Source organism: Vigna radiata, chromosome 6 (assembly GCF_000741045.1).
Source record: "Vigna radiata var. radiata cultivar VC1973A chromosome 6, Vradiata_ver6, whole genome shotgun sequence".
NCBI lineage: Eukaryota > Viridiplantae > Streptophyta > Magnoliopsida > Fabales > Fabaceae > Vigna > Vigna radiata.
Genome location: NC_028356.1, coordinates 34010240 through 34082328, shown reverse-complemented (window position 1 = coordinate 34082328; position 72089 = coordinate 34010240). Strand labels below are relative to the sequence as shown.

Below are 72089 nucleotides of genomic sequence, written 5' to 3'. Positions count from 1 at the left end.
ATTATATGTTTCAGGTACAAGTTAAGGTTAGTCGTTCGGTCTTTGATGTTTCATACGTAATCTAAGTTTTGTCTCGCAAGAAATTTCACATATACATTCAAACCGCTTGAATAATACCTCTCGAATGTATTTTGATGTCAAAGTTAAATCAATTTATATAAATAAGAATAAATGTTGTTATTAATGTATAACATATTATTTTACTTTACATTTTATTTACAGATTTTTGTGATGAATTTTTAATGAAAATAAGTTTAACTACGATGGAAACATGAATAATTATATTTTAATATTAAGTTAATCAATTATAGACTTAATTTAATTTGATATTATTTAGACAGATCGATCTTATATATGATTGAACTGTTTCTGATTGTCCTGACACAACGTATTGTCATCTGAATAGTTTGGTTGGTCATCTAGTTTGATTTGATGTACAGTGTTTCTATGGTACACAATATTTAAAAAGAAAAAAAAAATTGAAATGTTAAAGAAACGAGGAAATTACTTGGTTTTACATAATGGGAGGTGGAAGAATATGCGAGAGTTGATGTGTCTAAGTCCCTTCGGGTGCAGGCTGTTTCTTCCTGCACCATCAATTTTTCTTTCCTGCATAAAATGTGAATTTTTTCTTTTCGAAACATAATAAACTAGTTTTGGAAATATATTTTTGGAATATATTTATCAATTTCAGATATATCTTTATGGAAAAACCACACATATTTCAGATCAAAGTTAGAGTCTGTATTTTCGTGATGGAGAATAGAAAAAAAATGGTGGGATGAAGGAAAATGCAAGGCTTCAGATTTGGCAATTGAACTCTGGCCCATCTGTTTTAACATATCATATCGTAGAAACTAAAATGTACATTTTTTTTCATTTAAACTAGATTTTTCTTTTATTTTAAAAATATGTCTTCATTCTCAACATGAGTTCGAGTACTCTATTTTTTTTAAGTAAAAATAAACCTTATATTCAATATCATGTTATGGATTAAAATATATAATTTAGATTTAATATTTGTTTCAGTTATGGAATCCGGTCTTTCAATGTTCACTGAAGATCTCATTCGTAATACCGAACAGTCGTGACCTACAAAAGAAACTCCAACGTTCAAGTCAGATAGAACTCGGGAAAGTCAAAATGAATGTGATGAGATAAAAAGTAGTTTTATCTGATCATTAACACTGTATTTATAGGTATAATTCTCAACAGTTAGCATTAACTGTTCATAAATTGCTAATATTTGTTGCTTTCAATCATTTTATTAGCATTTCACGTGTTAGGATCCTAAATTGTCAAATTCAATTTCACATAATTATCTCAAACTATTATGCTTTAGTAAACATTGTGATTTTTTTTAACCATATATATATATTATGATAAATTTTTGTATGAGTGAAATTGAGAACTTCAATTATATTCTCGAACAATTTGAAATAAGAGGAATATGAGTTCAAAATAAATTATGTATTCGATTTAGAGCACGTAAGTTTTAATTAGATATCTTTGTCAACTATATTGTTATTTACAAAAGGCCTCTCATTTCCACTTATGTTTTAAATCGTTTATATTTAAATCTCTCCGGATTTTTTTTTAATTCTTTTGTTAATTTTTCTATCATGGAAACAATAACATAAGGTTATTTTATTATTAATAGTTTTGAAAAACAACAAAATTAAAGATAAAAATAAAAAAGGATAAATAGTTAAGAGCACTAATATACAGAAATTAAATTATAGGAATATATAATATTATAAAGGTTTAATTATGTTTTAACTCTATCCTTTCAGATGTGTTCGTTTTAAATTATTTTGGTATATTCAATTTTAAATTTTTTTAATTTAATTAGATTTTTTTTCATTAAATATCCCTCTTAATTAGATGATACGATTCTGAGAGTTATTTTCTCCATCATCACACAGTGTTTCTTGTACTTTTCCATTTTTTTTTACTCTTCAATAATATTTTTTACCCTTCTCCATTTCTTATATTATAGTTTTTATCACTTATTTTAGTGACTTTAACTTCTCTTTTTTTATTACAACTTATTAATAAATCATCAACCTGGTCTGTAATTTTGTATCTAGAAAATCTTTAACCATCTTTTCACAGACAAAAGAATTGATAAAGAATTTTTCACAAGTTAGACACATTCAACTACATTATAGTATAGATTAATTATGAGAAAATTATATGTTAACAATGTGATTCTTTTTAACAAAAAATTATAAATTATTTGTATAATTTTATACGTAAGTATTTTTGTTATAGGCTTGTCTAAATTACTTGATATATATATATATATATATATATATATATATATATATATATATATATATATATATATATATATATATATATTATCTTTTATAAAAGACAATACACAAGAGTGAATTCTTTGTGTCTCTTTTCTCTCTTATTTATCTCTGTTCTATTATCTATAAATTTCACACGCTATGAATATTGTTTGACAATGCTTTTTAAAAATATTCTTCCACAAAGAGATAAATTATACTTATTTTAGTTTTAATTTTCGTTCAGATAAAATTATCAAGATTAATAAATATATTTAAGATATTGTTGACTTTAACACTAAAAACTGTATCACAATTTTTTTCATTAAACAAATACATTAGAAATTGGAAAAACAAAATATATTTAAATTACCCATTGATTCCTAAGTGATGTGTGCTGTTATTAAGGGTATTGCAACAAAGATTAGAATTAATTGTTCACACTGTTCTTAGATTAAACATATTGAAAGTATTGAACACATAAAAGCTTTATTTTTATGTAGTTTTTGTTTTCTATTTTTTTCTTCTTTTGTAGGACCATTAAGACATCAGAAAAGCTAAATTTTTCTTCCCTTAAATATTGAGGCTTGGAAAATTAGTTGATGTCTTCTTATCTGTATAGGACAGTGTACTTTCTCTCTTTCTTGTCACGTCACATTTTCATGCAACAAAAACCAGTTATCATATGTACCTTTACAAATCCAGAGTCATAAAAGTTATTTTTATCTTCATTATTTTGATTTATGAGGTCTAGGTTAATTCTTCTTCTTCATTCTCTCTTCTAATTTTAAGTTTAAGTAAAAAAATTTCTTTTACTTTACACTTATTACTTTTTGTCGACTTGAGAACTTATTTACATAAAGATACTTTGATAAGAATTGAACAATACTAATAATAAATGTGAATTAAATGTAATCAGCCTAATAAAATATTTTAAACATATATTTATATATTTCAAAACGAGTTTTAAATTAATATTAATTTAATTACAATCCAATTAGTATAATGGTATTAAGATTTAATGTAATTATCTTTAATATTAACTTTTGTTTAAAGTCAGCTATTCAGTTTTCTGAGAGAACTGTCTAATTTTGAACTAACAAAATGATCATATTATACTTTTATTAATCAAAATCATAAAAATATGTTTGGTTTTGAACTATCATAATTATAAGAAAATTATAATAACTATTTATTATAGGCATATATAAGTGAATAATACAATAAACTCATTCTAAAGACACATACCCAATAAATCAACCCGAGACAATATAAAGACACCACTCTGGAATTTTTTGCAAGATAAAAGTGAAGTATGAAAGAAAAAAATTTCTTTATTGACGTTTCAATGGAGGATTCAATGGTCATTTGTGGAATGCACCTCAACAAAAAAGGTGGAGGAATTTACGTGAGAAAAGAGTACAATATCACAAACTACGTTAAGGTTATGTTATATGTAGACCTGGCAAATAGGTTTTTATAATAGATTCTGGTCTTAATCCATGTGGGTTGGGACCAAAAAAGTCCACATAGTCAAAAAAAATCCTTTATTAAAAAAGTCTTCAGGGCTAAAAAACCCCAAAGCCCAGTGGGTCAGGACCAGTCCATGAGCTTTCTTTTTTACAAAAAAAAATAAATATCCAACAATAAATTATATTTTTGCAGAGAAAAGAAACATTTATTTGAAGTGTTATAACTTGAAAAATTTAAATTATAGTTTTCATATTTAACTTTTCTATTGGTGAATCTTTTCTGCAATCGTATGGACATGATAGAGAAAGAGAGAAAATAAAACAAATAATATTTTAAAACAATAAAAAAATAGATTCACAGAACTAAAAAACATTTTATTCTAATTGTTAACAATTATATCATACAACATATACTGGATATAGCCAAATCGAAAGAAGCATCTAATTTTAATCTTTTAAAAGATGATGAGACATAGGAGGAAACATTTTGTACCGTTTCAATTAAAAGTAATTTTAATTGAAAAGTATTGTTCAACAAATAATAATAAGTTGCAAGAGAAAATGAAAGTACTATTGAAATAATTAACATGTCTCGAGATTTAGTATGTTAATACTATTGGAACCGCCATAGACTTTTGTTCTCTGTATTTTGCGTCAAACACAGTAATTTCTATGATAACATCCATTTATCGTTTTACTGTTTAAACCCACTACTGTTATGCTTACTTTTACGTTTTCATTAGTACTTGTACACAAAGTCCTATCGCAATTATATATGCATGTGTTTACCTTTTTTTTATAATAATAAAACATAACAAAATTATAATTATAAAAATAAATATAAATAACTTTTGTAGATAGTTATAAAACAGTCATTTAAAGGATAACATTGAAAAAAAAAATTTAAACAACAAAAAGAGGAATATCTTTAGATAAAGAAGCTTACTATTCCATTATATTATAAATCTTTAAATATTGTTATCTTTATCAAACAGTTTACTACTTATTAAAAATATAAATATTTAAAGGTGATAAAGAAAACTGTTCACTTTTATATTTGTTGAACCCTCCAAAATATAATGGAAAAGAGAAAAAAAAAAGTGCGCTTTCAAAATAAATGAGAGAGAAATTACAAAAGATTATGCATATATAAATTATATTATTTTTAAAATTTAATTTAAAGTTTTGAAATGAGGTTAAAATTTAATTAAAATGTTGGAGTGGGCTAAACCCACTTTAATCCTGACCTTAATTCACTTGAGAGAGGATTTTGGGGATTGAGACTTTTTTCTGGCCTCCTACTTAAGGAGCTTTTTAAAATAGGACTTTTTCAATAGTTGGTTGGGGCTGACCTGGAATCATGGGTAAAAATAACACCTCTATATCACTATGTTTGCTAATCAATGGATATTCAAGTCTTCAATATAGAAAAATATATATATATATTGACTAAAGAAGTCAAAATCAACACCTTGTAAAGCCAAAGACATTAAAGAAAAGTGCTTCATATCAAACAAATCATATTTCATCTTTATTCATCATGCACTTTGAATAATTTCAATATTAGGATTCCACTAAAAAATATTTCAAGTTTTTACTATATTAGTATTCAACTATTCAGAAATTTCATGTGATTGAGTGGAATATATATAATTGACATATGTCCTAAATTTTATTTTGTATGCTTTATTTCTTTTTCACATGTAAGTATTCTTTTGAGAGGGTGCTTTTAAAAACTTGGATTTAACACTTTCACGATAAAGTGAAGTTTTTTCCTTTTTCTTTTTCTTTTGCCTGCTTTAAAATGATTACGTGGGATGTTAATGGAACGGATATAAGTAATAGTTCTTTGTTATCTTCTTCGTATAGGATAAATATTTGTTAGTCATTCTCATGTAAGTATGGATACCCATTACGTGAGTACTACATATCTTTTTAATATTGGTGAACACTTACAGATATTTATAAAAGAAATTTTAAAAATATTTAACAAGATATTTTAACCATAAAAATCTATAAAACAATTATATAAAAATGATATGGAGTTATAAAAAATGGTATAGTTATGTAAATCTAAAAAAATCTATATAAAAAATTTAAAAAATATCTATATAAAACCGAATTTTAAATATTCAATCAAATATAACAACGTCTATATAAATTCAAATATAATATAATATATTACTATCATAATTTTCCATTAAAAATCTAAATAAACTCAAATGTTCAAATAAAATTACAAAAATAATTATTAAATTTCGTTATTTACTTTTATATATATATATATATATATATATATATATATATATATATATATATATTGAGAGAGAGATTTTGGTACACATGTACAAATAGTATGATACTTGTACCTGTCACCTTAACATGCAGTTATATAAAATATAAATATTCATGCCGGTATCTATTTATAATATTCATTCCTATCTATTGCAGATTTTATTTACTAATACTCATAAATACAAATTTTTTTAACATCTTAATTAAGTGACAGAAAGTGTTGATTCTCATACACTAAAGTTCATTCTAGTACTCCTTATTGCTAATTCTAACATATTAACATGTGAAAAATGTATTTTTGTGGTACACGTTGATGGAATATTATCTCTTAATCCATTACAAGAAAGACTCCAGAAGGATTTGTATGAAGCTTAAACACAAAAAAGTATGAAGATCTTAGCTTATAATTGACTTGTGAAATAGTTTTGAGTTATTGTAGTTTTCTTTTAAATCTTGTAAGTTCGATGAGTGAGCCCTTGGTCATTGGGTAACAAGTGTCGTGAGGCGAATGCTTGCTAGGCGTCAATTGCATCGTTGGATGATGAGTTTGTTTTGTTTTTCTATTTTTGAATTCTAAGTTAGTTTTTAATCCTATGTATTTAGACTTTTGTTTAGAGTTTTTGTATTTAAGTGTATTTATATGTTTTTCAAATACAAACCGTAAACACCTTTGATTATATGAAATTGATTTTCATTTAAGAGAATATTATATCGATTCTTATTTGTAAAACATATATTCTTGTTATTAAATATTGATATCTTTAGCTGAATATTTTTTAACTTAGTAATATGTTAGATTATAAAGTCTACTATATACGTCCTATTATATGTTTTTATTTATTTATTTTATCTAATACTTATTTATTTTACAAAATGAAGGACATAGTCCTGTAAAATGAAATGGACAAACATGACATCACAACAGCGCCAATTTGCGAAGTCACAAAACGACACACTTACCAATTATGGAATGGCTCTATATCTATGTGTGAGGGAAAGAGATGGACACTTTACTAATAGCCCAGACCAGTGGAAACATTTAGTCTCGAACAAACCCTCAAACGAAGTGTCTCTATGCGAATGAGCTCACCATGGTCAGCCTCTGCAACGAGAGAAGGAAGCGCCACCGAAGCAGGGGGTCTGCCACTGCCTGCGTGAACAAGGAAGACAACATTTTGCGTGAACAAAACTTGGGCGAGGGAGACAACTATGGTTCGAAGCAACCAATTTGGGGGAATGCGTGGGCGAGGGTTTTCTGCGTGACGAGAGTATTTGGCTCGTCGAATGAAAATTGGGGGAGAGAAACCCAAGCTTTAGGTTTAATGAGTGAGCAACTTACCAACGGTCTCACACCCTCAGTAATGCCTTCGGTAAAATTAATTCACCCATGATCTTTAAGCCTCCGGTAATACTTAGCAAGTAATTTCCCTGTATGGGATTTTTTTCCCAGATTACATATTTTTATCATAAAAAGTTATGTAGGAAGAATGTAAAGGATTTACACATTAATTATTATTAATAATTAATAATAATAACAATAATAATAATAAATAATAATAATAATAAATAGCAATAATAATAATAATAATAAATAACAATAATAATAATAATAACAACTATTATTATTATTTCAATTTACTAAATTATACATTTTAATAATTAATTTTTTTTCTCCTTATAAACATTTATACAATTAAATATAACATTAAAAATTATTATTTTATATCACTTTTATAACTAGGTATTTTAGTAATTTTTAATTTTTACCAATTAAACAATTTTTTTATCTATTACATGAATCAAATCCTACACTAATTTTCACAAACTTTATTTCTAAATTCATTCTCAATTACTTCAAAATCCATCAAACAAACAACAAAAATTTACCCTCAAATCTATTCAATCATTCTCCCCAAATCATCTCATGTGAACAAAGCATTCATGCTTTGGAACATCTTCTATATAAATATCTTAAATTTAAATTGTAGACAGGGTGAGAAATATTTATTGGAGTATTTTAATAAGATAAAAAAAATTAAAATATATCTACATCTTTCATTTATATCATTAAAATTAATTTGTCAAAACCCACATAAATCACCAATATGTTTTAAAAGGATTATGATTAAATTAGTTTTCTAAAATCTAATTTATACACGTTAAATAATTACGTCAACTCAATCTTCAAAAAGTTAATATTTAGTTTTAAACATACTTAATGAAGATAGGTTGAACTTCCTTTTCTTCTAGTTAGAACTAAATGTGACGTGCACCAAATTTAAAGAGGAAATGAACACACTAATTTAAAATTGATAATAATTGTACCTGATATATCTTAGCATTAATTATTATTTGATTATTTTAACTTAGATTTTAACTCTTCATTTTGGCATTGGTAAATATGGTCCCCTCTCAACCCTAACTTTATGTATTAACACAAAGAATAAGGACCACACTTTACTTTTATTCATAAAGTTAGGGTTTGTAAGGTTAGGTTTGTAGTATAGTTTGCATTAAAAATTTGGAAGACTTTTGTCATTCATCATACTAATATGGTTGAGTTTTGTTTCTCATTATTAATTGTTTTTGTTTGGAGTTATGAGAAAGTCGGCATGTTAGGTTTTGCAAATAATTTTCATTTCAGAATTTTATAAACATTTTGCAAACTAAATTTGAGGAATCTTTGCATAATATCTTTCTGATTCGATTTTAGGATCTGTTTTAGTTTCAGAAATTGAGCTTGAGATTCACTTAGAGGATGAAATTCTCATTTTATATACACAATTTTTATTTATATATAATTCTGGTGTAAACAATTATTATTAATTTTTTATCTTTTATAATATAATTATTAATTAATTTTAAAAAAAATATAATTATTAACTAATTTTTTAAAAGTAATCACTACTTTAAAATATTTGGAATAAAACTGACATTTTTTTTTTATTTTGTTTATAGTTTATATTGCTAATATTAAGATATTTTTTATTGTTTTTATAATTCTTCTCTTATATATTAATTTAATTAATTTACATATAGTATTAACTTAATTAATTTTTATATATTATCAACTTAATTAATTTATATATACCATTAACTTATAATATAATATAAATATTTAAAAAATCCAAATACAACGCCTATGTTTACGCTAATACCTTATTAATAAGAAGGATATAAAAATCTATAAATATAACTCTTCAACAAAACTAAGAGAGAGAACATTCAATGTTTTTAACTTTTTGCTAAAACATTTTCAAATGTCAAATTTATTTTTTTAATCTGCAAATTAAAGTATTTAATAAAATAATGTCACAATTAATCATTGCGTCTTACGTAAATTGAGTCAATAAATTTTTTTTTTAATTTTTTCTGGCAAGTGAACGGGGTAAGTTGAGAATCCCAGTCGAAAATAATGTGTAACAATTGTAATTATTTTATTTATACTTTTTCACATAAACATGAAGAACTTCTTATATTTTTCATATTACTTTACACTATGTTTTAAGATTCCAATATCATATGAAAATAATAAATATTCCCTGTGGTTTCAATTTTGTCTTTGTTTTTAAATCTCATATTATGAAAAAAAAAAATACTATTTATTATTTATTGTTCTTTTTGTACCTGGTAAAGATAAATTAGCTGGATTCATATGCAGCCCCTTGGTTTCACTATGTTCTGGTGGTACATGCAGCCCCTTGATTTGCAGCCTCTGTTTGGTTTTCCTTTTAAAATTTCGTATTATTTCTTATTGTTATTATTTATTTATTAAAACCAAACAACAAAAAACACTAAATGCATGGGAGAAATTGGAGACAAAAAATAAAATATAAAAAATAAACCATGCTTTGCACGCAGATCGCAAGGTGAACCAAAAAATAAGTAACCATTCCCACGAGGGATAGCCACCATCACTAAAAAGAAAGAAAACCACAAATATTTAGTATTTTTAAATAATTAAACATCAAATAATTGATAAAAAAAATTATTTAATTTGTATATGTTATTCCATTACCTTGTTAATTATTTTAACTAATCCATGAAACATTTTCAAATTTCCCATTTTGTACATCAACTTTTTTTTGTCATAACAAATTATATTATTACATGTCACTTAGAATGTGAGTTTAAGCCTAACTCAATCCTACAAAACTGGTTTGTAAAAAGTGAGATTTGCACCTCATTTATATATTGTAATTTGGCCTTATTATTTCTAGTCGGTGTGAGACTTCCAACACACTTCCTTCACGTCGAGGTATAAACATCTCCTAAAAATTAGATGGTTTAATAAGGGCCTGACAACGAATGAAATAATAATGTTTAAGAAAGAATAGATATCGCTAAAATAGACTTTAATGACTGTTCTAATATCACATTAAAAAGTGAGTTTAAGCATAATTTTTCATAACAAATTATATTATTACATGTCACTTACTTATCTTAATAATAAAATATATTTAATAGATACCATATCTTAACACTGAAAATTGTGTAAGCCACAAGAATGAGTTAAATAGAGATGGCACGTCTTTTATTTGGAAAAAATAATAATCAGTTATTCAAAATAAATACCAATCGTATATCTAAGTAGGAGATATTTAAAATCGCATGAAATTTTAACTACTAATTTTTTTCTGAATAAATACATATATTTGTGGTTAATTATCATTTATTTTATATAAATCAATATTAAATTTTAACACTTGGTAGGTCTAAAAATAATGAAATAATCGTTTTGTCATATTACTAAAATATACTTTTATATGACGTGTTTGAAAAAGTAAATCAAAATTTTATCATCATTGCAAGAATATGATTAAAAAAAATAATATGTGAATACTATCTAGAAATTTCCTGCATCTTCTTATCTCTGTGGAGATTAATAGAGGCCTATTAAATTATAATACAACCAAAATAGCTGAAATTAATAAGAAGTAATCAAATAAAAAATTTTTGTGGATATAAAAACACCTTATTTATGGAGCTAAAAGCTTTAGTATCATGCTTCTCTTTAAATATATAATTGTATGTAATGTAAAAGAAATCAATGTAATATCTATGTTGATTAGGATGGAAAAAAATCTCTATATGTGTAATAAAATCTGTCATGAGTAGTTATTTATAGATATTTATTATCCGCAAATAATTAGTAGTAAGTTTTTTAATATCTACTTCTAAGCGAATCAGATACATGTATTAAATTATCTGTCATGCAAATATATGTTATTTGCAATAAAAAATAAAAAATATTAATTTTTATTTTTTTAAATTAAATTTAATTAAAAATAAAATTAATTTTTATTTTATTAGATTAAATTTAATTAAAATTAAATTTTAATTTATACTTAATTTACTTTATATTATATTATATATTTTTTGTATTTTATTTAAAATTTATTTAACAAATATATAAAATATATTTTTTTAATCTTTTATGAGTATCCATATGTATCCGCGAGTTTTAAAAACTTACGAATATTTTATAAACGGTGCCAGTAACAGTCTAATTGTGGATTCACAAATATTTTATAAGCGAATATATGTGTGAGTAACAAATAAATTGCTGGTCAGATTTTTTTTTTTGTGGTAATCACTATTCGTATATGATCAATTCCATTGTTATCTCCAATGTTGACATTGTACACACCATACTTGTACCTTAAAAAATATTATTACGAGTTTTCATAATATATTAATACGTATATGAATGGTCCAAATCAGATTTAATCCATATATATTAATAGTACATTTTATTATTATCAATGGATCCAATGGAACACCAACTGTATTATAAGCTTTCGTTGTCGTTTCCTTTATCGTAAAGTACATTAACAATTACAACAACTAACTACGTAAGAACATGCAATGTTTCCGAAATATGTTGAGTAGGATTTGATTTGACCTTTTTGATTTGAGTATCAAAATTTATTAGATAAAGATAAAACCTATTTAATGTTTTATCGAAGGAGTTACTCTATGATCACTAACTGAAAGATATTTCTAATATTCTCAAAGCTAAAAACATATAGTCGAAAGTGATGTTAAAAGAATAATTTTAACACTTTAACTTTTAGTAACCTATATCAGAAAATATAATAATAAAAACATAAATTTAATCTCTTGGCTAACTGAAAATGCAAAAGAATGATTTTTTTAAAAGAATTTAAAATTAATATAAACATCAATATACAGTAGAAAATAATATTTCCTTTATTGGTAGTATAAACTGCATAAAAATCTTAACGTCTTACCCAAAAATAATAATTTGAAACACAGAATCTATTGTGTGGTTTTAATACGACAAAAATATAAAAATGTTCCTTGCATGATTTTGGGATTGAAAATTCAAAAATGTTGACAAAGTATAAATTTTAGACTTATGTTTTTATATTTGCTTGCATAATTGTATCATATATTTTCTTGCATTATTTTAGAATATAAAAACTCACATGATAACAAAAAGGAAAAGTAATACGCGTGAGTAAAAGGCTGAAGAGACGTGAACAATTTGAACATTGTCAAATTTTCTCACAGATTCTTTAAATTATGCGTTATATTTTCTCTTTTTATAAAGGTTTTTTCTTTTTTTTTTTTGAAAAAACAAATCTTACATTAATAACTTTTTGACAAAAATACTATTTGTTGTATTGTTTATAAATAATAAGTGTTACGCTATCTTGAATAATTTATTGAATAATTGATATAAAAGAATTCGAAATGGAAAAATCAACACATCAAAGAGATTAAATTAGGATTTATACAACAAATTGAAATTTCAAAGAGAAATATAATTTGAAAATGACTTAAAGAGAAAAACATGTTATAAGAAAAGAAAAACAACTTATTAAAAAGGTGACTTTCACGCACTATAAGAAAAAAAAAACATATTTATTGATAGATAAACTTTGTTAATAATCACCAAATATAAATATAATTGCTAAATCAAAGTTATGTATTATTTACCCATAAATTTGTTAACGATTTTTTTTTTAAAAAAAATCTGTATCAATAAATTTTAAATTATTAAATTATTAATAGATTTTATCATGACATACCAAAATCTAAAAATTTTAACATTAATTTTACCAATAAAATTTATTAATAATAAATATTATAAATGATTAACAAAGATTATCGACTAGTAAATATTTTTATAAATAATAAATTTTTTAATTTATCGGCAAATATTATTTCCAAATTTTCTTGTTGGTAGATAATTTAAATTATAAAATTTATAGATAAATTTTTTTACAAACTTTATTTGACTGATGATTTTTCTTTTTTATCAATAATTTGTTTTGAATAATTTAATATTCTTTTTACTAATAAAAAAGATAAAATGACTCAAGATAAATAAGAGAACATAACTTTTCTTAAGAAGGTAATAGTATAATTTGACTACAAATAGTATAAATTTTTTTAACATAACATTATTATATCAAATCGTTAAAAAATAATGACCTCATTAAATTATCTTTTTAGCATGTGTAAGAGTCTTGTATATTTTTTATTTAAAAGTCATTTGGGTTTTAAGTTAGGTTACCAGGTCATAAGGCTAAGGTCAGCAAAGCCTTAGGAGAGGGGAGCTTCTCCCTATTCTAACTCATTTTAACATAAGCCACCCTCTCTTTAAAACTCTCTTGTCATAAACTCTCCTTTGCCTTCTCTCTAGATTTCTGGAAAATTTAAGCGTTCAAACTTGATTCTGAAGGTGTTCAAGCGTTCACTGCATAGAGAGCTTCCTTTCTACCAAACATTTTCTTCTTTCCGATTGGTGAGTCATTTTTCCCCTTTTCTCCACTATTTCTAGCATCAAGGGCATGCAACTTTCCCGGTTTCACGTTCCTCATGCGTTTTTCCTTCCATTCTCTACCTATCTGAGTTCTAAGGGTTGTGTTCTATCACCTCTTTGGTGATTTGTAGGTTTTGTGAGTTCACTGTTGTGTGGGTACTATTAGGACATTTTCCAATTAGCTGTGCTTTGAGAAATCCAGGTAAGGGGAGCTAATTATTTTTGTATGAATTTATTTTATAAAAATATATGCATGTGAATGTTGAACTGGTGTGCTCTTGTGAAACTATTTTATGACTTTTATTGTATTGGGGTTATAACCGAAACTGTGAAATAGTGCATGTTGTGATGTGATGAATTTAATCTGTTTTGAATTAGTTTAATCTCTGGAGATGGTGTGCTCTGATTATTATTTGATTGGGATGAGTTTGTTGGCTGAAATTGATCTTGTTGGAAGGTCTGGAGTAAGGGTTTTGTAATAGTATATATATATATATATATATATATATATATATATATATATATATATATATATATATATATATATATGGGTATTAAATAAGTGTACAAGTATTGTTTCAGAGTATTGTGAGAGGGGGTAAAACATAAAAATTGGGCATTTGAGGTTTAGAGCACGACAAACTAGTTTAGGTAACTTAAATAAATTAATTAAAACTGGTTGAAAGCCTTTCTTTGTTGGTAGGATAGAGGGGACTTAAAAACCTGAGTTGGCACATCCCTGATCATAGAGCAGCCCTGACCTGATCCAGTCAGTTGTGACTAGTCATATGTGCTAGTACCGATGGTCTAGTCAGTTGTGACTAGTCATATGTGCTAGTACTGAAGGTGAGTCTGATGCGTTTAGACATCTGAACCTTCTCCGGTGACCAATTGGGTAGTGACGTGAGGTTGGGAGCAAGCATTCTGTGATAATGAATAATTTAGCAAGCAATTTCATAATTAAGAGAGCATGGTAAGTTATTTTGAGGCCATACGTATCATAATATTTTATATATATATATATATATATATATATATATATATATATATATTAGTTTAATATAATATAGGTATTTATATAGTTACGTAGGTTAATTAATTATATTAATATAATATAGTTTTATATGAAATAATAGATTCGTATAATATAATATTATAATATGAATCTTGGTTTAATATAAATTAAAAATGTTTCTTCAATGGTCTAATAGAAAATTTATAATAGAAGTATAGTTTAATATAACTATTATAATATAGCTGAAGGAAACAAGGTTTTATATGGCATTGGAAATAAATTGTAAAAGATTACAATATTGATTAACTTAGATTAAATTAGGGAGTAGTTATTTTTATAATTTGTGATTGGTGAGTAAGGTATTGTTGAGATTATGTATATGTTAATTGTGACAAAAAGTATATGATTACAAAGTGATGAAAGTATGATCTAAGTGGTAAGATAAGTTCCATCTGTGCAAAATCTCTTGGTGAGATTCTTAGTGTTTTACAATGAAAGTAGGAGCTCAGTCTTGGGGGTCTTCTTGACGCTCCAATGGTCTTTCTTCTCACGTAGAGAGGACTGAACCATGTGGTGAGGAGTAGTAGGAGGTCTTAGTCTTGGAGGCTTCCATCTTGCTCCAAGGCGCGGAACAGACTAACCTCGTGAGTGTGGCAGGGCGGGGGAGTCCAGGGCGGTGGAGCCCAAGGCGATAGAGCCTAAGTATCACAAGCCACCACGGGTGCATGACCCGCCATAGCTCGACTATCATTCTAAAGTCCGGATGAGTCAAGTCTAGTATTTTAAGGGAGAAACTCCAGTACTCCAAGTTTCCAAATTGTATTATTTAAGGATCACTGTAATCCTATTACTCTTAACTGCTTTCTAGTATTATTCATGGTGACGCCTTTATTATATTATATATCTTTATAATATAATTGGGATGTCACATGCATTATGAAACATGTCCTTACTTAAATTAAGAGTTTAAATATAACTTAAATTTAATTAAATTATTTTTGATAAAATTTACACACTTGTGTTATAGAAAATGTATTTAATTATTTTTTAACATCACATTGTTTAAACACCAATCTTTGCTTCTTTTACCATAAATGTTAAAATACAAATGCATACACTCATTTAAGGTAAAATAATTATTAGTCAACTTTTAATTTTAGCTATATGTATAATTATACATATAATAAAAAATGTTCTTATCATACGCATATTTTTAAAAACTTCAATTTAATAAATTTTATTTTTAATACATTATTTTCATTTTAAAATTTTTAAAGAAATATTTTTACTAAACTATTTTTTATGTTTCGATGTTATTTTTCCATTTAAGTCTTTATACACATATAAACTAATTATATTAAGTTTTTTCGTGAACCATATTAGATCAGTTACCTTTTAAAAATAATTTAACCACTTATTAATTTTTTTCTAAAGAAAATAATAATATTTCCATTTTTTTATAATACTAAACTTATTTATTATTTATTGTTGGAAGCTCTGTGACTATGAACATTTCAATCTTTTGCTGTGGAAGACAATGAATAGAGAAAGCAACTCATATTCAAAGTTGCATATCCTACATGTAATTATTTCTACCGTCAACGGCGAAGGGCTGCGAATCAACAATCAAAGTCATGATGTTTACATCAATCTTCTCATGTTTGAATCGAAAATTATTTCAAATTGTAAATAAATAGTACCTTCCACTTTCATAAAAATAAATTATGATTTTATCATTAAAAGATGAGATAAGTGAAAAGGAAAAAATATATTTAAATTATCTTAGATTTAAATTTAAATTTCTAAATGATATAGATTAATGGACGAGGTAAGTACTTAATTTTTTTACAAATTTGAAAAATTAAAATAGTATTAGTTTTTTTAAATATTAAAATTAGGTAAATGAAAACCTCAAAGTAATATTATAAACCTTAGTTTTTAGGTTTGATCATGAGATAAGTTCTCAGTAAACTCGAACTATAGTGTTATATATTTAATATAGTTTTTTTCTTCCTTCTGTCCAGCAAAGCTTACTATATTTTGAGAATTAGAAAACTATTTTATGTTGAAAAAAAAATCCTTTAAACAAGTTAGCAACTAAGTTTACATTTAAATAGTAGGTTAAAATAAAATTAATAAAATAATGACAATGATATAAATGTTTTTGGCCTAAATTTTAAATACTTTTAAATGATTTGACAAACAATATTAAAGTTAAATAACTTTTAACATATTTTAATTTTAAGATGACTTAATTAATTAAAGTTTGCGTCCATATATATATATATATATATATATATATATATATATATATATATATATATATATATATATAATTTTATCTTGTTTTTAATTTAATTAATATATATTATAATTAATTAAGTTTAAACCCCTGTTATTTCCATAATGATAGACAATTTTCCTACCATCTTTGACAGGATAGACAACAAAACGAATAAATAGTAAAGCCAAAAATTATGTATGAACACGTGATAGTGAATTACCACAATAAAAATAAAAATCAAAGTGAATATATTTTGCAATTCTACAAGATACTTTCTTTACTATAATTAGGCTTTAATGTCATCTTATAGACGTTAGATTAGAAAACATCTAAGGTAAATTATGGACCGGTAGTATTTTTGTAAATAAATTGGACATAGACATTAGTTTGAAGGGTCCCGACGTCTATAATATTATAGATGTCGAGGCCCTTACTAACTGACGTCTATATGTTTGACAAGTAGGTGAAAAGTCATTTCTTTCCGTCATATAGACATTAGTTAGGAGGGGCACCGATGTCTATAATATTATAGACGTCAAGGGCCTTCCGACCGACGTCTATATGTCTGACAGATAGGTAAAAAGTCATTTTTTTTCCGCCATCTAGACGTCTGATCCCGCCACCCTGACGTTTATATGCTATTATAGACGTCAGCTCCCCCTACAACTAGAGATGGCAACGGGTCGAGTCGGACACGAATAGTGCCTACCCGTAATTCGACCCATCGGATAAAAATGTACCCGCCACTCAACCCGCTACCCGTGGGGGTACACGTTTAGCAAATACTTGCGGGTATTTTAAAACCCACGGGTACTCGCAGATACTAAAAAAAAAAAAATTATACATTTTAAAATAAAATTTAAATAAAATTACAATATATATATATATATATATATATATATATAAATTAAATTAAAATTTAATTTTAATTAAATTGAACCTAATAAAATATAATTTTATTTTATTTTTAATTAAATTTAATTAAAAAATATATAAATTAATTGTTTTTATTATTTTTTGCGGATAATGGGTACCTGCGGGTCGAGTAGTATACTACCCGTACCCGACCCATTTAGAAGCGAGTATTAAAATACCCGCTACCCGTTACCCGCGGGTAGTAAATATTCGCGGATAGTAACTACCCGCCGCGGGTTTTACCCGCGGATACCCGTGCCCATAGATTTTTTTGCCATCCCTACCTACAACTGACGTCTATATATACCACGAATATTAATTTTTAAATCGAATGGACGTCACATTAGTGAGGTCTCCAATGAATATTCAAGAATAGACGTCAGTCTCTAGGACAACCGATGTCTTATTTGCTGTTAAATAAGATATTGTGAACCAGCAATTACGCGTACTTCATCGTCTTCCATCGTCTTTTCTCTCCGTGACATTGCATTTCCATGTGAGTTTTATCTCTTTTGAACCGTTTAAACTTACTTTTACTCCGATTAAAGTAGTCTTTGTTGTATAATCTTCCTGTTTGAACCAATTAAAATGAGTTTTCGTTGTGTTTTGGTGCAGTTTTTCTCGTGTCTTTGGGTAACATGGTGCACCTTCTCCCTTTGCTAGTTTCCTCGTAAGAAAAGTTTGCGCCTTTTGGTTATCTTATGGTATTTCAACCTAAAGCCGGACCTGGGTCCTTGCCTTGTTTTCATGTTGCCGTATTCTTTTTCTTTGGCGGTTGGAATCGAACTAGGCAATGACCCAGGTTTGGTTTTGGGTTGAAATGCCATAAGAGATCCAAATGACGCAATTTTTTCTTACGAAAAAACTAGCAAATGAATGAGGTGTTACTACGCTACCCAAAAATACGAGCAAAACTGTATTAAAATACAACGAAAACTCAGTAGACGTCGATTAATACCATGTCCGACGTTTATAGTGCCCTTAGACGTTGGTCTGTGCCATGCTCGACATCTTGATAGTGCCCGTAGACGTCAGTTACTGCCATGTCCGACGTCTTCATAGACATCGGACATGACATTTAACTGACGTCTATAACTACGTCGATCCTGTAGAGTCTGACGTCCCATTAACGTCATCCATAAAGACATCGGGTCAAGATGTGACATTAAAAACCCGAAATAACATACATTTAAAGCCCTTTCTACATTAGTTTTGTTATCTCTTTGTTTTTTTCTTTTGCGTTAATAATATATTTTTACTCGATTATTTAGTGTTAATATATCCACAATCTTCTTGATCATTGATATCCAATAAATTAGTATATGGTTTGGATAGTCTCACATTCACATTCTTACATATAATTAATCTTTTTGTTAAGATCAATTTATTTAGTTTGTTCCTTTGTTATAAAGAAAAATTAAGAAAATAGTCAAAATAACCAAGATTGAAAAGTTTGTGAAAATAATAAATTTAATATACGTGGGTGCATCAACATATATAAATTTGTTAAAAATAAGACATTTAGACACCTTTATAGCTGGATGAAATGTTTAGGAAAGTCGTTCATGAGAATCTAAGAGGGAAAAATCCATTCCTTAACTCTGTTGTCTCTCATGTAATAATTTTTTGTATGGTCGCAAATGAAAAATATTTTTTAGGTTATAGTTGAAACTACAAAATCTCTTCACGAATAAGTTTATTTGTTGTAAGTTGTTTCTCAATAAATAATTGTTTAGACTTGTATAAAGGGAAGTTTGTCACTAAAGAATGTTTTTATGGAATGAACTAAATTATGATAAAACAAATAAATAAATATCTAAATATGACACAATGAGAATTTTGTAGCGACATTTTTGGTACTTATTTTTCATAGTTTGAGAATTTCGTTAATTCTTTTATAATGTAGGTAAAGTTGCGGGATAATGATATTTTAACAACTCTTTTTTAACAATTTTTTGACAACATGACATGTGTCACCATTTTATTGGTCTGTTTGAATTTATTCTAAAAAAATATTTGAAACGGACCAATCACAAACTGTCACATATGCATTGTCAAAATGTTGTAAAAAAAATTCTAAGATTACGTCACTTTAGAGATGAGATCTTGTCTCTATAGTAGAAAACTTCAACACATAATTGTTGGAACTAGTGATGAAGTTTGTTCATCTTGGTAGACAATGTTTATTGTTACCATGAGACAAAAGAACAAGAACAAAAGAAAAGAGAAAAATCAATCCAAGGGATATTTGTAATTATGACAAAAAAATTGAATCACTTCAAGGAAAACATATTGTCTTAGGAAAAGAGAAAAATTGTTCATCTTTCATTGCTCAAACAAATTCAATGTATAATGAAGACTTATTGACGCTTGTGATAGGAGATAAGTTACATATTTTGAAGTATAAATTGTGGGCTTTGGTAGTATACTTTTTATATGTACCCAAACTGATATTTTCTAAGCATAAATAAATATAATTTTTGGGATTGTAATTAATTTTAAATTTTTGATATATATTGGAAAAGAAAAACATTTGACTTATGTCTTGTAAGTCCTATTACAAGGATTGTTTTCTTTTCAATATTTATACATAAAAGTTCTCTGTAGTGAAAAGTCTCTGTAATAAAAGAATATTATAATAATTCTTTTTTAATTTTTAATAATTATCAAGTCTTGATCTATGAGCAAGAATATTATTATCCCATAAGTTTTTAAACAAAATCATGCCCGTTTCTTGAGTTTAGAATATGATTTGAAACTAGTATTATTTATAATTTTTTAAAATTAAATGAGAAAAGAAAAAAGTCCATGCTCTCGTTCATTAAACTATTTCACTCTCGAGTAAACTCACGATTTCTTAAACAAATACAACCTAGCTAATAGAAAACAACAGAGAATCCAAATTTAAAAAATCACGACCTTCACATTCATCCAACCATTTACTGTTTTGAGAAAACCAATATATTGTTTTTTTTTCCTCAACATTATACATTTAACTTTTTTATTAATAAATAATAATTAAAAATTGAATGGTCTAATGATACATAAATAATTTTTCAATGAATATTTATTGGTCATAAATGACACTTCGTTACTTGTTATCCGTCTTTTCATGCAAACAACTAGTTATAAATGACACTTAGTGATTCGTTATAAGTTTTTTTCATTCGAATAACATATCAATTAAGTATATTTATAAACAAACTATTTTTTTTCTTAAAAACTAACTTTTACATTTAGAAAATAAAAAAATTATATTATCTAAAAGATTAAATTCTAAATTTCTATGATGAAGAACCAAAAAATAATCCTATAGAATTAAAAGATTGGAAAATGTATAGTATGATATCCAAACAGAACGATTAACATTTAAGACCGGTCGGTCCATCTACTGTATTAACATTCATCAACACCAGGTCAAACCAGATTAAACAAGTGACGTAAACGATTAAAGGAGACAAAACACACGTCCCTCATTTCAGTACACAAAATATATAAGAAACAGAAAACATATTTAAAATTATTATTTTCCCACTAGAAATTTACATCATATGAAAAATTAAATACATATTTAAAACTTACAAGAATTCACTTTTTTGACTTCTAAAATTTTATCTAAACTTTTAGGGACTCATATGATTGCGCAATGGAAGGTGGAACATGCCCACACGGCTCAGATTAGCCGAAAACATTCTACTTTTGTTTCCATTGTTTTTTATCCCTTTCCATTATTTATTATTTATTTATATAAATTTATTATTTCTTTTTGGAGAGTTGTTTTGTTCATAAAATACAGCTAATGTGACGGTACCGTGGCCGTTCTAAACAACGAGCCTCGTACCTCGCATGGCCCTATAAAAGCCGTACCTCTCGTTCGAGCCCCGTTTTCATTAACTGAAACGGTCTCAAATTTTCTCTGCCAGCGAGGCAGAGAGAGAAACTAGAGCGAGAGGGTGTGAGCGAACAGAACCACACATATTCTTCTTCCGTCCGGGTAAGCGAGCGTCGCCGTCGTTCTCTTTCGAGGAGGTTTTTCCGATTTGTTTTCCGAAATGGTGGATCCGTACGTTCTTGGCTGGATTCTGTTTTCCTTTCTGAGTCTCTTCGCGCTCTACAGCCTCGCTTTAGGCGGAGAGAGTCGGAATCGCGCTTCGCCGCCGAAGCCAGTAAACAGGATCGAGTTGTCGGAAACCGTGACCACCTCCACGAGTGAATGCAGATCGGATAAACGCGACGGCGACGCTGACGTCATTATTGTCGGAGCTGGTGTAGCCGGCGCAGCTCTGGCGCACACTCTCGGAAAGGTAGATGTTGTTGATCCATTACCCTTGCATGTATTATTTGGACATGTATTTGGATGTTTTGGTGATTAATAACGAATATGAATACAGACACGACATGTATTATTTGGACAAATTATTTTGTTATTGCTTTTCTTGCGTTTATGTTTTTTTAAAATTTTGTATTTATTTGAGAGGACATAACCTTTTTCACCAATGAAGGTGTGAAGATGTATGTTCCATTCTCTCACTCTTGAGAAACGGTACAATTAGGATGTTACCTGTCGATTGTCATGTGCTTATAAGCATTTTGAAGATTTTATATAGGAGATTTTGAGTTTTTCTTTTCTAAGCATCGTAAGTATGAAGATATTCTAATTTAAAACAGGTTAGATGTTCAGTGCTTTTTTTTTTTGGAATAATATATTAGAATACACATTCAAAATTGATGTAGAATTTTATTTCGATAATATCTATGCGTAATAGTTATCGTTCCAGGTTATAGTGACAGTTGGAAAAACTTTGAAATCAATACTTCTATATAAAATATTTATATTTATATATATAATTAAGTTATTGACTTGTTTCTACTATTTGAAATCTTATTATTTTTGGATGAATAAATTCAACAATTGTTGGTATTAATTATGCATGTTTGGTTTATTATTATTTTTTTTTCGAAATATGAGATCAATCATTTTCTTCTGAGTTGTGTTTCTCAGTTTTGAGGATCCGGATCTATGATTTCTGTTGTTACATTATTGTGTTTTGGATATAAAATTGTGGTTAGGCCAGTACATCACGGTTTAAGGGAATTTCTACAATTGATGATCCTGTTGACACTCTTTGCATGTCTGGCTTGGTTATTATCCTCGTACCTTTTAAGTATACTGTATGCCAAGACCAGTGGAAAATTGAACTTCGTATGGGTCAAATTTGTTCGGCACTTGCCGTTTCTATTGTGTGTTGTGTTGTTTATCAGTGAGATTCAGGACACAGATAGATATGGGTATTGACTACAGAAATATTATGTTACAGGATGGGCGTCGAGTACATGTGATTGAAAGAGATCTCAGTGAGCCTGACCGTATTGTTGGAGAGTTGCTACAACCAGGTGGCTATCTCAAATTGGTTGAGCTGGGGCTTGAAGGTAACCTAAGTATTAATTTTATACACGTCGTTTAATGTACTCCTAGATTCTGTTTAGAAATGTTCTGAGCTTTTTTCTGCTGTGTTCAATTGCAGACTGTGTAGACAAAATTGATGCTCAGCAAGTATTTGGTTATGCCCTTTTCAAGGATGGGAAACATACTCGTCTCTCTTACCCCTTAGAGAAGTTTCACTCAGATGTCAGTGGCAGGAGCTTTCACAATGGTCGCTTTATTCAGAGGATGCGGGAAAAGGCTTCCACCCTTCCCAAGTATTCATTTCTTCCTTTCTGGTTGTTACAGAGTGGCAACTGCCTATGACTCTACCCCCAAGATTCTATTTTTGTAGCAAATGAAAAGTATTTGGGATCCTATTCTACTTAGAATCTGGTGGTTCCTATAGTGTTATCTAATCATGTTATATGAATCAGTAATTCTATCAGAACAGAACTCAGAAATGATATGTGAATTAATATGTGATTTTAGTTATTCAATTGAGGTAGAGGTATTTACGTGACATTTTTCTTTTTAAATATTCTGCAGCGTGCGATTAGAGCAAGGAACAGTCACTTCCCTAGTTGAAGAGAAGGGGACAATTAAAGGTGTGCAATATAAGAACAAAGATGGTCAGGAATTGACAACATTTGCACCTCTTACCATTGTTTGTGATGGCTGCTTCTCAAACTTACGCCGTTCTCTCTGTAATCCTAAGGTCCTTTCTCCTTAATCCTAATATCAGATCCCTCAACTTCCTATAAACTGACCAATAACAATACCGAAAAAGATTATTTGCTATAATTTATTCAGATTAGTTTTTTGGTTCACATTATTCAGACTTTTTTTCTTACTAAGTTTTTATTCATCCCCTTGCTTGTAAGAGGAAATACGCAGAATTCTGAATTACTAGTAAAGTAAAAATACTTTACATTTTTACACTCATTTGACATATTATTTGCCATTCTCCTTACAGAAAAACATGTTAAATGAATGTAAGTATATCAAATTATCATTATCTATACTAATATTTTATATTGCTGTATTTGCAGGTGGATGTTCCCTCATGTTTTGTTGGCTTACTTTTAGAGAACTGCGAGCTTCCATGCGCAAATCATGGCCACGTTATACTGGGAGACCCTTCACCCATTCTATTCTATCGTATAAGTAGTACAGAGATTCGCTGTCTGGTCGATGTACCTGGTAAGAAGGTTCCTTCTATTTCAAACGGTGAAATGGAAAAGTATTTGAAGACAACGGTAGCTCCACAGGTACTGTACCCATCTATGATCTCAGTTCTATAAAATGTCTTTTATTCTTTGCATGTATGTCATTAAATTTTCATCATGTAGAATCTTGTTCACTTTTATTGGCCTGTTTTTGACGATGAAATGACAAACTATTGCAGATTCCCCCTGAACTTTATGATGCCTTCGTAGCTGCTGTGGACAAGGGCAACATAAGGACAATGCCAAACAGAAGCATGCCGGCAGATCCTCTTCCTACACCTGGAGCCCTTCTGATGGGAGATGCATTCAACATGCGTCATCCACTAACCGGAGGCGGAATGACTGTAGCATTGTCTGATATTGTGGTGCTAAGAAATCTTCTAAGGCCCTTGCCTGACCTCAATGATGCACCCACACTTTGCAAGTACCTGGAATCCTTTTATACCTTGCGTAAGGTAATGTTAGCTTTACCCCAAACTCATTGACAATGTTAGTTCTTAATATTTGTTAAGAGGGAAGTTGAATCCTCTCTCATTCTTTTTCAAATCCACTAAACCAACCTTATAACTCTTAAAGTGTTAGTAGAGAAAGTTGAACTCTTCTACTTTCTTTCTAAACTCGCCAAACCAACTTTATAACTTCAAAGTGTTATATCTCCGCTTATAAATCTGACGTTTAGTCTTTAATTTGCAGCCTGTGGCATCCACCATAAATACATTAGCAGGTGCGCTTTACAAAGTATTTTGTGCATCCCCTGATCAGGCAAGGAAGGAAATGCGGCAAGCTTGCTTTGATTATCTAAGCCTTGGAGGCCTATTCTCTGAAGGACCTGTTTCCTTACTTTCTGGATTAAACCCTCGTCCCTTGAGTTTGGTTCTCCATTTCTTTGCCGTTGCAATATATGGTGTTGGCCGTTTATTATTACCGTTTCCTTCACCTAAGAGAATATGGATTGGGGCCCGATTAATATCTGTAAGTTTTAAAAGCTATTTTATACTCCCATTAACGCTTTCTCTACTATTAAAATTTCATGAAAAAATATTACAAAATTGTGGGTGAATTCTACTACTGAATTTATAATTTTTAATAAGTTTTATCTAACTAATAAAATAGAATAATGTGAAGTCTTATAGTTTTAGTCAAGTTTTAACGTCTGAAATTTTGTTTTGTTAGGGTGCATCTGGAATCATCTTCCCCATAATTAAGGCTGAAGGGATTCGGCAAATGTTTTTCCCTGCGACCGTTCCAGCTTATTACAGAGCTCCCCCGGTTGGACAATAGTGAATATGTTTTTGATGCATTACAGAAAATCAAGGTGCTCTCTAGATGAACAAGTTAGCTTTCTTTATCTTCCTTTTTTCGGAATTTGAGAGAAGGTTGAAGTTTGTTCGTAGTTCTTTAAGCATTTTGGTTTCTTTCGTGTGTATTCTTTGTAGTATGTTGTTACTCATACACTGTATAAGTGCATGTATGATATCTCTTTCCCTTTCAGCCGCACCCTAGAAATTAAACATTTTATTCATCCAAACTATTTTTTAAGCAAATGATTCTAATTATAATTTTCATTCTCATATCATCATTTACATTTAAATACGTATTTGCTCCAACATTTTCAAGAATTTTATATTTTTTATATTTAGTACATCACAAACTTTTTCTTAACTTTTATTACTTCAAATATTTATAGATTTTACATATTTTTTCTAAAATAATTTTTCATATTTTATCTTTACTATTATGTTAACTTTTCAAGTAATTTGTAAACACTTTTAGATGTTTCTTTTTATCATAATAACTTATTATCTTTTTTTTTTATGATAATATAACGACGAATATGAAAACCAAATAAAAAAAAAAGTGAACACCAAAAGCAAAGAAATATTCTTAGAGAGTGATATAAAATTTTATATCATCCATGCATAATTCCAATTTGTTTGCTTGGTATTTATTGATCGTGACATGCTGTTTAGGTGAGTTGCGATTGGTCTGACTACAGGCCGAAACACGTCATGGTTAGGAGTAATCATGCCTATAAACAAACAAGGAAGTCGTGTTTTAATGTCTTATTGACAAACTTATTAATTTGTCCTAAATAATCAAATTCAGATACTTGTAGTATAGTTATATAATATAAATATAAACATTACTAGAGATGTGTATAATTTAGAATCTAAAATACATGTATAAGATGAAGTGCGTTGATTTGAATAATAACAATAATAATAAAGGATAAATATAATGAAAATAGATGTATAGTTAAAAAAAATAATGACAAAGGTAGAGATTAATTCAAATAAATAAAAGATATTGTATTACCAAAGGAAGATGATTTAAATTCTGATTTAAATGTATTTTTTTTTTTTACATAAAATTATGTAACCAAGGTTTGATGAGTCTACATATTCACACTGTAATGCCTGTTAATGTTTTTGTATATATTTTTTTGGGTAATTTGATTGATCTCATTAAACTCTAAATTTATAATATTTGGTTCAAATTTTTCGATTATTAAACTCTAAATTTATAATATTTGGTTCAAATTTTTCGATTATTAAACTCTAAATTTATAATATTTACTTAGATCGTGTTTCTGGGTTAAATGTACAATAATTCATTTTGACTTACAATTTTAGCTCTCCAAGTTTGATCAGAGGCTCTTTAAATTCGCCCAAACGAAGACCTTCCTTTTAGGGTTGTTCGATACACTTAAAGCTTATTTAAGCAAGTAAAGTTTGTGCAACTGAGCTTAACAAGCAGCTGAACAAATGTCTCCACTTTTTCTTAAGCAAATATATTTATGATTTTATTTTATCTTGTTAAACAAAATTACAAGAAAAAAAAAAATCTTAATAGAAAAAAAAAACTCTTATAAAATTTAATAAAAAACCTAATAGAAGATGATTTAAAAGAATGACAAGTCATTCAAGTATAGGATCAAAAATAAAAATGTGTAACATTCATCTGTTGCAATATACAAATTCAATTTTATCTCTTACTTTTAACAAAGAAGTTAAGCTTTGATTTACCATTTCACCATTTATTTTATTTATATAGATTACGAACTTTTTATTTATATAGATTACGAACTTGTGCTTGGATGCACAATTTATCTTTTTGTTTATATATATATATATATATATATATATATATATATATATATATATATATATATATGATTAATTATTTTGATAATTCCTGTTTATATTGGATTTTTTAAATAGGTCTATTTTTTATTTTTTTTTTCTAAATTAGATTTTTAAAAGTGAAAATTCAATACGATTCGATCTCAGCCGTTAAATTGGTTTAATAGAATTTAAACGAAACTTGAGTTGTCACTGTGATTTGGAATCGTTGGCAGAGATGACGAATATTTGAAATTAAGAAATAAAAAGAAGGTTTTTGAAAATTAAATTTAAGAGATGTCGAAATTAGGGTCGATGAAAACGAAATTAGAAAGATATTGAAGATGGTTCAAGATTGGAGACATAACAATTTCAGGATTAACAGAATATTCTACATCACACCATCTTCGCATCATCTTGGACCACCATGGACAAATCATGACAATCATAACAAACTAATTTTAATTTCTCATTCAACTTTAGAGAATAAAATCTTCCTTAACTATTTTTTTTTACGGAATTATATATATATATGATTCATGCTAATTCTTTTATTAAATAAGATTAGTTTATTTTTTACATAAGAAAAACATGAAGAATATTCAATAATAAGAATATTTATGTAATGATTTAATATGATTATTTATTGACAATTTTTTTAATATAAAATTATTACATGATAATTTTTTATATTAATAAATCTATATTATTTTTTTAAAATAATATATAAAACTAAAATCTATTTTTTCTAAATTTAGTTTTATTATAAGACAAAATAATTAAAAATCATAAAAGGATATAATTAAAAATTAAAAAATAGTATAAAAAAGAATTAATATTTTAAGTATAAGTCAATCATTAATGACTTATTAAATGACCAAATAATTACAAATCATGAAAAAATAAAATTAAGAAGGAAAGAAATAAAATAGAAAAAATATCAATACTTCAAATATAAGTTATTCTTTAATAATCATTATATTACAAATACATTAGATAAAAAAAATTAATTATTGTTACAATATATAATAGCATAAAAAAAGAATTAATATATCAAAAATACATTACATAGAAACTTTTAGGAGAGTGGATCAAGGTCTTTTAGGGCAAAATGATGATTGAGAGTGAATATGAGATTCTTGATAGCACGTACATTGTTTCCTGTAATAGATTAGTACAAATAATATTGGACCTTTATTATATGAGAAGGATTACCACTAGCTGAATGAAAACCCATCTTGATATTAGACTCATGAGTCTGTTTGAATCCATACAAAGCTTTGCGAAGACGACAAACATGACTAGTGTTGAAAGAAAATCCTCGGCAAACAACTTCAATTAAGGTTGTTAGCTAGTGTATGGGACTATTTTGTAGAGATGACGATGGAGAGAATAATAAGTATGGTGATAGGTTTTACCAAAGGACTCAAAATCTCATAGAAATGCAGACCTTCAACTTGATTGTAACCGCGAGATACAAGGCAGGCCTTCCTTCGTTGAAGATTGCCATCGTTGAAGTTACTTCTGTTACTCTCTATTCTCTCTCTGACCATCTTTCTGTTAGGGTTCTGCATTACCATGGACATGAAGAACGTTTGTTTTTAGAAGTTGTTGTTCGTCTCTTTGAATACTGGTTATTGTAATTTTTTTTCGGTTGTTCATTCTGAGTATACACTTTTCAATTACAAAATATTTTCTGGTTGTTCATATATCTCTGTTCATTAAAAGTATTGTTTCATCGGTGCTTTTATTGAGGCTATGGCTGAGAACACTTTTGAAAGAATTGCAAATTGAAATTCGTGGTCAAGCTGCACATATCAAAAAGTTGATAGAGCTCTTGGAACTTCAAGATAGTGAACTACGCGCTCATACTATACAGGTCCAAAATGAAACGCAAATCTTTGTACCGACTTGTGCAAACACAGTCGCAACATCAGTTAATTGGTGACCAGCTCAAGCTCAAATAATGGTGACACTCATTTCCATAAGGCATTCCACGTTAAAGACATTTCCATAGGTTTTTCCCATTTTGATGGCCATTCTACAGTGTTGGAGTGGATTTTTAAGGTTGAAAATTTTTTCCATTATCACCACACACATGATGTTGATCGAGTGGATATTACTGCAATCCATTCCGAGAAGGACGTCGTACCATGGTTTCAAATGTTACAATGTCTTAGCATGAGCCGAATTAACAACCACACTAGAGTCGTAGTTTGGGCCCTCACCATTTAATTGTCTAATGGTGGAGCTCTTCAAATTACAATAAACTGGTACCGTTTCTGATTATTACCTCAAATTTATGGCCCTTGCCAATAGATCATCTGGATCAAATTTATGACCCTTGCCAATAGATCATCTGGATTACAAGCAGATGCTTTGCTAAATTGCTTTTTGAGTGGTCTTCATACTGAAATTCGTCATGACGTCATTGCTTTATCCTCAATCTCGTTGTTGAAAGCGGTTGGATTGGCCAAATTGTACGAGGAGAGATACTTGCTAACATCAAAATCTAGTCCTGTGCCTATTCGAAGTTATTCCCATGTTTCTGTTTCCAATAATGTTTCCCAACCCATCTCTAAATCCATTCTTAAATCTTCACTTCGACCATTACTACCAACTCCTAACACACCACTTTTAAAAGATTCAACTGTTAAAAAAATAAGTGCAACTAAGATACAAATTTGTAGAGAGAGAATTATGTTATTTTTGTGATGAAAAATTTACGTTCAACCATAGATGTCCGAACAAGCAGTTCATGTTGTTGCAATTAAATGACCCTGGTGATGAGGAGGAACCTGCTTCTGTTGACACTGATTAGTCAATCATCATTGAGGAAACACAGGTTGATAATAATCATTTATCACTTAATGCTCTAAAAGGGGGCAATAGTGTGGGCACCATCAGATTCTTAGCTTATGTGGACACGTTACCTATTTCAGTGTTAATTTATGGTGGTAGTTCAGACAATTTTTTGCAACCTCGTATAGCAAAGTTCTTAAAACTTCAGTTGAGCCAACTCCAACATTTAGGGTGATGGTGGGCAATGGTAATTATTTGATAGCTGAAGGCTTGGTTAAGAACTTGACCATTCAGGCTCAAGGAAATATGTTTCAGTTTCTAGTCTATATTCTTCCCATTTCAAGTGCATATCTTATATTGGGTGCTAATTGGTTGAAGACTATGACCTCACGTGGCTGATTATGCAACATTGACTATGAAGTTTTTACATAATGCTAAATTTGTTACCTTACAAGGTGAAGTAGATCCTATTCCAGTTCAGGCTCAGTTGTATCACATTCGTTCTACGGTTACTACTCAATCCATAACTGAGGTGTATACAATGGAGATGGTGGATTCCACTCCACCACCCATGCCTTTTCCAGAATTACCTGTTGATATGGAACCTGAATTGGCTTTCCTACGATGCTACGCCACCATTGCACCATCTGACATCCGCAAATTAAATAACCACCTCATTAAAAGAACTTTGTTTGAGGTTTATGACTTTTCGTACATATTTGAAAGAGTTGTCATAAGACCCAACATGGTCTTTTCTTTTGCAATATTAAATACAACATTACGAGATAATGTCAATCGAATAACTATAGAGCTTGTCGGTCGAGAAAAGTCGAATCTTCATACTTCATGTTTTCTGGTTGATGTCCCGAGAGAGATTGATATAGCTTTTTCTGATACAAATAATTTTCAGTCTACATCTTCCAAAAGCCAAATTTTGTATCATTGAACTTCTTAATTTTTACCTTTCCTTTATCTACGACCATTTCTCCCACTTAAATCTGACCACCTAAACCCTAAACCCTAAACCCTTTGAACAGTTGATTACAATAATAGCAACCAACTTTGATATCTGTTGTTAGGAAATCATACAGAATTTCTCTTAATCAGATTTGTGAGAGAAAATATAAATGCAGAATAATAACACTCAAAATAGAACTCTTGAAATTATACTGCAAATATATTATTGATAAAGAACAATTACAATTTCACCATTCCCTCTCTTAACTTATTTCTTGCCTATGTTTCTTCTCTACTTGTAGGAATGCATTACAAAGAAATAAGCAACATGTATTTATAAGTACACGTAAGCAATATTCTTTATTTACTTTGTTTTCCCATTTTTAAGCTTTCTAAACTATTATTGATTTTCCACTTTGTGAAACCAAAAAGTAAGCATCCGTATCTTTCTCTCAACGGAGGATGCAATTGTCTTTATTGAGTTGACCAATTCTAACAATCTTCCACTTGAAGACTAATTTCAATTTGTATTCACACCTTGATCATTGTAGCAATCCTCCATTGAGAAATTGGTAGAATTAGTCTACTCAACAAAGAGAATTGCATCCTCCATCAAGAGAAAATTAGGGATGCTTACTTTTTGGTTTCACAAAGTGAAAAATCAATAATATCTTAGAAAACTTAAAAATAGGAAAACACAATGAATGAAGAATATTGCTTACGTGTACCTATAAATCCATGTAGCTTATTTATTTGTAATTCATTCTAACAAGTAGGGAAGAAACGTAGGGAAAAAAATAAGTTAAGAGAGAGAAAGGTGAAATTGTAATTTTCAATAATATATTTACAACATAATTTCAAGAGTTGTATTTTAATTGTTATTATTTTGTATTTATATTTTCTCTCACAAATCTGATTAAGAAAAATTGTGCATAATTTACCTAACAAAGGCTGAAACACATTTGAATTGCTGATAGTGGTAGTGTTAACGCATAGAGAGGAACCTGTTAAAGAAGTGGGAGACATAGATCCCGTCTTTAAGTCTGCCTTGAAGAACAGTCTCCGTTTTTTACATTACAAAAGTTAGGATAAAACTAAAAAAATACATTGTTGTCTCGTGTAAATTGTGAGACATTTAAGATATTTTTGGTACATGCAAACGATTTTTTTAGAATAAAATGAGAAGAGTTAGGAAGAGATGATAGAACAGCAGACACAATATGTGTAATAGGCAAACCCGTGCCATTAGCCAAAGTAATTTTTTCAGTACAATACTATGAAGGCTGGAGGAGTAATTTGTTGGATCATTCATTACATGGTGAGATGCCCTGTTGTCTGGATACAACAAAGAATCAAGAAGAACGCAGGAAGTCGAAATCGAAAACTGATCACTAGTGTCATTGTTAGGAGAGGCAACTTGAGAGTTCAAATTTGAGGCTGGGGGTCATAATCTTGATTGAACCGACGCCAACATTCACAAGCAATATGATCGTGTTTGAAGCAGATTTGACACTTAGGTTTGGATGAACTGGTTGCGTGTTGAGAAGTTTACCACTTTGAGCGGTTGTTGTTTCATGGAGTAAAAGATCATCCTCCTTTGTTGAATTAATTTTTTCTGGAAGCTGTTCGTCCTCCACGATTTTGTGACCGACCATGACTATTATTATTCCAGGAATTGATAGAAATAATGTCATGAATCATGGAATCAATTTCCTTATGTTTTTCCAACCTTTTTTCTTGAGCAATCTCGTCAACAAAGCACGGATCTATGTAAGAAAGAATGGAGGTGACGAACGCATTATAGTGGTCATGTAAACAACCTAATATCATCTTAATGTGATCTTCTTCAGTGTTAAGGAACCAATAGCAGCTGAGAGATTTAGTCAACGTGGAATCTTAAACACACCTCTTCACGTTGAGGCATATATATTTTGAGCATGAGATTAAACATTAATGAGTGATTCGATAGTAGCTTGATAGCAGGTGAAACGATGAGTCCAATAAACTACAAATCTCATTAGGATAGACTCTAACTCATGACTCTAATACCATGACAAGAAGTATAATTTAAGGCTAACCCAACTCTACAAATTTGGCTTGTAAGTTGAAGTTTGCACCTATTTATATACTGTATTTGGTTCATTGTTTGGATGTTTGGAGATAAGGAGAAGGGAATAAATCAAAGGAAGTAGAGGAAGAGTTGAAGAGCATGGTAGATAGTGTTGATTTTCCTTCCTTTTGTTTGGATGATTAAAATCCACCCAAGTTGGGGGAAACCTTTAAATGTTCATAAAAATAAAATACAGTGGATACAGGATCACTTGTTAATCCCTTTCTCCTCGTTCCAAAAATAACCCAGAAGTAGTATCTATCAAATGTTTCATGTAGTGACCCTTACCTTGAATTCACTACTAGAAATTCTGTAATAATATACATTACTCCCAAATGCAGTTGATTATTGGAAGGTCTCAAGGTCTCAGTATACATTAATAAAATGTTTGCAAAGTTGAGTAGAACAAATTTACAAAAGTCTCCGAGAAGTCCCAATAGTGTTCAGCAAATGAATTAATTGGGTAAAAAATAATTTAAAAGATTTTAAAGAGGTCATTGGCGTCTGATTGCAATGCTTATCAATAAAATATGTCCCTGGATAATCAATCTCAGAAAAAAAAAAAAAATTCAATGCATCCAAGGGCAACAATTTTACAATAAAACAGATCAACACCATCATTATTAATTTATGATGGGATAATTACCAAAAATTTAGTAACAACAGAATCATAATTTAGTTGGATCATAATTCTATTCTAGGACAGCTTAAGAGTACCTTGGTGATTAACCCGAATACCTCATCTGGTTGTTGTGCAGAATTGGACAATTACAGATTCTGGTTCTTCCTTTCTTTTTGTATGGCTTCATACGAACACATTACTTCTTTGAACTTGGCCTCAGAAGCCTCTATCAAATTTTCACATCCAAGAATCAATAATGCTATGGTCGGAGTTAAAAGGATCCTATTAATGACTGGTAAAGGCATACCTCTATTATCCTGGTTCTGGTCAGGATGATACTGCATTGCCTTGGTTCTAAATGCTGTCTATGGAACAGATAAGATAAACTTTGTAAAATGAAACTAAGACCTAATAGAGCAATATATATAACAGAATAAGGAATTTATATTAAGATGTCCAAAACCAAGGTAAAAAGATATGAACGCTAAGTACATCCTTGCTGCAAACTAGATGTTATAAAAGGTGTTATACTAAAGTTTATAGTTAGTTGTTGGTCTATCGTACATAAAATTTGTGTGTGATACAAACTCCTTTATTATAGAACTTTCCATAAGAATTTTGGCAACTTACCATAGGCTTTTGCTTGACCAATATTCATCATCTGAACAAAAATAGATTACAATCTCTGAGGCAGCCTTGTAACTTTACATTAAGCACAAACAGTAATGATCTTATTTTTCGTATGGACTCACTAATTTCCAACAAATTGATTACCAAACTGACGGTTTTATTAAATAAGAAGGGTGCAAAACCAACCACCCATCAAATAATATCAACCAAAGGGTCAATCTTAGCCATTTCTTACATATCCGATGCTAACAAGGAAAAATAGGTAAAGATTATCACCATAATTCCTAAATTGATATCTTTATCAATACAAATGTGATGCATAAATTTAACAAAGCACAAAACAATATAAAAAGAGATAATGATAATAATGATAATAACAATAATAATAACAAACAAAATAAATGCAAATTTACCTTAATCTCGGCATCTGTATAGGGTGTTGTTCTAAACCTGAGATTCATAAAAGGGAACCATTAACAGCAACATGAATGCAAAACAGACATGTTATTACCAACTTATTATGTAGACAGTACATTGTTCATGTCTGGTTTTCTGTTATCAAATAATGTTCAATCAACTTTCAACAGAAACCAAAATCACATCCTTTTTTATTGGGTCATAATCACATATTGCTCCAAATGAGACATTACTCTAACTCCTCCATGTTGTATCATATAATATTTTCAAGGTTTAATTACTCGGGTAGTCCCTAGGATAGAGTGTCTACTTGGTTCCCACTTTTAAAAAAGTATCAATTTCATCCACAATTCGTTTAATGTGCATCCATCAAGTCCATTTCGTTAATTTTTAAGTAACAATATTAACAGTGTGGTGATGTGACAAAACATTGTGATGATATGGCAAAACAAGCGTAAAAATATACTAAATAAAAGAAAGAAAAGGGAATACAGTAACATCAAATCGCTCGATGGACCAACCAGAACGCATCATATCATGATATGTGCCACGTCATCTCCACCTTCATCACCAAAAATCAGAAACCCTAATTCTCCTATATACCACACCGCCGGCAACCATGGGCCACCAACATCCATCGTGCCGAAAATCACGAAGTCACCATGGCGTTCAACCTTCATCATCGCAAACCTAAATCACGTCACCCAAACTCCACGGTCAACCACCATCAACTTGAAAACCCAAAAACAACCACCGCGCCACCACCGTGCCTGAACCACCGTGCCTGAACCACCAATAACCTTTGACCTGCAAGTAACCACAAAAACCAGTACAAACCCAGAAACAGAACCAGAGGGAATGCGAACCCAATCACGAGACCACTGAGAGCATCTCCTCCATGCCCCACCATTATCTTTTTCGTTCAACCACCCAATCGTGAATCAAAGAACCAGAAAACTACCAAATCTCTTCACTAGAAAACCTAAACCGAGAATCCTTTCACAACCACTGCAATGCGGCCATTGCGAAACCTCTATGCCACCACCACAGAAACCCAATCAAACACAAACCCACCATGAACCACCAAATCACACTGCCACGAAGAAACCCTAAATCACAATCTCCTTTGTGCTTCCTCGTGCATCAACCATGTTTGTCTTCTCCACCAGATCATGACATCACCCTCGCCGGCCACTGCACCTTCCTCTTTCTTCTCTTCGCACCTGCAAACCCAGAGAACACAACAAAATCTATTCAAACCACCAATCAAAACCTCAAAATCCCAAATCAGAAAACCAAAAACCTAAATCTCCAAATCTCCATGGAACCCTAATCACGAATCCCTTTCTTCTTTGCATAGTTAGAACCTTAAATGAGCCATCTCCATCACCAACCTGCAAAACCAGAAGACCTAGGAACTCAAAAGGACCATTGATTTGGGATTGGAGGGTGGATGAATACCAGGAAGAAAGTCATAATGCGTTACACGTTGCAAATGTATTGTCACATCTCTCCCCTCTTTTGCCATATCACTACACTGTTAATGCCGTTACTTGAAAATTAACGGAATGGACTTGATTGATGTACATTAGACCAATTGTGGACAAAGGTGATACTTTTTTAAAAATAGAGACCAAGTAGACACTCTACTATGAAACTGGGACTACTTGAGCAATTATACCTATTTTCAAATATTCTAGTTATAGACATTTTCTTCATATCAACATGATTCTCATATTATAGCAATATGAAATGCGCTATCTTGTGCTCTGTCATGTTATAAAGTAGTAAGGTTGGTATTTTCTACCAAATCACACCTTATACAATCCAATATCTGATATTACAAAGGCAAAGTTACAATGCCTAACATTGTACTGTGATAAATCATGGAAGGACATTACCTTAAGAATTGTGATAAAATATAAAATATTAAATAAAGAATTTAATTTTGATATAAACTAAGAGCAAACAAGCACATGCACGTGATTACTCTAGCAACAATGATCTCACACATATATAAGCATTGAGGTGAGGTGGCGTTCCTAAGACTGGGATTGTCTTGGTTATCCTCTGACATTATCTTTCTTGCTGTTTTTGTTTTTAAAAGTCCCAGAATTTCAAAATACCTTCTGGCCGTAAGGAGCTTGGCTCCATTTTCCAATTCAATAAATAAATACCTATCACATTCTGATGTATCCATCTCCTGCTAATACAGGGCGTTGAATACCATTAAAAGTTATACTATCCAAGACTCCCAGTATCCTAGGCTCCTCACAATGCAAATGTACAAGGGAGGGCCACTGTGCACGGCCTTACCTTTTCATTTGCAAAGAGAGTATTCGGATTCAAACACATGATTAACCGATCACCACCAAGACACAACTTTACTGTTGCGTCAGGTCTCACTGAATAAAATAACACAATACTTCTGTAAGTACCTGTCAAGACCCAAAACTGAGTAGTGATGTGATAGTGAATAGTTTCTGCTCTCTCCTGGAGTGTGTTGATAATTTGCCCACTGCTCTCTGAAGGATTCTTCGGCCTTCCAATACCAATCATCTCTTTGAAAATGTTGATGATCTGCACCACCACCACTTCCCCTCCAGTTCTCGTAGCTTCTTCTACGCTTATCCCTTTCTCTATTAAACACACTTTGCATGCGCTTTATACGTTCCTACAAAAGCAACCTAGAATCAAGACACGCTACCTAGCCTCAACCAACCAATTAAACATCTAAGCAAGCAAAGAAAAATACACAATTTCTTTTACTTACTGTAGAGAAGAAACTAAAAAATACACACTACAGTCAAATTTGCTTTCATAACAAAGTACTGACTCAGGATCCCCCATCAGAAGGATCGCATTACATCTCCCATTTTATTTTAAAAGGCAATGTTTAACTAAACAATAATAATAAAACAAGATTGAAAGTAAAAGAATGAATAGTTTATGCAGAGACACGTCTAATAACAAATTGTTTTGCATGCTAAATTTGTTGATTTTTTCTCTAGCTATTTTCAAAGTCATCAGTACCATGATTTATGATTTTTACAATGATAATATATAGAAATTAAACTATACTAGAAAACTCACCACCCTCTCCACCTCCTCCTCATACTCTTCTTGCAGTCGTTTATTGTACCTCTTCCATGCTTCTTCTTGGAATGATGATCGAAAAGAACTGCCACTCGCTCCTCTTGACTGCGACCTGGACAGCTACAAAGAGTTCAACAAATGGCATGAACCATCATTTTCATTGTGATTCCTCTGCATCTCTAGCTTGCAGTTCAAACACAAAAGGAAAAAAGAAAAAAAGAAAAAAAGGGCTTTTCATAAAAAGCATAATCTCCGAAAACGTAAGTGGAAAATTTATGTTCATAGAATAATAACATTACTAAAACAAAATATGCCACCCAAAAATCAAAGCGATTCTTGTGAATAGCTCATCAGATCAACTTCTTCACACGATGCCAAAGGCAACCATCACGAAGATACTGTAGATTATTTCACCGTGGAGGATCACCATGGTTCCAACAAATTTCCATGTAACACGTAGTCGAGTTTTATTACCGTTTTTTCGTAAGTTGAAAATTCTAATAAATAAATCACTTAAGGATTGGTTAGAATGATAAGCAGGAGGTACACCGGACCATGTAACAATTTCTTCAAAAACAAGGTTGGTGTGAGAAGGACAGAACAAAGTGCAACTGAGAATAACACTAAGATCATTATTCTGTCAAAAAAAAGTAATAAAAATATACTAGAATTGAAATTTCACCTAATTTCTGACAAAAAGTTTGCATGAAAATCGGCATATATTCATCATCGAAGTGAAATTTCAACTATAATTGGAAAACAAAGGTAACAGCAGTTAAGGAACTGCACGTATTTCTAAAAAAAGCAGGAAGATACATACGATTCGAAGAACAACATGAAAAGGAAACAAACAAACTAATGCGGAGAACTAACGGAGAAGGCAGTGACGGCGGCGCCGAGTAATCCAAAGAGGAAAACTCCCCAAAGCTTGATATCATTCGCTTTCTTTTCGTTCCGATCGTTTTCGTCTTTGTTCATTTGAGAACCAAAGCCAGCAATATCACAATTCAACGATTCCAATCACCAATTGTTGCACAATCCAAACACGTTTCTTCTCTCTCTGCCGCGATTGCCATCAAATTCTCCTCTCGCTTCTCTTCCAGTTTCTATTCAACTAAAGCACCAGAATCGATCCGGTCCGGTCCGGTCCAGTTATTAATCCGAACATCACTATGACGTGGCACCAATCACCCGGTTCAAATCGACCTTTTCACTTATTGGGCCACAATGGGCCATATCCAATAGGGCCTGGCCCATTCTGAATTACCGGTTCGACACGTTGGATTCCACCAACCGACACACCAACATCCCCTCTTCACTATTTTTTTTCATCATTGCCATTGCCATTGCCACGAGAAAAAAAAAATAAATAACACTTTTTATTTTTGTTATGATTCTCTCTTTTCTTTCTATTTGTATTCTGTGTAGTCCAGATCTAGCTTTTGCAGAATGCAAGCTCTGTAGGATTGTTTCGTTTATCGGTAATTCGTGATTTTTGGTTCCTTACGCGTTTTCAGAGCACTGATGTAGCTTTCGTCGTGTTTTCTCATCGGCATTGTGGTGAAACCGTGAAATCGTTTTTCATTCACGTTTTTCTGATTTGTGTGTTGCAGATTACTGCAACTAACATAACGTGTTTGTGCTGTAAGACGATTTGAGGATTGAAAAGTTATGTCGAGGAGACCGGGAAATCCTTCTAGGAGGTTCGGTGACAATGGCGGTGGATTGTTCTCTTCGAAATCTAGGTCGCCGCCGGTTTTATCGATTGCACTCGTAGTTATGGTGATTTTTTTTTTTTTTTGATTGAGTTAATAAGGTGCTTTCACTTTCGGTGATTTTTTTTTTTTTTTCTGATTGATTTGGTTTTGGTAATTCTACAGGGAGGTTTGTTTGTCATTGGTTATTTTTACCGGGGCTCAGGTTTGTTCTACATTTTTCGTTTTGTTACTTAGATGTTTCTTTAGCTTGCTTTGTTTATCTATGCAATTCAACGTCACGTGTTTATTTAACAGGTGGTGTAGGCAGCCGTTTAGATGCTGTTAGCAGGCTTGAAGGTAATTTCTAATATTTTACCTCTGTACTGTGAGAATTTATTACATGGTCCTAGATCTCTACGATCTTGACCAATATACATGTGAGAGGCACTTTCAAATTTTAAATTTTGACTACCTAATACTTTGAAATTGGTCTTGGACCATGTAATAATTTCTCCTAGACTGTGATTTGTTTCACCGTCAATTTCTTTGTCTATTTAAGATACGAACAAAAGTTGTGTACATTCTCTTAAGTACTAATAGTGCTGATATCTTAATTGGAATGGGAGTTTTACCTTGTCAGTTTGCGTAATCCTTTAACGCAAACCTTTATTATGTGAATTATGTGGTAGAGTGGAAAATAACAGAAACAGTATCTAGAGAACTGTATTTGAGTTTAGTCCGAAAGGTACGTTGGTATGCTGTAAGTGGAATTATGTTGATATTTTAGTTGGTATGCTATAAGTGTGTAGAGCGGATAAGTTCGTTGATGATTATGTGAGGTTAATTCCTAGTTAGCGGAGAAGGTTTTTTGACACACTTGATGAATTTCGTTTAAGTTGATGTCTTAAGCAACAGAGCAAGGTTTTGTCATTTAATTATTGGACGTGCATGGTGGAGCTTTGTCACAAGTGATTGTTTTCTCATTTCGTTTGAGGTCTAAGCTCGACTGATGGTGGCTTGCCCCATCAAATGTGATTTCGTTGTTGTTGTGTTTTTTGTTAAGTGATAAAAAGACTTCAAGAACACTTTCTAGTCTTTGGAATCAGAGGTGTTTCTGTAATCATAAAAATTTTATGGTGTTAAATCTCATGATGCTTTTGTCTTACCGAGTTGTCCATTAGAGGCTTAGTGCTGCATGTGAATCCATAGCATACAACAGCGTGGCTACTTTCTCCACTATAGGAGTTTCTTCTGTGATTTGTTGTGATATAACTAGTTATATATGGCTCTTTTTGAAAAAATAAAGAACGGAAAAAATTGGTCAATAATTCATTTTTGTCAGACTTGATGTTTCTAGCAGATTAAATGTTGAGTTATTTCTCTTTATTGAAATCTTATTGACTTTTATTCATGTCTCCAAAGGTTGAAAAATCTACACTTGTACATTCTTTTTTCTTGTGGTAGTATGTGTTTGTTCAATTGAGATTCTTGAAGGATAGCAACTTATACCATAATATAAAGTCCATATTTCTTTCTCGAAATGCACTTTTTACTGTCGTTTTCACTGTTTTTTTATTGCATTATGATAGCAATGAACACAGAGAAGGAGAAAAGATAGAAGAAACTCTTGTATTATTGCTCACTTTGCCTAAACAAAACAGAGAAGAAGAAACCCTCACCGCGCGAAATACCGCTACCTCATTCCCTATTACCCCAAAATGCTAGCCTTCTAAACACGTGCTCGCCCCTCCCCTCTATATTCTCCCTTTCTCTCTCTTCAAAACAGAGAAAGAAATATTTCTGTTACGATCCCAATCATTAGGTGTGTGCAGGTGGACCCGACGAAATGGGTTTCCACTTCTTCCTTTTATACACCTTACTAAACTCCCCACTTTGCCCTTTTTTTCTTTAGAATTATATTCGTATCAAAACAGAAAAATGTTTGTTTGGCTGTTAGTGCCTTCTTATTCTAGTTAGTTGTTTTATCTAGTCTTCTTGTTGAGGATAGTGATAATATGATATTTTTTCATGTGTCAGCAGCTGTCATCCTGAGTTGTATTATTGCTGTGACACTTCCAGTTGGGTTCAGACTGACTGCGCATAACTTATGCGCATAACTTATGATGGCCATCTTCATACAGTTAATGCAAAACTGTCCAAACATATATTCAAGATTAAAATAGTTGAAGTTGCTTACACTAACTGGATCTTACATAATATGAGTGTTCTATACATTTGTCCTACCATGTAGTAAACAGTGTTTATCAATGATTTACATCTTATCTGTGGTATCCCTGTTTTTTGTAATGACATTATTCTAAAGATTTAATGATAGGTTGAATAGGTTTCATGAAAGTTATTTTCATATTACTCCACTTTTCTTTGCTATTCTAATTTGCTGTTTACAATACCCACATATACTCGAACAGTGATGAATTTTGTTAGTATTTGGGTTCAGTGTTTGGATGTTTGGAGAAAACGAGAAGGGAATAGATCAAAGGAAGAAGAGAAGGAGGTGAAGAGCATGACAGATAGTTTTGATTTTCCTTCTTTTTGTTTGGATGATTAAAATCCTCCCAAGTTGGGGGAAACCTTTGAAATGTTCATAAAAATTGAATATACTGGTTAAAGGAGCACATGTTAATCCCTTTCTTCTTGATCCAAATATAACTGAAAAACCATGACCTTGTAGTATCTATCATATGTTTCATCCAGTGATCCTTACCTTGAATTCACTTCTAGGTTTTCTGTAATAATATACATTACTTCCAAGTGCAGGTGATTATTTGTGCAGTGGAGAGGTCCAACAAGCGATTCCCATTTTACAGAAAGCATATGGAGATAGCATGCATAAAGTTTTACATGTTGGTCCTGATAGTTGCTATGTGGTCTCGAAATTGCTGAAGGAGGAGGAAACTGAAGCCTGGGGAATAGAACCATATGATATAGAGGAAGCTGATAGTAGTTGCAAAGCACTTATCCATAGAGGCAGTGTGCGCGTGTCTGATATCAAGTTTCCTCTTCCTTACAGGCCGAAATCTTTCTCTCTTGTAATTGTTTCAGATGCTCTGGATTACCTATCTCCAAGATACCTCAATAAAACTCTACCGGATTTGGTGAGGGTAGCATCTGATGGCATTGTAATATTTACTGGTAAGAGCATTTCATGGAATTTTATGCAGATTCCCATCAATGAATTAAATGTTTTCTTCTGTCTGCAGAATTTATTATTATGTGAAACTTGCGTTCAATCAACTAGCATTACGGTTTTTGATAGACCTAAATAGAAAATGGTGTCAGTTGATTCATGTAACTGATCCCATTCCCATCTAGCTGTTATTGAGTCCAAAAGTTTGGTTGTTATTGTTGGAGTGAATAATCCAGTATGGTATTAATGTTTCGAGCATAAATGTTGTTTGAGGTAGTGTATTTGAGCTTATGTGAACACTTGAACTCCCTTTTATTTGACTTAGAAGTATGATTTCCTTTTACCGGTGTTAATATTGATGAGTTGTTGGGAGCTTGCGGTTTAAATACACTGCTTTTTCAGTTCCTTAATAGACTAACGATAGTAAAATAATCTCTTGGTTCTGTCACTGACTTCTGATGAAATCTATAATGAAGGTTTTCCTACCACTCAAAAAACGAAGGTAGCGGATGTTTCTAAATTTGGAAGAGCGGTGAGTAGAATTTACATAAAGAATAATAGAATGTTATCCATATTTTTATAGATATATTAATTTCAATTACTGGGCCTGGATGCACAGAGGTCCTTGATCCTAGACCTACATATATATACCTTTCATATTTTATATATATAGAAAAAATTAACGGATTCGTGTTACTTCAGGCCAAGATGAGAAGTTCATCCTGGTGGAGCAAGTTTTTCCTCCAGATTAACTTAGAGGAGAACGAAGCTGCTTCTAAGAAGTTTGAACAGGCTTCCACCCAGAGTTCGTATATTCCAAAGTGCCAAATATTTCACTTGAATTCACTTCATTGATGAATGGGATGGTACAGCATTAGAGATCTCTTCATGTTGCTTCTCTGTTCTCATTTGAAACAATTCCTTCTACAAAGGTAATTTAATTCTTTAAAACATACTCGCCTTAGACGGAGTGCATCAATTCCATTGATAGATTTTTATTCTTTGAATTCCAGCCCCTGGCTGCAAAAGACAATCAAGATAGTATTTCACTAAATTATTAGTTGAGTTAGGCTATCTATAAGTAAGGTGCAAATATTCCTTGTTTTGTTGAGATATACATTAATTAGATGTCATCATATGTCCTTGAGTAATATATGTCAAAAGGTTGGATAAACCACATTGTTTCCCTTTAGTTTACTTTTATCTCCGCACCATCGCTGTTGTAAACAGTAAGAAACATAATACCTTATCATGTACCCCTAATATTTAACTAATGATTTTTTGGTCAGCAATTTATAATTATTATTTTTTTCTTATTTTTAACAGATAATTCAAGATATAATTCGCAAATATGAATAAAAATTGTGAACTTTTTTCTTGTTTTTCTTGTTTTTCTTGTTAATATTATTAGTCGAACTAGCGAATGGACGAATATAGTTTGATGATTGCTTATGTTTGGAGAAAATTTATTTGTAAGCATGGGATAGAAAAATACCCATATTAACAAATAAACAAACATAATGAAATTATTTTTCATGTGTTAAACATTAAACTTAGTTTTACATTTATATGAAATAACTTGTATAATTTAGTTTTACATTTCATGTGATCTTTTGCTTATTTGCTTTCACAAAATGTTTCTTTCCTTCCTTTAAATAAAGAGACAGAATTGTCTTTTTTTTTTTGTATACTTTCTTTAAAATATCATTTGTTTAAACAAAATGCTTTATTTTTTGTTAACTAATTAAAATAAACAGTGCATTGACTAAAACAAACAGCATAATATTAAATCTTTAAATCTTAAAATGTTCTTTGAATTTTAAAAAGCTGCTTATAAAAGTTAATTAATCATCTTCATCAAAATCATAAGCAGAAGAATGGTTGAGAAAGGAACCTAGGTGTAACAGTTTACAAACTGTTAGCGTGACACCTGTGCATACTCGTTAATTAAGAAAATGGAAACAAAGTGCATTTTTAATTAAATATAGCATTGGATATAAATTTAAAAAATAAATTTAACCTTTATACTAATTATAAGAAATAAAGTTATATTGTAATTTATGATATATTTGAAAGAAATGCAAATGAAGCATTTGAAATAGACTATTGAACGAAATGAGAGTATGTTAATATCAAGTGAAATGAATTATTGAGGGAACTAAAGTTTGTGGTACTTTATATGAAATCTATTTGAAGTATATAACACTAACCTCTTACTCTAATTTATCAAATCTTTACTATGTTTTTGGATGAAAATTTTTATCAGATAAATTTTTTTTTCTAAAAATTTAAGTTGTTTATATATTTGGTTGTCATTGTAGGGTAGAAGTATTCCTTAGTAGATGTTTGTCAGAATTTTTTCAAATTCTAGTAAAATTATTTGGTAGTAACTCAAATCCTTAATCTAAATAATACAATTTCAATAAATTATAATCATGTTATTCAAATGAAACATTTAAAATAATTAAATAAATCGAAATAATAGTAATTCAAATTTAATGTATTTAAATTTTTTAAAATTTGGAAAATTTTCTATTCAAATACAAAAGTTAGGTAATTTTGGTTAAAATATTAAAACAAAATAACCTCAATTAAATGAGCCCCTCTTTACTTATTTAGTAGGAGATTAACTCACAATTAAATTTCGAGTAACAAATTCAAAGTCAAGAAAAGAAATCAAGTTTAGGTGAATATTGAAGATTGAAAACTTTGTTAATTTTGTATTTTTATAACTTTGAAATCATTTAAGAGAGTTTTTTAGAAACATCCTAATTGATTATCATTTACAATAATGAATTATTATTAAGTAATTATATATATATATATATATATATATATTAAAAATCAATTATCTTTCAAAACTTAACTACCTAATTAATATAATTAATTTTCTTGTTATTGTGATGTATATTTGATCAATTAATTAATGCAAAATAATATTATATTATTTGGATAGTATTTTTAGACACAATGAATAACAAAAATTATCTTAAATATATTTTTCTAAATTATATTATACCATATTATATATATGTGTGCGTGTGAGAGAGAGAGTATGTGTGTTTTATTATTTTTAATACTCTCTTATTGATAAATAATAATTACTGAAAATGGAAATTGTCAAAAGAAGAATGGAAAAGTCAAAAGGACTTGTGATGACATTGATGTATGGTTATTTATTATAATGATATTTATTTCATTGACAAGATAGATAGATATTGAATAAACTTTTCAGCCTGATCTTACTTTTGCATTTATTTTTAGTAGTCTTAATTATACACATGGTTGAATATTTTTATCAGTTCAATTTTTTTTTAATTTAGTATTTTTATTTTTCAAATTAATTTAATTTATTTCTTTTTTTATATTGATATTAATATCATGTTCATATTATATGTTAATTTGTATTTATTATTTAAAAAATGAATATAATTGTTAGATGTTAAGTTATGACTCTTATAGTAACAATATCATATGTCATATAATATTAGTTTTAAATTTAATTTTTTATATTTAATTTCGATTTAATTTTTTTTTGTTTTAAACAAAGTAATTTAATTTCATTTTAATTTGAAACCAAAATAGTAAATAAATTTAATTACAATTTACATATAAATATAATAAAATATTTTTTAAATTTATATATATTTAAATATTTAAATTAATTTACTTTTACATTTTTACGTAAAAAAATTATATTTAAACTTATAATTTTTTAAAATATTAAAAATATAAATGTAAGGTGAATATTACAGTCGTATTATATTTATATTTTTAATATTTTTAAAATATTATAAGTTTAAAAAGAAATTTTTTATGTAGAAATGAGAAAAAAAATAATTTAAATATATAAACGAAGAGATATGTGTGAATTATAAAAAAAATATTTTAACATGTGTATATAAATTATAATTAAAATTAATTATTAATTTATTTTTAATTTAGAAAACAAATAAATTATTTTATTTAAAAATGAGACTAAATCAAATAAAAATTACAAATTTAAAGACTAAATTAAAAGCCAACGCTTCATGATCGGACAGAAAATAATAAAAAAGTAAAAAAGTAAAAAAAAGAAAAAACTACCAATTAACACGTCATGTAATAAAAATTATAAATACAAAGAGTAGATTAAAAGCCAACACTTCATGATCCCGACAGAAAATAGTAAAAAAGTAAAAAAAAATATGACCAATTAACACGTGTCATGTAATCAACGTTAATTTATTGGACCAAATTAAAAAGTTTTAAAAAATAAAAAACTAAATTAAACTTAAAAATAATAAAGAAATGAAACCGAACCAACAAAAAATCAAATTAATAATTATTTTTTTTTTTATGTTTTGTTACAAAAATAGTGATATTTTTTTTCTTTTTATACTATACTGTGTGATTTACTGGTAAAAGGTATACATTTACGTACCTAAAGTGAAAACGTACCACAAGAAGAAAAAGAGGAAGCCATTTTCATCTTCAAACACTTTCTTTCTATATTTTTTATTTTTTCACAAGTATGAAATAGATCAAGAATACATTTCTGGAAAATTCTTTGAAGGTTTGCGTCTTATGAAAGCACATGGTATCGTGTGTTGGTTTATTTGACTTCAAAGTGGTGTGTGATTTAAAAACATTTGAAACAGATGGTTGATTATATTTGACTTAATACCACCACCATTTTTAGATTACATTTCCAACAACCTAACAATAAAATATTCTTTTGTCCAATGAATAAAAAGCTTTTTGCTTAAATTGTCCTTTAATTTTCCATCCAATTATATATTATCTATAAGTTTTTTTTCCCCTCCATATATTTAATGCATAATTCATTTTTAAAATGATAAATAATATTCTAAATGTGTGGTAGATAATTCTAATAATAAAATAGAATAATTTTTGTGCTCCATAATTTTTATGAATAGTTTAGAAATGCCTAATTATTAAGGACTGGAATGAGTTCTAATTGAACACGAAAGCCCATTTCCTCCAATTTGTTCAACAGTGGGCCCATTCAAACTTTTATGGCGCGCATCAACCGACCAACACGTGTTTTGAGCCCACAACTTAGCCATTAAAAATTAAAAAATTAAAAAGACTACGCTACGGCACGGCACAACATTTTTAACCAAGGCCACAAGCAAGGAGCCAATAATGTCATCAAGACCCACGTGGGAAATCACCGATCGAGGGAGTACATGGTTCTGTCGTGGTCTGCGATGTACCCTATAAGAGACGTTCTCCTCTGTAGCATGTTCGAGTGGTTAGTTACACACTCGCATCACGCACATGTGGTTGGCGTCTCGGTGTCCGCCACGTGGCGAAGCCGTTACTCCCGCTTTCGAATTTCATTCTATTATATCGATCAATCATTATAATACGCTTCCCAAACGCGATTTCGTAACGTGGCCTTTTCTGATTATTACTTCTACGCTTAAGTTGTTTACGTGTTGGCTGGCTGCTCAGAAAAAATTAGAGAGAGAAGGAACTGATTATGCACTGGAACTGAAATACGAAAAAGGCAAAAGGAAGGGAAGAAAAAAAAGGGAAAAAGAAAAAGAAAAAAAAAAAAAACACAAACACACCCCAAAACTCAGGGATTCATTTTAGTTCGTTGCCTTTGAATCAAACCCTTCGCCGTATTATTATTATAAACGTGCGTTCTTGTGAACTGGAAGCAAAAGCAAGGCTCGCGGCATTGCTCTGCGAGTTTTGACTTTTGAGCGTCACCTAACCTTCTTCATCTTCTTCATTTTGCTTTTTAACAATTCAGCATTTTCTCTAATCTTCTGTTATTCCACCACTGTGCATCGCTGATTGATTTTCGTTGACGAATTGCAAATGCGCATCGCTGTGCAGGTACATTATGCCTCTTTCTTCTTTTCTTCTTCGGATTCTGATTCTGATTCGGATTTGGAATGTTGCTTCCTTCTAGAATCGTTTCGATTTGTTCTCTTTCATCGATTCATTTAGTGTTAACCGTTTTCGTTTTTGTTTTTTTTTGTTGCTATAGAGTTTTGTTTGATTCAGAGTTGTGTTTGTAGTGTTTCGTTTGAAAGCTGTGTTAGTTTGAATCTGTTTAGGCGATGTGAAATTCTGAATCTAGTAATGTTGGTTAGACGGATAATAACTGTAGGATTTTAAGTTTGTTTTATTTTACTACTTAGCGAAACTGATAGTGATTTACTGAACTGGTTTTGCTTCTTCTCTTTTTTTCTGGATTTTGCACCCAGCGTTTTAGTTTTGTTTACTATTTATTTTTATCTCCTCTAGCATGGGAACTAAGTATGGTTTGTCGAATTTGATATCGGTAACAAAATAGTGAAATTGAGCATTCGGAAGTGTGTTTGAGATAAAATATTTTGTGAATTGGTCTTACTTAGTTTTATTTGTTACAATTGACATGTTCTCCACCCCTTACATGTTAAGTCGAGTACTTATTTTAAGTAGGGGTGATAAGGTAAAGTAACTGATGTAAGATAAGTTCAAATTGTCGTTATGGTGCATTGTTTTCTGAAGAAAAATGGAATTATATGTAAATAAATTCAATAATACGAGTTACATTTTTAGTGGTTCTAAACGCAACTTTTAAATGAGCTTTTTTTTAGTACCTGATGGTAAGTTGGAAAAGGTATTGAGAAGTTTATGTAGCTTCACTCCAAGTAACTTTGCACACTCATCCGTAGTGCTCTTGTCAAATCCTTCATAACTTGTAAGCGGATAAGGTTATGGAGCTTGAATTTCATTCATCACTGATTCGTATTATTGTTATTTTTAATTGTTGCCTCTCAAATTGCAAGTTGCATACTGTATTGTTTCCTAAGATATTATACGGTGTGATATGAATTTTAGGCATGTATCTTCGTTGGTCAATGTGCCAAGATGGTAGAATGTTGTCAAAGTAAATAATTCTTGCTTACAGTTATTTAATGTTCACTTCTTTAGCTCCCAGAGAGTGCGTCTGTTTTTTGATAGAACTTTCAAATGATTTATCCTTTTTCTTTTCCATTTCGATCTTTCGTGTCTATGTACTGTTGCATATCTCATAGTTATAGACAGATATCATACTGAACCTTAACAAATTAGTAAAAGAGATCTTTCAATTTTGCGTTGCTGAACCTGCTCAAAGAAATTCATTTCTTACCGAGATATTGGTCGGAATATATACCATTTCAGGTGATGGGCATGATTTGGATATCTAATGTCTTTCTTACGGGGTGATGGGATGCGTGTACTTTTGAAGTACAGTGAGCAGGGATGGACATCAATGCTCTTCTAACTTCTGCTGGAATTAATATTGCTCTGTGTGTGGTGCTCTTTTCATTTTATTCTGTATTAAGAAAACAACCCAGCAATGTTAACGTGTACTTTGGAAGGAGACTAGCCTCTCAGCATTCAAGACGCGTTGATGTCTGCTTGGAAAGATTTGTTCCCTCCCCTAGCTGGATACTGAAATCATGGGAAACGACTGAGGAAGAGATACTAGCTATTGGTGGCTTGGATGCTGTGGTTTTTGTGAGGATGCTTGTGTTCAGGTTGTTCAGTTCTTCAAAGATCGAATAACTTTATTTGTGTGCCTTATGTTATTTTGATGAAGCTGAGCAAAAAGAATTGTTATTTTAACGAACGTTGTGATAGGGTGAATTGCTTAATTTTTTGTTAATTTTTTAATCTGAAATCTACCAAATTCTAACCTACCAATTATATTAAAAAAGCGTATGAAATAAAAAATTAAGTCTAAAGCAAATTTGATTGTCCATCTTGTAACTTTACTAACTGTAATGTTGACGTTGTCTCCAACAGTATTCGAGTGTTTTCCATTGCTGCTGTCATCTGCCTTGCTCTAGTGCTTCCTATAAATTACCATGGTAGGGACAGAACGCATAAGTATATACCTTTTGAGTCGCTGGAAGTATTTACCATTGAGAATGTCAAAGAAGGTTCAACGTGGTAAGACTTAAGAGTTATATATTACTTCTCAATTATAGTGTTAATTATGTTAATTCAATTAGAATGGTTAATGATGCGTACAAGTTGAGAAATACAATAGAAAATATATATTAAATTACTTGAAGTTTCATCACCAGTAATGAACTACGCTTTCAAAGAATAATGTGGATCTACATTATCATTAGACTTTTCCTCCTCATGGATGAATAAACTACTCAACTTTTCTTTTCTGGGAAGTTTATTTGCATTGTTTTTCCGCTCCCAAAACAATAAACATGAAGTGAGTGCAAGAAAAGGCGACATTTTGAATTTCTATTGATCCATACCTATATGTATTGTGTTTTTTTTTTTTCATTTTAAGATGTTAATAGAGTGGTAATTAATGACCTTGTGCAGAAATGCACCCCTAAACCAGTTACTTATATACTGTTTTTATTCTTTTGCATGTCGTCAGGCTTTGGGCTCATTGTCTTGCGCTATACGTCATAACATTCTCGGCCTGCACTCTTCTGTACATTGTGAGGATCTGAACTTATCTACAAGATAAGCACTTCTACCATTTTTAGTTTTACTTTTCCATGTCTTAAATATTGATTTGTCAGTGTTTATATTTAGGAATATAAGAGCATTACTAATTTGAGGCTACTGCATATTGTTGGATCACCTCCAAATCCAAGTCATTTCACAATTCTTGTCCGATCAGTTCCCTGGTCTTCTGAAGAATCATACTGTGAAACCGTGAAAAAGTTCTTTTCACATTACCATGCATCAGCATATTTGTCACACCAAATGATTTATAAGTCCGGTAAAGTTCAAAAACTGAAGGTGGGCTTCTTAACTCCTTTAAATATTTTCGTTGTCATTTGAGCGTCGTACTGTTTGCTAATTTTATATTTATGTAAAGTTCATTGCTTAGATCACCATCACTTTGTGAAGTCATAACTGTCAATACGTGTTTTCCCAGTAGTCTATCTTCTTAAGATGATTATTTGGTTCAAGGTACCGAGAACCGACATAAATGTTTATATGAAAATTAGAACCTACATGTCATTCATACTCTAACTCTGCATTGGGAGATTATTTGTCTTTTTCTTTGTATCGAACTTGAAATTTTTGGTACTTCTGTCAAGTAGAAATGGAAGTTACTTTCTGCTTTTTGACATTCTTGAATTTACATTTAGTTTTCTCATAGCATTATATTACTAGTTACACTCGATGAAAATGAATGTTAGGCTTTAAAAAAGTTGGTGTATAGCCAAAAATAAGATGTTAAGATGACGTGTGGCCGGTCACACAAGAAAAGACAAGATGTTTTATACAGGGAGATATTGTTGTGAAATTCAACTATTAAAGTGTGTAGTTATTATTTTATTTTATGATCTTTAGCGTCATTTTTGGTTTCATAAATATAAACTTGTAGTACTCTTGTTGACAGAACAACTATTTATACTTTATTCTAATCTTCTTCCCTCAGGATGATGCTGAACATGTGTGTAAAGTACTTAAAAATGCTTCACTGGAAAAGACTTGTAAGCCTAGTTTTAGGCATTGTTGTTCTGGAGCATCAACAAATTCTTTCAAGAAGATTTCTAATGAAATGGACAGTGTTAATGGTGGAACGGACAATACTGACATGAATTTAGAAACAACGAAAAAGGTAATTTTTTTGGCTGGACTGGTTTACATTCCGTGGTTTATATTCTTATGTCATCAATTTTCTTTTTCATTATTTGACGTCGAAAACCATATTTGGAATTTGAGAATGTGATCAAGACAATATTACTGTATGAAAAGAGGAAAAAAATCAACGTGACTTTACATTTTGAATATAAGTCATTGCTATAATTCTTTATTTTTTCTTATTTGATTTTCAGTGATAAACAAGAGTAAATTTTAATTGTTGTACGTGACCTGTACTGTACCCAATTTAGACAGGGCAAATTTTAATTGAAACTAATTGCTTACAGAGGTTTGTCCAAGCCTTAAAATAAAAAGTAATGTATGGTTGCCTTTTCAACGAGAATGCTGAAAAGGAAGTTCCAAGTTTGACATGGACGAACGAGTAATCATTGATGTAGCTGCATTCTTTTAGGTAGTCAATTCGAGATATAAAAGCCATTTATGAAACTACACATAATGGTTTAAGCTTCGTGGATTGATTGGTTCTTGACATGGTATTTGAACCGTTTTGTTTAGTTGTCTAGAGTAAGGTCCTTCCAACACCCATTATTTGTACCTAATATCCAATATGACATACGAAATTAAGTAAACAAATAAATCTTATTACGTGAAAATTGCAATAGTAATTCAGTAAATAAATATGATTGCATGGTAGACTTAATCTTAGCATTGTTCATGTTTCTTTTCTAAATGACTCCTCTATGAGTGTGCTACAGATACCATTGCTGTTGCTATTTAATACCTAGAAAAATGAAAATTTCGAGAAGAACAAGTATACTTCTAGGTGAATTGGTGTTTTCCAAAATCAGGAGACATGAAGTGGTACATGCCTACTCGGTGAAAAATACCTGAAATGTTTTTTTGGGGTTGAAAGTTCACTTTATATTTTGGATTGATTTGTGACTCTTTCAATCTTATTATTTGGGTTTTGAATTTATCTCAAATTTAATTTCTTGGGAGATTCAAAATATGTATGATGTTTCCTATTTGTGTGTTAGCCACGTATTAGTTGAAAAGAAATATGTTGTCATTATAATTATTGTCCGGTTCTTCTGAGTGCTTTTATTTTATCGTTGTTTGTTATATTAAGGGATGAAATCCATGCCCCATTGTTTTCCTATTTTCATTTAGTAGCTGTAGAAGTATTTCAGGTTGTGATATGTCAACAAATGTTTTGTGTTCACTAGTTTGTGATTCATGTTGGACCTTTGATACAGGAATGTGCCGCTGCTTTTGTATTCTTTAAAAGTCGGTATGCTGCTCTTATGGCTGCAAAGGTACTGCAGACACCAAATCCTATGTTATGGGTGACAGATGTAGCTCCTGAACCGCATGATATTTATTGGTCCAATATTTGCGTACCATATAGGCAACTTTGGATCCGTAAGATAGCTACACTTGTGGCCTCTATTGCCTTCATGCTCGTGTTCCTTATCCCTGTTACATTTGTACAAGGATTGACTCAACTAGACAAACTTCAGAAAATGTTCCCTTTTCTGAGAGGGATATTTAAAGAGTAAGATGTTGCGGCATCTATAAAGTGACTAATGTCATGGACTCCTATACTCTTATAATGACTAATTTTCTTTTTCTTTCACATGAATCATACTGCTTTAATTTACTTGATGAATGTACGACTTCATTTTAATAAGCAATACAAATTTTAGTAATAAAAAGTACAAAAAAGAAATTGATAAAAATATCTGTAGTCTAAGAACACTCAACTAGTAAAACTATGTTGAGATATGTAACCACTTGAGGGATAAATTATTTATGAACTATTTTTTTGAAAAATATAAGTAGTTTGGAATTCTACCCAGCTTTTAAATACGATATTTCTATCAGGGTTTAGTCTTTAGGTTATTATCATGTCAGCTGCTTGTTTGACGTGATAGCGTAAATTATTCACACACAACTACAATTTGGTCATTGAAGGTTCTTCTACTCCGCCTATTCTTAGCTTATAATTTCCCACGGAAGCAAAGTCTACAATTTTGTATTTACATATGCCATGCTTTCTTTTCAAAATTGAAACGGTCACAAACTAGTACAGAGAGAGAGTTACTTGGAATATGAAATTTGTTGGTATTTATTTATTATCTAAAATGCTATGAAGTTCACTGTAAATCAACTCATTTTTTTGCAGGAAAATTGTGAATCAGGTGGTGACTGGTTACCTACCAAGCGTGATATTGGTTTTATTTTTCTGCGCAGTTCCACCTATGATGATGCTATTTTCTTCTGTGGAGGGTTCTATTTCTCGTAGTGAAAGGAAGAAGAGTGCATGTTGTAAAGTCTTGTACTTCACAATTTGGAACGTGTTTTTTGTTAATGTATTTACTGGTTCTGTTATCACTCAGCTCTCAGTTTTTACTAGCGTAACAGACCTGCCTGCCCAACTTGCCAAGGCAGTGCCATCGCAGGTGATATATCTAAGTTCGTGCAAAAATATTGTGATTTTTAATCACTCAACCTTTATTTAGACTTATTCTCATATGTTAAAGTATTGTTATATTGTATTATAAATGATTTATATGCACCTGGATACATTAGGGATTTGAGCAACGCTGAATAATGTATACACTTGTTATCTTGATTCCCATCTCTACCCATTTCTAGAAGAGATAAATAAGTAACGCCTCTTCAGTTAGTAATTCATTTTGTTTTGGCCTTTTCATGGTATACAGGCTACTTTCTTCACAACTTACGTTTTATCGTCTGGTTGGGCGAGCTTGGCATGTGAAGTTATACAAATTTTCCCTCTTCTATGCAATATTTTCCAGAGATTCATACTCAGACTTAAGGAAGATGCACTGGATAGCAGCCTATCTTTTCCGTACCATACAGAAGTTCCAAGAGTATTATTGTTTGGATTCCTCGGCTTCACTTGTTCTATTCTGGCACCCCTGATGTTGCCCTTCTTGTTGTTCTACTTTTTCCTTGCTTACCTTGTTTACCGAAACCAGGTTAGTAGTAGATGTACATCTATCATGAGTTCGTCTAATCTTTTGCTCATTATGAAGTTTATTGCGTTTATTGCAATTTTTTTTCTTGTTTTAATTTACGTTTTATCTAAAAACTATACATTATTACTAGATTTGGGGAGTGATTGTTTCCTAACAATCTATATGATTTGAGTGATTAGTTATTGAAGAATATGTGAGAAGTTAATTGGTTGCAACAGGGATTTTTTTTGTTTTGTTTTGGGGAAAAACAGGGCCAGGGTCAGCTTAATCTAGTTTCTCATATGAAGCAATTATAATAAAAAGGAATTGACTAAGGAAGCCGAGAGTTATTATAACTTAATGATTATTGCTCGAATGAAATTCTATTAGTAAAATATTCTCTTTTAAATGAAGAGATATGACCGAACGATGTCAATTATATTGAAAACTTTGATCATGATATATTATTTGCATGTAAAATTAAAAACTAGTTAATGACATCATGGTTTCTTAAAAAAAATGATATTTTTCAAATTTATGATTTGTATAAACATGATTTAACTATATATATATATATATGTGATATTCAAATCAACCTACTTTAGTCAATTTTTTTTTTTAACCACAACTACCCAAATGGAGAAAAGAAAGGAAATTACTTGTGTATGACTACATCTTTACATTCAACTGTATTAATTTGTTTCTAAGATGCTAACCAAAATAAATGATGCAGTTCATATTATGACGTTAAATGATGCTTATCTTACGTTCCGATTAATGACAAATGAATGGAATGGAATGGAATGTGATGAAATAAGATGGGATGAAATGGAAGCCATTTCTTCCCGTTAAACACTGTCATTGATTCCTTGATTTTTTGTTTTAACCAGCGCAAAACACTTCCACTAAACATAATTTTTCTGTTCAGATTATCAACGTGTACATTACAAAATATGATAGTGGGGGACAGTTCTGGCCTATAGCTCACAACACCACCGTGTTTTCATTGATATTTTCTCAACTTATCGCGCTGGGGGTGTTTGGACTTAAACGCTCATCAGTTGCATCTGGATTCACCATTCCATTGTTGATTGGTACGCTTCTATTTCACCAGTATTGTAGGCAACGGTTTCTCCCGATATTCAAGAGCAATTCAGCACAGGTAAAACTCCCTTTCTCCCTGCCCCAGTCCTCACGATCGCCCTTGTCTTTCATTCAACCCTTTTGAATTAATCAGGCTTGCTTTAGATTGTAATTGACATGGATATGAGAGATGAGCACAGCGGGAGGATGGAAGAGATTTATGAGCATTTACCTGTAGCCTACAACCAGCCCAGTTTAACGGAAGAAGATGCCTCAAGCCAACCCCAATGCGACAAACGTCACGAGGACATGGACAGAGGTCAATCTTCATCAGAAGATATGGAAAAAGGTTTGTTTTAGTATTGAGATTAAATTATACTGTGATAGCTCAAATTGCAAACCATATTCCTCATCTTGGAATCTATGTGTATTAACTGTTTTAAAAACATTGACATTCCTTTTCCTTTTATTAAACTAATTTCTCTTCATTGCTTTAAAAACATTACATTTTGTACTTCCATTAAGAGTAAATGTTATAAATAAGATCATGTACAATCTGAAAAACTCTTGTGGGATGTCAGTGTAATTCACTGATATTGTGAGTTCCCTTTTTGAACGATTTTTATTAACATAACTTTTCTTGGTAGAAGGTAAATAAGGTGGAGAGGAAACAAATAGATGGAAAATAAAATGAGTTTATTTGATAGAGAAGAAATAGAAAAGGTGAGACTAACTAATTATATTTCCTCGATTTCTTATCAGTTTCCGTTCACCTATTTACCTTTTATCTATTTCTTTTATCTATCTTAAATTATAACACTTATATTTTTACTTTATTTCTTAATTTTATCCTTCCTATTTGTTACTTGCAATTTTGTTTCCTTTTCTTACAAACTGACCCTTGGCAATGTTTGTTTTGCACTCAGGCAAGGAACTTTTTAAAAAACATAGACCACGCCCAGTACAACGCTCAGTGAGTTTGAACTCGGATAAATCTGTACTTGATTTAAACCTATGAGTACACCGAAAATACTGTACATTGTATAAGAAATATCATGACGTGCACAAAAGAAGGTGCCTGTTCATGAACAATTGTTCAAAATATAGATGAAGATGAGAGTCTCTTGAGATATATATATTATGTTGTTCATTAATTTTTCAGTTGTAAATAGTTTTCTATTAAAATGAGTTCAATTAAATGTATAGACATGTAATAATACAACATTGTCATCAAAAGTGAAGTAAATTTCAGAAAACTGAGAAATTGAGATACGGCAACATGCATATATCTTTAAAGGAGCTTCCAAATTAGATTAGATTTAGACTCTGAAATTTGTGCGCCTATTTTATTGATAGATTTTTTATTAATTTAAAAGTAAATAAAAATATATATATATATATATATATATATATATATATATATAAATGGTAATGCACAAGTATAACTTGCTCTTCTGCTGGTTGCATTGCACTACTTGATATTCATGAAGAACACCAGAAACCAAAAACTGGAGTTTGCACGTACAAATGGAAACCTAATGTCCCAATCTGCATTATGTGCCAGTTAACTATTCCATCAATATATCACGAAGTCTCCAAATTAGAGAAGTTACTCCTTTCTTGTTGGTTCTTTGCATCTTCAATCAAATTTCTCCAATGCCACAAAACCTGCATCAGTCCCCCACTTGCGACATGCAATAGAAATACACGAGGCAGTGTTGCAAACCATGAGGACATGATCTTCACAAACACAAAAATGAAGTACATTCCCAGAAGACGCCATTTCAAAACCTTTTCCTGTCAAAAAGCAGAAAAGCAAAGCTCATCAGAAGATTGTGATAAACACAGAAACAAAACAAGCTAATGATGAAATACACAACAATTTCAAAATATACCTCAGATCTATGAAACAATTCTTGTGATATCTCCTTCAAGAAATCAGCCACAAGACAGCCAGCAAAGAGGCCAATAGGAATTACCAGTTCACGGTTTATGGACAACGTATATACAACGTCTGACACAAAGCTATAAATTAAAAACAAAACAAGAGACCATTTCACTGCCTCTTGTGCAAGATTAAGAAGTTTCTCTAGAAATATATGCTCAGCTTTTTTCCAAGGAAATTCTTGAACAAAGACTGGTATTGTTCCTTTGAGTTTCTCCCTCATGATTCCAATCTTCATCTTAACCTCATTGGGTTCATTATGCTCTGCCATTGATACAATGAATGATCTAGTTCGATTATAACTTCTTAGACGGGGAAAGTATATTTCTGAGCATCTGTGGAATTGGCAGGGTTGGCATTGAAACACCTTTACCTACACAAAAGAAGGGAAACTAATTTACAACAAATGAATGAAAATTTCAGCCACTTACGTTATATCATACTTCACAAATTTTTAGGACTGCAACTTCAGTGGAACGGAATCGCCCCCCACATAAAATTGGAAGGCTGCTCATGAACTGTGCCAAATATAGCACAGACATTTTTACAGCAACAATAACCATTTTTGACTAAATATTGAGGAACCTTAAGCACATCCCTTACTTCAAAAACCTTAGCACTGAGAATGTATCAAAATTAAACGCTTAACTAATTCCGCCCATCACGTTTCAGTTAACTTTATTCATCATATCAAAGCAGGCCCCATTGTTCACCATAAGCCATATCTGCTCTACAGTTTCTAAACTTAATTGGTATTTCACTATTTCTTTCTCTTCTGAACCGTTTTATGTCGACATTCTTCCTCTGAAACCAATTATTTCCCAAGAAAAAACTCAGGTATCTCTCTAGAATAAAAAATTCAGTCATAGAAAATCATTGTCCTAATTTCTCTTTCTAGAATAGTAGTTCTAAAACACAGTGACAAAAACATGTTTTACAGTTTAATCACATTCAAATAGATAGCAAACAAATTTCCTCATACACAAAGAACATCACAATGCAACAAACTAAAGGTGACTTCATTAAAACCGTGTTGATCATTTCGATGGAAATAAGAATGAAAAAGAAACTGAAAATTGATTCATATTTAAGACATCATTTCATGTAATTTACCCGTGAGACGATGTTTTAGTTGAAATCGAGGAATGTAATAAAAGCATACCCGAAACGTGGGAGTTGAAGGAACTGCAAGCGAAGGCAAAATCGCCATGCTTCTCCGCTTCAGCTGCAACAACCCAATCCAGTTCCCTGCAGAGCAATTATTCATTAAACTTTCGTGTTTCTTTAGGGTTTTGCGTTCGGAGAGATTTGGGCCCGGCCCAACTTACTTTTTCAAAGGCCCACCTTCGAGCCCGTAATTAAACTCACAAGTTACATCCCTTTGTTTGCACCTTGTTTTTTTCTTACATGCTTCTCTTGCTTTTGTGAAGTTACTTAAATATTTATGTTGAATAGTTTTGCACTTCATCACAAATGATCATAAAAATAAGCAAATTTATATATTTCAAAAAAAAGATTTTAAAATATAAAAAACAAGAAGCATGAAAGGAAAAAAAAAAAAAAAGAGAGAGGTGCAAAGAGAATAAAAAAAAAACTCTACAAATAAAGTCTCCCTTAATTTGGGATTTTTCTTCCTTTTCCTTCACACTTTCTTCTTTCATTCTATAATATGCAAATGACCCACTTGCTTTATTTACAATAAAGTTTTATGATATAATTTTATAAAAATTACACTTTTAAAGATCAAGCTTTTATTTGAGTTGATAATTTAAATAATTTTATTTAGAATTTTAAAAATAAAAAAGTCAAATAAATACTCAACCGTGTTAATTAACGAATACATATATTAAGAGTTAGGATAAACCCATCTCACACTTACTTTAAGCCTTATAATTACATGTGCTTAAAACCTTTTATCCAAAAATAAATAAATAAATAAATAAATAAAATAAATAAATAAATAAAAGAGGTGTCGTTTGGCTGTTGTCATGGTTTCTTTAAGTTAATTATGATTTTGTTTAAGTTAAGTTTTGATGTCTTTGGTTTTATGTCGTAGGATTTTTCTCTCTCGTTTCTTCTGCTTTCGGGATATTCCCTTTCACTTTACAGAACCCACATATTCACACATGCATTAACTTTAATACTTTTTCCTTAATACAATATATAAATACTGATTAACCTAACAAATCTTTGTTTTGCTCCATCTGGCAGCTTTCAGTTTCTGTTCCTAGCTTTCATATCTAATCTGCTTTATCACTTTAATTAACATAATTAACCATTCACATTACATATACATGCTTCTTAATAACAAAAACCAATTTACACACAAAACAAGTCAGTATTCTAACCAGTTAAACTTAAACATGCTTCCTAATCATAATAGGCTATTATAGCAACTTATTTCAATAACTTTACTTACAAATATTTAATTTTATTATTTATATATATATATATATATATATATATATATATATATATGTATGTATGTATTTCATAAAAAGGTCTATATTTTATTAAGATAGAACAAATTCATTGTACCTGGACATCAATAATATATTTATAAGACTTATGACAGTCAGGTCTATTGATTAAACATTAGTGAAATATATTTTTAGGTAATCAAACTCAATAATTAATAATCAATACAATATGTATATTGGTAAATCATAAGACAATTTGATCTGTTTATACATGATAATTAATTCTGATCGGTATATTTCATATAATACATTTATGTTTAAATACTATTGTCTCACTAATAGCATTTTAACTTAAAATCTCATAAATAAAGTTCATTTTTTTTCCATCAACAATATATTGAGTTTTTCGTATTAACCATTTTACTACAATAAAAATGACATGTATCTCCACTTACTTTTACGTTAGTATAGGTAAAAGTTTCTTCTTTTTTTTTTTACCTATATAGACATTAAACATAGGTAAAACTCTCACAATACTTAAATTGAAATATTTAATTACAGAAAAAATAAAAATATATTATATACTAGTAAGATGAAATCACCAAATTCAAATATTTATTATATATTAATTTATTGAAAAACATTATTAGCATTTCCCTAAAGCAAATCCCTTCATTCTTTAGAGTGCCCTTTTATAAGTGATAAAACAAAACCATAAAATATGTTCCAAGCTAACTATAATTATGAGGCCAACATAGATTTATTTGTTAACTAATAATACTATATAATTGAGGTGCCTAAGTCTATTATATGGACCCCAAATATATATTATATTATATTATATAAATATTTGATGCAATTAGATAGTGCTGTAATCAGCTATAACGGCCAAAGTTTGAAACTACAGAAAAAAATAATATTATTATATTAATAGTGAGTGTCAAATTATGTCTAAGTGTCAACAAAACCCTAACAAATAATGACCATGGCTTACCAGAATATCATCATAGTCAACCAAAATTCATCTAAAATATTACAGCTATGATCAATTACACACACAGTCAACATATTATCTTATAATAACAATGACTAATTAAGTTTATCTAACAATCAAGTCAAAAAAGAGAGGTCTATAATATTACAAGTTTTTTAGGTTTGGAAACTTGGATGTGATTTTCAAAACCTAAATAATGATTTATTTTCTTTGTTGTTCACATTGGATTGTTTTTCGGGTTTAGAAAATTCTTGGATCATGACAAAAATGTAGAAATAACTATATATATATATATATATATATATATATATATATATATATATATATATATATATATATATATATATTTGGTCTTTATTACATTATATTATATATTTTAAAAATATAGAAAATTTGTGAGGAAATTCTTGGATCATGAGAAAAATAATTTGGTGAGAAATATATAATATTAATAAAGGATAATGATATTTAGACAACATTTTTTTGACAACATTTGAACATTGATTACGTGTAGAACAATTTTTGACCAATCACACATTGACACGTAATCAATGTTCAAATGTTGTAAAAAAATGTTGTCTAAATATCATTATCCATTAATAAATGATGAGCATAGATGGAAGCCCTAACACATTGGATTCCATTCTAAATAAAAATTCTAGCATTGAAGACCGTAAGGGGACTTTGGTCCATATTAATTAATTTCAAATTAATTTAAGCAATTAACATAGCATGACATACATTGGTGCAACTGAGATTTAATCAAACTTGTCGTTATGATGTATGCCAACTACATTTGACCAAAATTCAAAACAATATTATTGGAATATTATTATATGTATATCTTATTCTTGAATTATTAACATTTCTCATAATGGTTTATGGCTGTTCGTTTTGACCAGTGTTAAAGTTAAGGGTCTCGCAATTAACATCAATATTTTAAATCGTTAATGTCTGATATTGATGGAAACCAAATGTTCGTTTAAAATTTTCTAATAAAATGAGTTTAAATTTAACTTGTCTTTATAAAATTAAGATTATTTTTCTAATATATTATAAATTGATGTTATTTTTATAGTTGATACATAACTTGAATATGTAACTATTATATATTACTTTAATTTTGAGTTAATTACTGGATCAGAATTTTTCCAAATAAATAATACAATGTGAAGAAAAAATTACTATGCTAAACCAAGACTCATTTGAATACATAAAATTGGGCACTACAGAAACTTTATCTGAACTTTTATAAAATGTTTAGTATATACTAAAATTTGAATTTGAATAATATTTTCAGTCATATCTAAAGTCTAACTTTGATAATATATACATATGAATAATTAAGATAAAGTATCAAATTTAATTGATAGACAACAACAACAGCATTTCTGATACAGTAAATAAATTTTATCTTTTAAATAATATTGTATAGGATGAAAATAGAAAATAATCTGCAAAAATACATTTTAATTCATTAAAACGTTTTTCAAAACAAAATCGTAAACCATTTTAAAATACATAATATGTCAAATACAACGATACTATAATAATATTATAGAATATGAATTCAAGTTTATAATATAAAACTATGATTCAAACTAATTTATCGAAAAGACAGCCAGCACTAAATTTAAATCATTTGATATTTACTAGTGACGTTCTATATAATTGCATTAGATAGGTAAATTTGAATTTAATTATACATATATTTCCTTATTTTTTGGTGAAGACAAGAGAAAACAAGAGAGCATATGAAGGACTTGATTAAGGCCAATTTTTAATATGCTTTTTATATTCTGATTTAATAAATAAGAGTAAATTAAATATGTATAAAAACATAATAGTGGAAATTTCTTTTATACAACGGTTGCCAATTATTTTTTTTACTAGCTAAAGAAAAAAAATATTATTATCGAATTATTGTAACTAGGTATCATGGGTAATTCTAATTCCAATAATAAAACACTCCTATGATTAGAAACATCATAGTCATTTCGCTGTAGGATTTTAATCTTTCCAACAACCTTAGATGGATTAGGTTAAGAATTTTGTATGACATCTGTTTCTTTTTTGTGTTGCTTAAAGATTGAGAAATTTTATTTTTTATTTTTTAATTTAACAACCTATATTGTTTGGTCTTTATAGTTGTTGAGAAATGGTATACTATTTAATGAAAGTAAATATGATGTCATTGCTACCTTAGACTTTAATTAATGACAGATCTTGACGCTGCTTTTTATATTTTGGATGTTTCTCTTCAAATTGCTCAATATTAAAGGTCGCAATAACTTAACTTTATACAAGGGTTCCAACGTCTCTGATTTTCTTTCAATACTTACCATACAAGTACATATACACGTACATATACATAAATATAAATATAAAGAAATTAACAATTTTTTTTATAATTTTTTTACAATGTATATATAGCAGTTTGTGATTCATTCGTTTCAAATATTTTTTCAAAATAAATTCAACCAGACCAATAAAATAGTGACACGTATCCAGTTATAAAAAATTGTTAAAAAAAATTGTTAAAATATTATTGTCCTAAATATAAAGATACTATTATTTTATATTTAACTTTTTACACCTAATCTTGTTTAATTTTTTTTTTTTAAATAAATAGACGACTCTCGTTCTCCTCTTTTTTATCCATTTTTTCTTCAAAATAACAATGTAAAAATAGATGCATATATTGTCAAAATTAAAGTTCAAAACGTACATAAAACTGATGGATTATATATATTTACATCATATATTATTTATTATTATTTTTTATTTGTCGTTTATTATACATATATAATACGTATAAAATAACATAAAAAAAAAATAAACTCTTTACATATTTCATATATTTCACATAAAGATAAAAAAGATTTATAATATATAAATAAGTGAAAGTCTTATTTTAAAAACATAATTTTATAAATTTGAATTAAACATAAAATTTATTTTTTAAAATTGTATATAAAATATTTTAAAAGATTTATTATTGATTAACTAAGTTTATAATATCACTTATTAATATTGATTCTCATGTTTGATATACATATATTAAATTTACAATATATAAATAAATGAAAGGAAACTTCATATTATAAATTAATATTATTAAAAGATTGAATTAAAAAAATTCCATTCATTAAGATAAAATAAACATTATATTTATATAATAAACCTAAAAAAATGTACTTGAAGTGATGATTGTTCATAAGATAGGATGACATATTAAATGGTTTAAAAGAAAAGAAGTATGGACCATGACTTTTGGTTGCTTTGACAAAACCCATTTCTAAAGGTTTGAAGTAATTAATATATAGGACCTATGATCCTTATTCCCACCTAGAAAGAGTGAAAGGGGTAAAAAGTAACAAAGCCAAATCTTAAATCAAATTTAAACTCTGCCTTTCCAATCATAATGTTTCACTTCCATATTATATATATACTATGATGTTTGATGTATGCACCATATACATACTACTGTTCAAAGATGAACTTAAATCTTTTCTAAGTATTACTGTCATCCTGACAAGTGATTATATAGAATCATTTTTCTTTAGATAAAAAAAAAAACTCATTTATATTAAATTGTTATCTAAAATGGAAAGGAATCATTTGGTCAGTTTTTTTTTTTTTTTTTTCTAAGGCTACACACATATTTGAATTATATGAGTCAATTTGAGTCTAAATTTTAAGAGGGATTTGATTCAAATATTTTTAGATTTTTTTTTTTTATAAATTCAAATGATCCTATATACAAATTAAAAAAAAAAATTAGAGAAATTATACAGGGTCTACAAATTATATATAAACTAATTTTAACCCTTACGAAACGTAATTTTATTTTTTCTATTTTTAAAAATTATACATAAGAAACATGTCCAACATGAATATATTTAGTTAATATAAAAATTAAATTTTATCTTACAAATAAATTCTCTTAAAACTCAAACTTAAAAGTTTTTGTATAATTTTCTTTGGTAGTTGGATCTAGTTTAATTTGACAACACCAACGGAAGAATTGAACATCCACATCTTCCAAAAGATTGTTAACTGAGTCACGTAAAGAATCTATAACTTTTAATATATATAATCAAGAAACTATACATAAGAGGTCCTAGCTAAAGTATCTTTCTTACATATAAATATATATATATAGGGAGTAAACAAAATGCACCCTATTGAAACATGTCATTGTATGCTATTAATGTTCACTTCCATCAACAAGACAACTTTCTCACCATATTAATAAAGATATTTTATGTATATTTTAGGCATGTAGGACTGACTCAACATTGGCAAACATATAATGCTCATCAAATAGAAATTGTTCTGGCAGGTGCCACTTCTTTTTTAAGATAAAGTTCTATTTTATGCAATATTCTCTTACAAAATAGTTGGGAAAAAAACAAGAAACAAGAGAGAGAAATTTAAAGTGAGGTGAAAACTAAATAGTAAAAGACACAAGAAATTTGCCTAGATACCACACTATAAAATATAAATGAATAGTACAAGTTCTGTTTTCGAATTAGATTCAGTTTTGTATTGATAATATATGACATTTAATAAAGTACATATTTTACAAAATAATAACATCTAATAATGATTCTAATGAAAAAGTAACACCCATGTTGATTCTTAAGCACTTATAAAAAAGAAAAAGAAAACTAAGAAAAGTAATCGATAGTATATATATATATATAAACTCATTTTTATATTGGCATATTTACATAAGTAATTAACTTATAAATAAGTTTATTATCATGCATGTAATGCTTCAACCTACGTTTGTCTTAAAAGATATCATAAAAATTCATTGTATCTCTTTCTTCCTTTCTTTTCTTTTGTTGAAAGACAAATGTACACGTAAACACCAACCACATTGTTCAGACTAAATGGCACACCCTACTGATCAGTGCCTTTTTCTGAGATTGCATAGAGTTTGACTGGTCTTCTATGGACACAATAAATGATAAATCATAGCAGAAATCAGTTAGAACACGAAAGATGTTTAAACGATACCCAAATCAATACACAAAACAATAGTCAGAGAAACTACACTGCTACTACCTAGCAGATGATCAACATTCAGCACTATAGCTTATGAGAAAAACTAACTAACTAAGCAGAAATTAATATAGCTACAGTACATAGACAGTTATACATACTATATCTATATATATATATATAACTTATTTTATCGTCAATTACCCCCCTCCCCTTGTGATAAATGGCTAAATAATAATAGTAATGACAGTAAAATAACAATATACAAAAAGATAATGTTATTGTGCCCCTGGGTAGCTAAACTCTTGCAAAGCACATTCTTGACCTTCAAAATGGGAAGCAAGTGAATCATGGTGATAAATGGAAGTGGTGGTTTCAACCCAATTTGTGGTGGTGCTGGTGGTGGTGTTTTGGTCACAAGTAGTAGTTATAGTAGAATCTGTTATCTTGTGGTGGATCATGCCCTCATTGTACAAGAACTCTAACCCATCTGAATAATTAGAAGAAGGCACCATTTCATCAAATGATGGAGTGAAATTACCATCTTGTCCTTGCATCATGTCATCAACTCCAGAGTATTGACCAGTTTGTGCAAACTGTACCTCGTTGTTGGCAACAATGCAGGCTGAAGAAGAAGAGGAACCAACGTGGACTTGTTCTTGGTAAACTTGTTGCCCTTGTGATGAGAATTGAAGGTTCAACCCATCAAGGGTAGGCTGGTAATAATCACCTGAAAATCTTCCTCCTAGTTTGATCAGGAGTTTCTTGATGGAATCTTGGTCGTTGAAACCTGGACCTTGGTTTGTTGTGTATGGAAAGGGTACTATGGGTAGTGGCAGCACTGGCATGTTAATGTTCTGTGGCCAACATAATTGTTGATGTTGTTGATGTTGTTGACTAGTGCTACTATTTTCCTGAACCATGGATAAGGAAGAAGAATCACCATCGCTACTCCTTCTATTAGCATCACTAATTTCTTGCTTAACACTGCTGTAATTGCCTCTATTACGTGGCTCTCTTCGGTGCTTCCCTAGAAGCTTCTTTTTCAGCCTCGTGTTCCAGTAGTTCTTTATGTCATTATCAGTTCTTCCCGGCAATTGTGCAGCAATCACCGACCACCTGCGATCACACAAACCAAAAGGGTTTCACGAAACAAAGAAACACACACGTTTGAGATGTGAAAGAGAAAGCCGTAACCATAATCTTAGTAAAAAATATATCTCAAAAAACCAAACACGCATTATAATCAGTAACATGCATATATTGTAGCAAGTAACACATTAAGCTGGGAGTGAAATGAACACGCACACACACATGTATATCCAAAAGAATGTATAAACCTGCTTCCGATACTGATGTAAAGGCTACAAATAATGTTGTCTTCTTCCTCGGAGAAACCACCGTGCCTGAGATTAGGGCGAAGATAGTTCAGCCACCTAAGGCGGCAACTCTTGCCACATCGCTTAAGGCCTAGTTCATCACAAAATTAAAGATACTGTCAGACACACACACACAAAAAAAAAAAAAGACCAAACCTAATCTTCATACTGATCATGATGGCTGTTAAATAAATGAAAATCACCCAAACCCAATTGGAATATATAATCTTATAATAATAATTTGAACACTATGCTTTAAAAATTTGAAGTCTTTTGTTGATTGAATGATTCNTACAGAATGAAATGGATGAAGGAAAAGAAAGTTTAGAAATAGGGTTAGAAAGAAAGTGGTATAACATACCTATTTTTTGAGGCAAAGCAATCCAGTTACCACCAGTGCCATGTTTTTCTATGTAGGATTTGAGCTTAGCATCTTCTTCTGGAGACCATGGACCTTTCTTCACGTTTGCTTTGTCGCAGCAAGGAGCTCTGCCCATGTTGTCTTTTTGGTTTTGGTGTCTGCTTTGAGCTTTTTGATTGATTGGGGCAACTTCTACTCTTTAATTACAGACCCAAGTCAGAATTATAGGAGAGAGAGAGAGAGAGAATGAGAATTATTAATATAAAAACTTGAAGGAGATAAACATGATTCCAAGACAATCCATTGCGCTATTTTTATATAGTGTGTGTGGCAGAAAAGAAAGGTATATGTTAATTTGATATAGAAAATTGCTGAAATTTAGTATTGCCAGAATAGGAGAATAAGGTTTGTTCTTCTTGTCTTTCTTAGACTGGAATCAATTTTAAGTTGTATATACTATGGGCTCTAACATATTTAATTTTCCTTTCAACTTTTTGGAGTCCACTCTTTCTTGCTTCACTGTCTACCCACATATGCATGCATCTGACATTATGGCAGCACTTTTCTTTCTTACACTCTTTCTCCATTTTTTTCAACTTTTTCTTATTACAAAATTTATTTTTTACTTTTTATTTTTTGTAGTTTTAATAACACATTTTCTTATTACAAAGTGTACTCTCTTTTTTTTTAAAAAAAAAAATCTAAATGTTATCATTAAAGTTCTCTCCCACCCCACATTTTTAGATTTCCTTCATTTTCTTGATATGTTGAATGTGTTTTTTTTTTTCCTTTTTTGTAACATGTTCTTATAAAAAAAGTCAAATTATGACCATTTTTATGAAGTAACTTCGTTTTATTACTGATAAAATGTATAAAAAATGAAAAAATTTACGATAAAAATGTGCAAAAAATTGGAAACTTAATTATAAAATGAGTGACAAAAAAGATGACAATGTACAACATGCCATTAATTATTTATTTTTTAAAACTTAGTGATAAAATAATGTTGTGTATAGAATGGACAACCTAAATATCCTTATTTAATATATTTGTTTTTTTTTATAAAAAAATTAAACTTTTTTATTTTATTTAAAGAATGGGTTGATGACTTCTTAAACCTTATTAATTGATAAAGTTATAGCATGGAAATAAAAGTAAGAAAAATGTACTATATATTTAAGTTTGTATTACAGATTCTGTTGTTTAGGAGTTATCAACAATGTTGGACATTGTTTAATTGTGATGTAGCTTTTGTCAATGCTTTGAAATTTGGCTGTGAAGGCTGTCTTATATTAGTGTAAAGTTAATATCTTTCCAACTTCTAAGTTGACCAGTTTTATTATCACTTTAGGGCACAGAGAGTCTGAAATACACGAGAAGGACACATCTGCTTCCTGAACTGAAAGAAAGACCGTTCAAAAATCTATGTTTAGAGTTATTTTCAAACCAAATTTTCTTAGAAAAATAGTTTCTAAAGCATAATCTTTTATTAGGTTTTAATGCACATCAATCAGGAAAGTGATGTAAAAACAGAAGAATTTAAAAAAACTCATAATTACAAATGAGAGAAGAAAAACACATAAATATAGAGGCCTTTGAAAGAACTTTTTATGAAATTTATTCTGATTTAAAAAACTACACATGATTTTGTGATATTTTCAATGTATAATGATGTTGTTGATGATGTGATTTGGTTTTTTATAATCCATGTGTTTGAAGTAGCATTTATTGAAAAATAGATATTCGTGTATAAGATATTAATCTTAATAGGACTATCACATTCAAAAACTCACTTCATGAGGATTTGAATGAAAAATAATAATGATAATCTTATGGGGTCCGTAAGTCACAACCAAGCTTCATCCAAGAAAGGAAATTAAAAATTGAACGATGTTGATATATATAAGGTCATTGATTTTAGTCAAAAATTGAAAGGTTAAGAAAGATTGTAGAAGAAAAAGAAATAGGGGGAAACAGTGCATTGAATTTATGTGGAAAAGTTGTGAGGGTTTTTTTCTTCCATTTTTGGTTGGTGAACAAAATGACTTACTAGATAATAAGAGTGCCGTGAGAACCGAGGCAGTAGGCTGACTACTGCGTACAAGCATTATCCCCACATTAACCCCACATTAACCCCACATAACATACACACATATATATTTATAATTGGTGAAAATATTTGTTTTTAATAGATTTGTATGTAAGTAAAATGAGTAATAAAATTATTGTTTTGGGTTTTTGTACATTTCATGGTAAAAAAAGTCCGTAAATTCTTATGAATTTGTTAGTAATTGAATTTTTTTCAAGTGAATTTGTTAGTAATTGATTTTTTTAATTTTATCGATATATGGATCTTAATTTTTCTGCCAAATAAAATATTTATAATAAATATTAACTGAATTTGGATGAAGAGAAGAAGAAAGAGGGGGAAGAGAAGGAGGAGGAAGACGGGAAAGAGAAGGAGAAGGAAAAAGAAGAAGAGGAGGAAAAGAAAAGGGAAGAGGAATGGCGACGAGTCGAATCAGACATGAATAGTATCTATTTCCAATCCGACCCATTGGATAAGATTGTACTCGTTACTCGACTCGTTACCTGTGCGGATACCTATTTAGAAAACACCTGCGGGTATTTTAAAACCCGCAGGTAGCCGTGGATACTTGCAAAAAAAAATATTTTATACATTTTAAAAATAAAATTTAAATAAAATTACAATATATATATATATATATATATAATATAAATTAAAATTTAATTTAAATTAAATTTAACCTAATAAAATATAATTTAATTTAATTTTTAATTAAATTTAATTAAAAATTATATAAATTAATATTTTTTATTATTTTTTGCGGGTAAAGGGTATCCGCGGATACCCGTGCCTGCGGATACCCATGTCCGTAGATTTTTTTGTCATCACTAATTATGACAGTAGAGGTGGTGACATTAATGGCAAACACAGTAACAACAACAAGGATCACTAGTGGAAACTATAAATTTTAT

The 72089-nt window shown here is 29.9% G+C and overlaps 6 protein-coding genes across 11 annotated transcripts; 3 read left to right on the top strand and 3 right to left on the bottom strand.

Moving 5' to 3' along the window:
• Nucleotides 1-21924: 21924 nt before the first annotated feature.
• LOC106765138 (squalene monooxygenase) lies at nucleotides 21925-26246 on the top strand. The gene is made up of 8 exons (XM_014649645.2): nucleotides 21925-22377; nucleotides 23392-23503; nucleotides 23599-23773; nucleotides 24045-24213; nucleotides 24548-24766; nucleotides 24904-25179; nucleotides 25418-25696; nucleotides 25898-26246. Exons 1-8 carry the CDS (start codon nucleotides 22126-22128, stop codon nucleotides 26003-26005), a joined length of 1590 nt encoding a protein of 529 aa, XP_014505131.1. The 5' UTR covers nucleotides 21925-22125; the 3' UTR covers nucleotides 26006-26246.
• An 8034-nt stretch (nucleotides 26247-34280) lies between these two features.
• LOC106764667 lies at nucleotides 34281-39622 on the bottom strand. 3 transcript variants are annotated; one of them, XM_014648989.2, is made up of 6 exons: nucleotides 39354-39622; nucleotides 38478-38592; nucleotides 37823-38058; nucleotides 35381-35417; nucleotides 34645-34702; nucleotides 34281-34563 (listed from the first exon to the last, which is right to left on the bottom strand). In XM_014648989.2, the coding sequence occupies exons 1-6, from the start codon at nucleotides 39416-39418 to the stop codon at nucleotides 34484-34486; spliced, it is 591 nt and encodes a 196-aa protein (XP_014504475.1). In that variant the 5' UTR covers nucleotides 39419-39622; the 3' UTR covers nucleotides 34281-34483. The 3 variants fall into 3 exon arrangements, with proteins under 3 accessions (XP_014504475.1, XP_014504474.1, XP_014504476.1); XM_014648988.2 differs by having other exon boundaries at nucleotides 38478-38600; nucleotides 39354-39616; XM_014648990.2 differs by lacking the exons at nucleotides 34281-34563; nucleotides 34645-34702; nucleotides 35381-35417 and adding an exon at nucleotides 35648-36607 and having other exon boundaries at nucleotides 38478-38600; nucleotides 39354-39619.
• Nucleotides 39623-39811: 189 nt separating this feature from the next.
• LOC106764666 (uncharacterized protein At3g49720-like) lies at nucleotides 39812-44617 on the top strand. 2 transcript variants are annotated; one of them, XR_001375960.2, is made up of 8 exons: nucleotides 39812-39961; nucleotides 40094-40262; nucleotides 40361-40400; nucleotides 40493-40534; nucleotides 42956-43330; nucleotides 43802-43857; nucleotides 44028-44257; nucleotides 44339-44617. XR_001375960.2 is itself a non-coding variant. In XM_014648987.2 (7 exons), exons 2-7 carry the CDS (start codon nucleotides 40152-40154, stop codon nucleotides 44178-44180), a joined length of 777 nt encoding a protein of 258 aa, XP_014504473.1. In that variant the 5' UTR covers nucleotides 39812-39961; nucleotides 40094-40151; the 3' UTR covers nucleotides 44181-44617. The 2 variants fall into 2 exon arrangements, 1 of the variants encoding a protein (XP_014504473.1); XM_014648987.2 differs by having other exon boundaries at nucleotides 44028-44617.
• A 3989-nt stretch (nucleotides 44618-48606) lies between these two features.
• Nucleotides 48607-58285, top strand: LOC106764810 (CSC1-like protein RXW8). 3 transcript variants are annotated; one of them, XM_022782514.1, is made up of 12 exons: nucleotides 48609-49178; nucleotides 50496-50854; nucleotides 51123-51269; nucleotides 51724-51787; nucleotides 51885-52094; nucleotides 52744-52926; nucleotides 54167-54465; nucleotides 55096-55372; nucleotides 55637-55915; nucleotides 56823-57056; nucleotides 57143-57326; nucleotides 57625-57853. In XM_022782514.1, the coding sequence occupies exons 2-12, from the start codon at nucleotides 50577-50579 to the stop codon at nucleotides 57633-57635; spliced, it is 2166 nt and encodes a 721-aa protein (XP_022638235.1). In that variant the 5' UTR covers nucleotides 48609-49178; nucleotides 50496-50576; the 3' UTR covers nucleotides 57636-57853. The 3 variants fall into 3 exon arrangements, with proteins under 3 accessions (XP_014504697.1, XP_022638235.1, XP_014504696.1); XM_014649210.2 differs by lacking the exon at nucleotides 57625-57853 and adding an exon at nucleotides 57904-58285 and having other exon boundaries at nucleotides 48611-49178; XM_014649211.2 differs by lacking the exon at nucleotides 57625-57853 and having other exon boundaries at nucleotides 48607-49178; nucleotides 57132-57272.
• Nucleotides 58286-58419: 134 nt separating this feature from the next.
• Nucleotides 58420-60209, bottom strand: LOC106764147. Its single transcript, XM_014648379.2, has 3 exons — nucleotides 60085-60209; nucleotides 58873-59295; nucleotides 58420-58774 (listed from the first exon to the last, which is right to left on the bottom strand). The coding sequence occupies exons 1-3, from the start codon at nucleotides 60187-60189 to the stop codon at nucleotides 58562-58564; spliced, it is 741 nt and encodes a 246-aa protein (XP_014503865.2). The 5' UTR covers nucleotides 60190-60209; the 3' UTR covers nucleotides 58420-58561.
• A 6892-nt stretch (nucleotides 60210-67101) lies between these two features.
• On the bottom strand, nucleotides 67102-69469 carry LOC106764327 (transcription factor RAX3). The gene is made up of 3 exons (XM_014648609.2): nucleotides 69090-69469; nucleotides 68690-68819; nucleotides 67102-68468 (listed from the first exon to the last, which is right to left on the bottom strand). The coding sequence occupies exons 1-3, from the start codon at nucleotides 69223-69225 to the stop codon at nucleotides 67628-67630; spliced, it is 1107 nt and encodes a 368-aa protein (XP_014504095.1). The 5' UTR covers nucleotides 69226-69469; the 3' UTR covers nucleotides 67102-67627.
• Between the last annotated feature and the right edge of the window lie 2620 nt (nucleotides 69470-72089).

Excerpts from the sequence above, each read along its gene's own strand:
- LOC106765138 (XM_014649645.2), top strand. The coding sequence starts at position 22,126 with ATGGTGGATCCGTACGTTCTTGGCTGGATTCTGTTTTCCTTTCTGAGT. Across the intron at positions 24,214-24,547 it reads GTTCTCTCTGTAATCCTAAG|GTGGATGTTCCCTCATGTTT; the intron begins GTCCTTTCTCCT and ends CTGTATTTGCAG. Across the intron at positions 25,697-25,897 it reads TTGGGGCCCGATTAATATCT|GGTGCATCTGGAATCATCTT; the intron begins GTAAGTTTTAAA and ends TTGTTTTGTTAG.
- LOC106764667 (XM_014648988.2), bottom strand. The coding sequence starts at position 39,458 with ATGAACAAAGACGAAAACGATCGGAACGAAAAGAAAGCGAATGATATC. Across the intron at positions 38,059-38,477 it reads AGGAGGAGGTGGAGAGGGTG|GAACGTATAAAGCGCATGCA; the intron begins GTGAGTTTTCTA and ends TTGCTTTTGTAG. Across the intron at positions 35,418-37,822 it reads TCAGTTTTGGGTCTTGACAG|GTTTAGAACAACACCCTATA; the intron begins GTACTTACAGAA and ends TATGAATCTCAG.
- LOC106764666 (XM_014648987.2), top strand. The coding sequence starts at position 40,152 with ATGTCGAGGAGACCGGGAAATCCTTCTAGGAGGTTCGGTGACAATGGC. Across the intron at positions 40,263-40,360 it reads CGATTGCACTCGTAGTTATG|GGAGGTTTGTTTGTCATTGG; the intron begins GTGATTTTTTTT and ends GTAATTCTACAG. Across the intron at positions 40,535-42,955 it reads TGCTGTTAGCAGGCTTGAAG|GTGATTATTTGTGCAGTGGA; the intron begins GTAATTTCTAAT and ends TTCCAAGTGCAG.
- LOC106764810 (XM_014649210.2), top strand. The coding sequence starts at position 50,577 with ATGGACATCAATGCTCTTCTAACTTCTGCTGGAATTAATATTGCTCTG. Across the intron at positions 54,466-55,095 it reads CTGAGAGGGATATTTAAAGA|GAAAATTGTGAATCAGGTGG; the intron begins GTAAGATGTTGC and ends ATTTTTTTGCAG. Across the intron at positions 57,057-57,142 it reads TCAAGAGCAATTCAGCACAG|ATTGTAATTGACATGGATAT; the intron begins GTAAAACTCCCT and ends GGCTTGCTTTAG.
- LOC106764147 (XM_014648379.2), bottom strand. The coding sequence starts at position 60,189 with ATGAATAATTGCTCTGCAGGGAACTGGATTGGGTTGTTGCAGCTGAAG. Across the intron at positions 59,296-60,084 it reads CTTCAACTCCCACGTTTCGG|GTAAAGGTGTTTCAATGCCA; the intron begins GTATGCTTTTAT and ends TCTTTTGTGTAG. Across the intron at positions 58,775-58,872 it reads AATTGTTTCATAGATCTGAG|GAAAAGGTTTTGAAATGGCG; the intron begins GTATATTTTGAA and ends GCTTTTTGACAG.
- LOC106764327 (XM_014648609.2), bottom strand. The coding sequence starts at position 69,225 with ATGGGCAGAGCTCCTTGCTGCGACAAAGCAAACGTGAAGAAAGGTCCA. Across the intron at positions 68,820-69,089 it reads TGCTTTGCCTCAAAAAATAG|GCCTTAAGCGATGTGGCAAG; the intron begins GTATGTTATACC and ends GTGATGAACTAG. Across the intron at positions 68,469-68,689 it reads TACATCAGTATCGGAAGCAG|GTGGTCGGTGATTGCTGCAC; the intron begins GTTTATACATTC and ends GTGTGATCGCAG.